This window comes from Rhodamnia argentea, chromosome 11 (genome assembly GCF_020921035.1).
Source record: "Rhodamnia argentea isolate NSW1041297 chromosome 11, ASM2092103v1, whole genome shotgun sequence".
In the NCBI taxonomy this organism is placed as follows: domain Eukaryota; kingdom Viridiplantae; phylum Streptophyta; class Magnoliopsida; order Myrtales; family Myrtaceae; genus Rhodamnia; species Rhodamnia argentea.
Window position 1 is genome coordinate 4,416,162 of NC_063160.1, and position 72,089 is coordinate 4,488,250.

The 72,089-nt window shown below is 39.3% G+C and overlaps 4 protein-coding genes across 5 annotated transcripts; 1 reads left to right on the top strand and 3 right to left on the bottom strand.

Moving 5' to 3' along the window:
- Positions 1 to 6,132: 6,132 nt before the first annotated feature.
- LOC115739406 (receptor-like cytosolic serine/threonine-protein kinase RBK1) lies at positions 6,133 to 29,399 on the bottom strand. 2 transcript variants are annotated; one of them, XM_030672479.2, is made up of 9 exons: positions 29,215 to 29,399; positions 28,437 to 28,874; positions 27,127 to 27,384; positions 26,849 to 27,003; positions 26,704 to 26,783; positions 26,493 to 26,628; positions 26,068 to 26,217; positions 25,502 to 25,849; positions 6,133 to 6,181 (listed from the first exon to the last, which is right to left on the bottom strand). In XM_030672479.2, the coding sequence occupies exons 1-8, from the start codon at positions 29,309 to 29,311 to the stop codon at positions 25,691 to 25,693; spliced, it is 1,473 nt and encodes a 490-aa protein (XP_030528339.1). In that variant the 5' UTR covers positions 29,312 to 29,399; the 3' UTR covers positions 6,133 to 6,181; positions 25,502 to 25,690. The 2 variants fall into 2 exon arrangements, with proteins under 2 accessions (XP_030528339.1, XP_030528338.1); XM_030672478.2 differs by having other exon boundaries at positions 28,437 to 28,880.
- Positions 6,177 to 11,285, top strand: LOC115739448 (AP2-like ethylene-responsive transcription factor AIL6). The gene is made up of 9 exons (XM_030672548.2): positions 6,177 to 6,848; positions 6,964 to 7,552; positions 7,819 to 7,901; positions 9,474 to 9,482; positions 9,584 to 9,672; positions 9,829 to 9,902; positions 10,015 to 10,065; positions 10,184 to 10,260; positions 10,717 to 11,285. The coding sequence occupies exons 1-9, from the start codon at positions 6,683 to 6,685 to the stop codon at positions 11,154 to 11,156; spliced, it is 1,578 nt and encodes a 525-aa protein (XP_030528408.1). The 5' UTR covers positions 6,177 to 6,682; the 3' UTR covers positions 11,157 to 11,285.
- LOC115739407 lies at positions 23,153 to 24,151 on the bottom strand. Its single transcript, XM_030672482.2, has one exon. It carries the CDS (start codon positions 23,922 to 23,924, stop codon positions 23,262 to 23,264), a length of 663 nt encoding a protein of 220 aa, XP_030528342.1. The 5' UTR covers positions 23,925 to 24,151; the 3' UTR covers positions 23,153 to 23,261.
- A 10,761-nt stretch (positions 29,400 to 40,160) lies between the features above and the next one.
- Positions 40,161 to 43,703, bottom strand: LOC115739405 (probable 1-deoxy-D-xylulose-5-phosphate synthase 2, chloroplastic). The gene is made up of 10 exons (XM_030672477.2): positions 43,467 to 43,703; positions 43,176 to 43,358; positions 42,813 to 42,977; positions 42,502 to 42,652; positions 42,155 to 42,426; positions 41,786 to 42,059; positions 41,388 to 41,695; positions 41,008 to 41,289; positions 40,640 to 40,924; positions 40,161 to 40,433 (listed from the first exon to the last, which is right to left on the bottom strand). The coding sequence occupies exons 1-10, from the start codon at positions 43,590 to 43,592 to the stop codon at positions 40,287 to 40,289; spliced, it is 2,193 nt and encodes a 730-aa protein (XP_030528337.1). The 5' UTR covers positions 43,593 to 43,703; the 3' UTR covers positions 40,161 to 40,286.
- Positions 43,704 to 72,089: the final 28,386 nt, after the last annotated feature.

The window sequence follows — 72,089 nt, forward strand, 5'->3', positions numbered from 1 at the left end:
TTTTAGAAAATAGATTTGGCATAAAAATTTGTTTGGTAACGTAATTTCATTTTTTTATTTTTGGGACAAACTTTGAGCTCATAAATAAATTTGTAACAAAAAGAAGAAGTAATTTTTTTTTATTTTTCTATTTATAGAGCAAAAACAGAAATAAAAACTGTTCTCATCATCGGTCCCTAAACTCCGTCCATTGTCCGCCGGTGGCCGGTTATCATATAAATTTTATGTTGTTATCAAACGATTTTCTATTCTGGGAACAGAAATTCTGTGTCATTATCAAATGCGTAACTCTATTCAGAAATTCGTTCGGGGAATATAAATTTAAAAATGTATTTCTAACCAGAAATTATTCCTAGGAACCAAATGGTTATCATTCGCGCCCTAAAGGCTCGTTATAAAATAAGACATGTTTACAAAGTTATGTGCTGAAATCACATTACCTAAATGAAAAAACACAAAGTATATGGATGCACTTGTCTCAGCACCTGCTCTAAGGAAAGTTTCAAAGCATTGCTTCATATTAGGGTGGGAAACCTTTCAAAGGCTCGGATGAATGCACTGAAAAAAAAGAATTGCCAAGGCATTATGCGAAGAAAGAGCAGAGAATTCTTGAACTTTTTCCCAATCGCTCTTCGGTTAAAGTTGATTTGAAAATACTTTTCTGTTCGTACGTGCAAGAAAGAGGTGAGTCCGACGACTTTTTGCTTAATTCTCGCACTGAGTGAAATCCTCATGGGCATGCGCCAAAGAAACGGCCCCCACTCCATTATTGTGTGAAATCTAAAGGAATCCTTTTCATCGGACATTCCAATTCAGGCTAAAAAACACGAGTCATGTCGACTCAACGGGGATCGGGTTATATTTCAGGAAAAGCTTGGATTTATTTCAAAATTTGTCTTTATCTTCAAAGATTTGCTTCTGCTTCTTATTAGACTTAGCGTCAATGCATCTTCGTTATATTCTCACTTATGTTAGATCCACTTGTTACTTAAATGAATAATTTACATAGCTCTTAAAATGAGTTTCGAAAGTTCCGAAAGAGAATTGAATGTTGCACGCCTCGAGATAATGGACTGCATATCTCCATTCATTTTTTGAGCAGCAGAAATATTCTTGAAGGGCCTCAAGAGTTTTGTCAATGTCGAAGTGACCGGCCAACCTCCACCATGTGCTTCTCGTATCAGCAACTCTCTAAATGAGCTTGTCGTCATGCACAATCGATTTTCTTTGGAAAGAAAACCATCTTGAATAGAATAAATGCCCTGAACTTCTTGCTTACAACTGTCGATGATTGATGAGAAATCGGGATCGTCACACATAGAGTTCCTTCATAGATTGGAAACCAAGGATTCTGGAATCCAAAATAGCTAGCATAAAATATCTCCTTGATAACACATCTACCACCACATTAGTATGGCCGAGTTTATACTTCGAAACAAAAGTAAAGGATTTGAGAAATTCTACCCATTTTGCATGGCCGAGTTAATAAGCTTCGGAGCTTCATGATAAGAATGAAGCACAAACCGTTTTGGCCTCAAATAACGGCTCCAATGATCTAGAGCTCTCACAATGGCATAGAACACTTTATCATAAGTTGAATAGTCCTTCTTGGAGTCAGTCAGCTTCTCACTGAAGTACACCAACGGCTTTTGCTATTGTATAAGAGCAGCTCCAAAGCCACTTCACTAGCATCACATTCAACTTCAAATACTTTATCAAAGTATGGAAGGGCAAGAATAGGGGACTCACAAAGTTTCTGTTTGATAGCTTTGAAAGTATTGTGAGCAGCCTTTGTCCATTCGAAAGATCCCTTGTTCATACATCCAGTAATAGGAGCCATAATGGTACTGAAGTTCTTCACAAATCGTCTATAGAAAGAAGCAACACCATGAAAACTAGTCACATCGGTGATTGATTTCGGTATTGGCCAAGTCTTTATCGTTCCAACTTGGACTGATCGACAAAGATGCCATCCTTCGAAACCACATAACCAAGGAATACGATGCTTGAAGAGAAGAATTGACACTTGTCCATTTCAACATAGAGCATTTGTTGCCTCGGAACTTCAAAAGCCTCTTTCAAGTGAGAAACATGCTCTTTTTCGCTCCTGCTATACACAAGTATGTCATCAAAATGTACGACAACAAAGTGCCCAATGTAAGGATGAAGGACTTCATTCATTAGCCTCATGAAAGTATTCTGAGCATTAGAAAGTCCGAATGGCATAACCAGCCATTCATAGAGACCTCCTTTTATTTCAAACACCGTCTTCCATTCATTACCTTCTCACATTCAAATCTAGTGATATCCACTTCGAAAATCTATCTTGGAAAACACAGTAGAACCATGCAATTTGTCAAGCATATCATCAAGTCTAGGTCTAAAGTACCTATACTTTATGGTGATGTTGTTGATAACTTGGCTATCCACGCACATTCTGAATGAACTATCTTTTTTTGGCACGAGTAGAGCTAGAACAGAACATGAACTCATACGCTCTCAAACATACCCTCTGTCAGTAAGCTCAACGACTTGTCTTTGCAGCTGCTTTGTTTCTTCTAGTTGCATCGAAACGTTGCCTTGTTCGAAAGAGAAGTACTAAGAAGCAAATCAATTTGGTGCTCAATACCCCTTATCGGAGGTAATCCAGGCGGCAATTATCTGCAAATTCTTTCAACAAGGAATGCATTTTCGGGTGTAAGGGTCTCTCATTCTCACTCTTTTTCTCAATCATGAGCAAAGCATATACATTCTTTTGTTTACTATTAGTTCTCTCAACCCATGTTTCAATCAAAAACAGATTTTCTTTTGTAGTGTTTCCCTCCCAAGGTTGATTCGTGTATACCATCATGACTGGATTCAAGGGAACCAGAGTAATGCATTTTTGTCCCTTGTGAAAGGAATAAGTGTTCTTATGCCCATCGTAAACAACCTTCCTATCATACAACCAAGGTCTTTCCAACAATATATGACATGCAGCCATGCGAATAACATTACATAGAGCTGAAATCAAGGTTCATTTAGTTACCTTTAGATCACTCCCTTTGCTGAGCCATTGAAGTTTATACAGTTGAGGGTGTGTGGTCGTTGGTAACTTCAGTTTGTCAACCAAAGTTTTCAAGGCGACATTGGTGCAGTTTCCTCCATCAACAATCAGCGTACACACCTTCCTGTTAATGGTACAACGAGCGTGGAAAATGTTCTCCCTTTGCTCATCAACGTAGGGAAAGACTTCGATGTGCAAGGCTCTTTGGATGACTAGCAATTCTCTCCATCATCAGCTTTCTCCAGCACTTCTTCTTACTTTTCAGATTCTGAACCATTGTGGTCAGATTCATTCGCTTCTTTGGAATAACTCCAAATGCGCAAGGAAATGACTCATATTAGTCCCTCATTAATACCTTGTTGGTTCACGCCAAAATCAGCAATTATCTTGGCGAAACAGAACATAATCACCAAGGAATAAATAACTCTATGGCCACCACATGTTGACACCTTCAATCCACCGTAGCACGTTATAGTCATAATCTATCTTAGTTCGATTGAACAAAGACGTTGCAGCAAGTGTCGATAGGGACAAATTAATACGTGTCAATGGTGCCATATAGAAACCTAGAAAATGTCATGACGAGCCGATGTTGAGTCAGATGCACCCGCGTCAAGAAGAGTAAATTCTTTTACTATGTAAACTAATATCTTATTAATAAAATCCATCTTTAATTTGATGAGTTTATATGCTCACTCTTGCTGAATTTATGTGCTACGTGAGATTTGTTTTTCCCCAGCTATTCAAACCATGATATGATAACTCTCATGAGAGGTTCTTTTTAACTTTAAACTTCGTACTTTTGACATCACGAAATTGAATGATGACGCGGAAAACAACAGATTGACCGGAAAAACCGTATCTGAAAGCATTAAAAGCCATCTCTATTGGTCATCAGCGCCTAATTTTCCTACCGTCGGTCGTCGCCTCTGTGCGGACCACTAAAGATAAATTCTATTCATAGAAGGCTCGTCATAGAATAAGATCTGTTTACAAAGTTAGGTGCTAAAATCACATTACCAAAATGAAAAACACGATGTACCAAAAAAGTTTCAAAAATATATTGTAATTGTGTTAATTCAGTCCAAATATTTTTCCGATTAATTGAGTCTCAAACCTTATGTATTTGTTTAAATTCAGTCGATTAGGCTAATTTTAGCTAAAAATCATTATGTAGACGCCGGCGGTTTTACGTGGCGTGGCCGGCGAGACCATTTTTAACAATAAATTTATCATTTTTTCAAATTTTTATTTGTTTGATTTGTTATTTTTTGTTTTCTTTTTTCCTATTTTTATTTTTTTCTTCCCTTCTTCCTCTGCAATCGCCGACCTTGTCGAGGGTCGGCGTTCGACGTCACACGAGACCTAGCGAGGCTAGTGACCTCGTCGGAATCTAGTGAGGGCCAACCTTGCTAGCCGAGCGAGTCTCATCTCGTAAGGGAGAGGTCGCCTGAAGTTGGCGAGGCCATCTCGTCGCTGTTTGGTGAGGGTCGACCTCGCCGGCCTCGAGTGAGGGTCGCCCTTAACTGATTCGTAGCCTTCGCTTTCTGTAATTTTGATCTCGCAAGTTTTTGCTCTACCATCCTCGATGCACCTCAACTGTTTGAAAACATGCCGCCTTTACTTGCAACCCCACATCCTCCCATCTTCAACTCTAGTAGAGACATCGTGTCGCCGTAGGTTGAAGGCGGCAAGGCCGACTCTTGCCGGCCTCGGGCGACCTCGCTCAGGTGGCTAGGTTGGCCTTCACCGGATTACGGCGAGTGCAAGCTTCGCCATCTTTCGCATGTGCCCGGTCGCCTTCCATCGACGAGGCCAACGACTGCAGAGGTAGAAGGGTAAGAAAAAAGAAAGAAAGAAAAAAATAAAAAATAAAAATATACATTATTAAAAATTATTCATGTCTACATCGATCGCTCTACGTGATACGATCGGCATTTTCGTGAGCAATTTTCGACCAAAATTGGTGGGATGGACTAAATTGACATCAATGCAAAAGGTTCAAAACTCTATTAGCAAAAGAAAAAAAAAGATTTAAAATTGAATTGGCACAATTGCAATAGATTTAAGACTTTTTTGGTATTTTCTTCGACGTATACGGGTGCACTTGTGTCAACATCTGCTCTAAGAAAAGTTTCGAGGCAATTCTTTTGGATTAGGATAGAAAACATTTCGGCTCAAATGGACGTTCTGAATTTTTTTTTTTTTAATCGAATTACGTTATGCTGAAGGAAGAACAGAAAAATTCTTGAATGTTTCCTCGCCGCCGGGAAAGAATCTCTTCTCCAGTCAACTTTCATTTTCAAAATACTTCAGTTCATACACGCCAAGAAAGAGGTCAATTCGACGGCTTTCCGCCTGATTTTCGCGCGGGATCAAATTCTTATCGGCATGCGCCGAGGAAACTGCCCTTGGTCCATTACCATATGACAACCTCAAAGGAACCCCGAGCAAGAAAGAAGTCAATTCGGCGACGTTTTAATAGATTCTTGCACGCATCAAGAAAACGATCCCGGTCCATTATTGTATGAAATCTAAAGGAACCCTCTTTACCGAACATTCCAATTCGAGCTAAAAAAATACGATCGGATCAAGTCGAGTCGAGTCGAGTCGAGTCCAGTCGGCTTGATCGGGGTTATATTTTGCAATATGATTGGATTTTCCTTCTAGCTTTCTTATCCGTCCATGCTGTCAAAAATAACTTTGGCCGAGTTTAAGTAAAACTTTTTTTTTTTTGCCAAAAAAGGGGGGCAAAATTTCGGCGAAAAAGAAAAAAGGAAAAAGAAAAGGGAAAGGAAAAGGAGGAGGAGGGAAATGGGAGGAGGCGCGAACCCTAACAAATTCTGCAATTTCCGCCAGCCCGGAACTCTCGCGACTTTGTTTCAGACAAGTTTTCTTCTCTGCAGGGCCAAAAGTCACACCCCCCCTCTTTCTCTCTCTTCCCCTCTGTAATTTTATACTTGCGAAACTCCATTTTTGTTTGTATCTCTCTCTCTCCTCTACTCTCTCTCTCTTCTTCTTCTCCTCTCTCGCTCTCGCCACGCAGGTTGGCAGCTGAAACCGCTCGTCTCTCCCCACCATTATAAACCCAACAGGGCCATCCCCTTCACCTTCTCTCTCTCTCTCTCTCTCTCTCTGAGTCTGCATCTGCATGTAGCTCTCTCTCTCTCTCTCTGAGTGTCGAGGTTCTTCTTACACCTAAAGAGCCTCTGCATGCGGGTTCCGCTTTACCAAGCTCGGTTGCCCACTGGCTGCGCCCTTTCTCGACTCCCACACGAAAAGCACCGCCACCACCACTAGCGAGCTCTCTTTCCCTCTCTCTTCTCAGGACCCGAGGGATATCTCGTCGATTGGCACCGACCCCTTTCGCGGAAAACCAGCTCTGTGTGGCGGGGTGGGTGGTGGGTTTACGTCTCTTCTCCCTCGTGATTATCGAGAGTGCGTGCGCCATCGCGTCGATGGAGTGTAACGGCTGAGCTCGAGGTGGGCGGGGCCATTTTCCGTTGGCGGATGTTGGACTTTTCTGGGTCAGAACCTCCTTGTTTGTTTCTTGAGGAAAAACGGGGCCGAAGCGTGCTCTCGTATTGATTGTGCTTCGAGGGTTTGTTTCAATTTATTAAGAGAGAGAAATATAGTATGATGGCTCCTGCAACAAACTGGTTATCGTTCTCTCTGTCTCCGGCGGAGATGAATCCTCAGCTCATCGTCCCTCCTTTCGATTTGGCCGCCACTTCCTCCTCATCTTCTTCTTCTTCTTCTTCTTCCTCTCACTACCTCATCGACAGCTTTTATGCCCCTCATGGTAATCATCTTTGTTCGCATCCTCTGGCTAGTTGTTGTGCATGTTCTCACTGTTTTCTCCGATGATTTTAGAATGATTTCCTTTTTTGGCTTTTTGATTTTTTTTTTGTGGGCAGGTTGGGATAATCCGAAGCCCCAACTCCTGTTCGCCGACGTCGGAGAGGACGCCGAGCCCAAGGAGCGCCGGCAACAGCCACCGACGATGGCGGACTCCTCCATCGTCACGACCTTTCTCGTCGACCCATATGCCCCGACCCACCACCAAATCACCTCGGAGCCTCCGAAGCTCGAGGACTTCCTCAGAGACTCCTCCACCACCGAGGACTCGTCTCTCACCACCCACATGTACGACCGGAGCTCCACCCACTACTTCGACGAGGGCCACCACCACGATCTCAACGCGATCGCGGGGTTCCAGACGATATCCGCCAACTCGGGCTCCGAAGTCGACGACGCGGGTTCCATGGGTCGGGCGACCCAGGCCCACCTCGCGGAGTTCAATCACCACTCGACCGAGCCGGCCAGGACCGAGCTGGGGTTCGCTGCTGCGGGCGGTGGCGCCCTGTCGCTCGGCGTTGTCGCCGCCGCCTCGCAGCCTCAGCCCACAGAGAATCCCGTCGCCGTGACGGTGGCCGACTCGGAAGGCTCAAAGAAGATCAACGACTCGTTCGGCCAGCGAACGTCGATATACAGAGGGGTCACCAGGTGAACTGCTGATACTCTCTTGTGGGTGTTTGATAAAATGCCCGACACACGCTTTTCTCAGCGAGATTAGCATAAATTAAGTGATGGGTATCGTTCCGAGTGCGATGAATTCTTCGGAAAATGCGTAAATTAGTGAAAGAACAAACGAAGCCGCACACTGTGACTGAGTTCTGAGTTCTGACTAGGTCTTTGTGAATCAAAGTTAATTTTTTTTTTCTGGGGTTCTGGAATCTGAATTGAATCTAATGTTGGGGATGATTGTGCAGGCACCGATGGACGGGCAGATATGAAGCGCATCTCTGGGACAACAGCTGTAGGAGGGAGGGCCAGGCAAGAAAAGGCCGTCAAGGTTCTCTCTCCCCTCTTTACTGATATGTCTTTGACTTCATTTATGAGTTTATGTCATGCTCGCAACTGGTTTTAGGTTCCCCTCCTAAAAGAAATAAAAAGAAGAGAAAATTCAATCAGATTTTGATAACGGATACCGGATCTGAACTGCACTATGTCATTTATAAGTCGAATTCTCATACATTATATGTGCCTTATTAAATGCCCGGATACTCGTTTATCGATTGACAGCATCATAGTTATATCGGGTACCGGTGGGGTACGTAATTAAGTTATATGTATTTTGATAGGAGAGATAGGAGCTTGCATGCGCTCAAAGCTTCAAAGGGGTTCTTCAGTAAATTGGGGAATTTGTTAGAGATTTTCATGGGTCAGGAGGGACTGTGATTTGATTGACTCGTGTGGTATAATACATGAAGATGCAGGTGAAATCGCACAGATACGTTATTAGTACAAGAAACCCTTTATTTGATTTGAGTTGTCACTGCTTCCCCCTCTTCCTTCCTCTTCCTTTTTTTTCGCTGTTTTCAATCAGACGTGCCGCCGTTTTGTGCACGCCTGACAAGAATTTATTTCTGGGTTTTTTCTCTAATGGGAGGTTTTCTCTTTCGGATGAATTTGTTTTGGCTTTTGGTTTTCTGCTTGGTGTTCTTTAACTTTTCTTCACCTGGGCCCCTGGAATTCAAGCGCGAGGTTTAATTTGACGCGACTCCGGATTGAACCAGACGTTACGGGAAGCCCCAGTTTGTCTGGATATGGGCTCCTGATGTCTTCTGAGTCGTGTGTTAAAGCTTTTCTACTTTTGCTTTTCCCATCTTTCACATCCATCAGAGCTTTTGGGGGGTCTAGGTTTGACCATAGCACTTCCTATTCCTGCTGCATTATTCGATCTTCTTTTGGGGGCCCTTGAATTTCTTACACAGTGCAAGGATTTTTGGGGTTCTTGATCTTCTTTTGCTGAACCAGAAGGCGACTTTAGCAAGAGGGGAACAAAACTCTGAACATATATCAAGATCTAAAAAGACTTTGACATGCTTTCACTTGAAACATGAACATAAAGACTGATATGTTTTTGCCGATTTTCACATAAACTTTGATTGCGAAATGGAGTAATTTACCACAATACAACACCTACTTGACGGCCTTAATTGAGGCAAAATTCGGCCTTAATTAACGCGCTATCCACGCTAGTCTTATGCACCCTTAAACATAAAGATTCAAAGCTTCGACTTTCCAGTTTGCTAGTCTTTAATCAGCGAGATTTTCGTCGAATGCATTCAGATTATGGGTGCACACTTGTTACCTTTAAAATCTCGTGTGTGAACATGTATTTAGATGGCTGTGTTGCCCCTTTTAGCTTTTTAGATTATATGACAGTTCCAAAAACAGATGATTTGTTAAAAATTCGTTTGTTTTATTTGTCTTTCCTTTGCAAGTAGGTAAGGATTCTTGCAGAAAATTTTGACTTTTGAGTGAGCTGATGTTTGAAATGCGCTCCTTTTGTGCATGAAACGCGCGGGCTGTTGATCATGTGCTGTCTGGCTGTCTCTCATCTATTACTTATCCTCCATAGTTTATCTGGGTAAGAAACTATTTCTTTTCAAAAAAAAAAATGTTTTGAACTTTGAATTTCAACATAAAGGAACGAACTTTAATGGAATTGAGTCCTCTATTCTGTATCAGGTGGGTATGACAAAGAAGACAAAGCAGCTAGGGCCTATGATTTGGCAGCTATGAAGTACTGGGGACCCACGGCCACCACCAACTTCCCTGTAATTTATATGTGTTTCTTGTTTGATTGTTGTTTTCTTTTTCAACCTTTTCTTTTGCATGGAAAGTGATGTTTCCACGTGAAGCAGAACATTAGCTTATCGAGCTTCTTCTTCATGGCTTCGAACTTTTTTTTTTTCCCTTTCTCTCTTCCTCAGGTTTCGAACTACACGAAGGAATTGGAGGAGATGAAGCATGTGACCAAGCAGGAATTTATTGCCTCACTGAGGAGGTACTGTGTTTTGCCTTTTGCTTCTGTCTGTTCGCTTGTTGGTTTTTATGTTGAATGATTGCGGTCGAATTGATGTGGAGGCTCTCTTCTGGAACACAAATAATTTTTGCAGGAAAAGCAGTGGGTTCTCAAGGGGTGCTTCTATCTACCGAGGCGTGACAAGGTTTGGACCATTGTCTTGATTCAATCTCGAGTTCTTTTATTAGTTCACTTTAGGCGAGAGATATTTTCTCATATCTGCTTCTAAAGTCAGCTTGGGGTCATTTTTCTTCTTGTTATAGGCACCATCAGCAGGGTCGTTGGCAAGCAAGGATCGGTCGTGTCGCTGGCAACAAAGACTTGTACCTGGGCACATTTGGTGAGTATGCCATTTACTTCTTAACTACCATTTCAATTGTTAGCGCTGTGGTTAGATGTGTTGCTCCAGCATGAGCAACTTAATTCACCCTTTCCAAAAAGAACTGAATTTATTTGGCAGTCTGGTTCACTATGTTTTCTTATAGACTGGAGCCGACGATTCTTCTTTGATCACGTTAAAGTTAAAATACGAAGAACTCGAAGTTACGAAAGTTTTGGATTGAATTTGGTGAAAATTTTTATGTCCGTGTTTCGCATGCGGGCTAAGATCTGAATTAACCATCTTGTTTAGGGGATGTGAGGACATTTTATTAGAACATGACTGGTTGGTGTCAATGCTCCATATCCTGGAACCGTGTCGCTATAGTTCGCATTTCACTTTATATTTCATCTTTTTTGCCTCGAGGACTACCTAAGGATCTAACCAAACACTGACAATGTACATGATTTTGTTCAGCTACGGAAGAGGAAGCTGCTGAGGCATATGACATAGCTGCCATAAAGTTCAGAGGCCTCAATGCGGTCACCAACTTCGAGATGAGCCGCTACGATGTGGAGGCTATCGCTAACAGCACCCTTCCGATCGGCGGAGCGGCCAAGCGCCTGAAGCTCAACCTGGAAGCAGATCAGAAACCGTGTCTCGACATGATTCAGCAACCGCCGCCCCGAAACGGCGGAGGCAACATCAGTTTCTCTGCCTTTCAGCCGTTCCCCACAATTCCATGCGGCATTCCATTCGACAACTCAACCGCTCTTTACAACCCGAACTTCTTCCACCACCTACAGCCCAACATGGGCAGCAGCAGCGCCGCCGCCGCCTCCACCATCCCGACTCCAGCAGCGACCGAAATACCCCAAACAGCTGACTTCTTCATTTGGCCCCACCAATCTTACTAGGTATGACCAGCTTTTTAGGTATGTAATAATCTGCTAACTATAGCAAAAAAAACCTTTTCTTATTTTATTTTATTTTTTATTTTGTCTCTCTCTTTGCGGCATCCTTAAAGAAGCTGACCTAAAATGTGACGACTTTCTCACCCTAACCTCTCTCTCTTGGCCTTGGTGGTGTTTTGAGGCAGGAGATAATTTTGTTAAATCGAAAGGGTATATGGTATAGCAGCTTTCCGATGGATAGTTTTAGACTGTTTTTATTTGTAGACGAGATGTATTGAGGGACAAGGATATCATATATGCGGTAACGTTTTTCGCTGAAAATCGTTCTCGGTTTTGCAATTGCTCGCTTGTGGATTGTAATTGTATGATATGATCTCCTCTACCAAAACCTGCTTCGTCCCCTAAGGATCAGTCATGTTTTCCCGTGACCGTTAGTTCCCGTGAGGTAAAATGGACTAGAGTTCCAATGAGGGATCATTCGGTGGGGAGCCCTTAAGACATGGGTTACCCGACATAACCCACTCCTAAAAACCAGTTGGTTGAAAATGTGGAATTCTTTTTTTCCTTTCCTTCACGGGCTCAACACTTGCAAGTCCAGTTCTGATGTATGCGTGCCGGAGGGAGCCGCCGGCTGCATAGTCCGCGGTAGTGACTCTGCCTACCCTGGTGAGACTGCCTGCGGTGGCCACAAGGGCCACCTGGGCGACATTCGCCGGTGGTGACTGGTGAAGAGAGCTGCCTTCTTGTTGTTGTTGTCGTAGTATGTTTTTCCCTTCTTTCTCCTTCTGATTTGTTTTCCTCTTTTTTCTTTCTTTGTTTAATTGCAAAATGTACGCCAAAGTTTGAAAAGAGTATACACTTTTTAGATTACATAGGGATTTTAACGTATGAAAAACAACCTATTCGCATTGTCGATAGAAATGATTTAGTGGCATTAAGCTATTCTTAAGTTCATATTTTGAGGACAAAATTTAATCTTTTAAAAAAGGGAGAATGTAATAAAAAGGCATTGGGAAAAAGAATAAAATAAATAGGCCCAAGAGATCTCAACCCATCTTCTTATTTCCTTTTGCAGCTGGCTGCAAAAGGATAGAAAAGAAAAGAAGAAAAGAGAGAGAAATAGATATGTCAAAGGTAAAAATAGTGGAGAGAGTAAAGATGTAAGAGAATGGAGAGAGAAGAGATGAGGAATTTGAGGGTGGGCCGTTGAAAACATTGGTTGACTTCGAAGAAGTACGACGTTTACATGTGAATGGTAAAAATTTCTTAATTGTGTCAATGACGACATCGCCGACGATGTTCCGGTTGAGTCCGAGTTGTCCAATAGTGATAATTTAGGTCGCTCACGTTCCTATGAACTGGTAGGATTTAACGGATTGTGATATGAACTTCCCATTTAAGAGATATTAGTTTTTTTCCAAAGTTCTTGGTAGTTATTGTACGCTGACTGCGGCCGGTAGTGTTCAGTGTGTACGAGTTTTGTCAACTTTCAGCACGAATTTTTTGGGTCGAAGGAGCGTTGGGTCTTTTATTACAGAGAAAGAGGCTTTGTTTTTAACTGTCAGCTCACCTAAATCAGTTTTGCAACTGACTGGAGGATTGTGTTAATAGTTTATGCTCTCGTCACAATTATTTGAACCCATTGAAGGGTTGTATGCATATTTACTGTTCTCAAGATGTTGTGTTTGATATAGGTGGAGAGTTATGTAAGCGATTGAACATAAACTTCATGCGGAAATTCAATCATAGACGGATCTTCGATCTTCATGATTTTCATGATAAGAAATAAGAATGAAGTCGTACCTTTATCCATAGCGATTCCTCAAGAACGATTGATGCAGAAGACAAAGACGATGAAGAATCTGATTTCTCTCCCTTAACCCTATGTATTTTACGTTAACTATGTGATGGATGATAGAAAATACAAACCGACGTTCCTTTTATGTTATGCCTGTTTTTCGATAAGTTGGAGAGAGGACCGAATTCAATTTAAACTTAAAACGTTATTCAAAAGGTGCCTCTTCAAGGTGTCTTCCATCAAAGCACTTAATTGCATCCTTTCATAACCAACGGATTTTAGCATTAATTAATTATTAAATCATCAATAATAATATCACATGAGTCACATTATTCTTACATTCTCCCACTTGACCCATATGATATTTCTTTCATGATTTAATAATGACCATAATGTGCATAATAATATTATGCTAAAACCTTTCTTTAATTGGCTATCACATAATAACCACAATAAAGTAAAGAAGACTAATGCGAGTCATAGCGATTGTGTGTCATTAATCGACACAGTCCCTTCTATGTACTACGACTATAGTTCTACTCATCATGATTCATAAATAAGAAATATATCGATGGTCCAACTATAATGTCTCTATTAGAGACTATTCTATCAAACATTCATCTACTTTCATCATGTATACTAAGTAGAAAACATGATAAATCAGAAACATACATAAATGAGCTCAGAGTGTCAAATACATAAAATAAATAGTCATAATACAACATCATTAGTGATGTCCAATAATACCCTTCCTTTCAACATGTTCATTAAATAATTTGGGCGGCAGTCCTTTTGTTAATGCATCCGCAATCATAAGATTGATGCTAATATGCTCAATTGACACTCTTTGTTTTTGAACTTCTTCTTTGACAGACAAGTATTTGATTTACATATGTTTAGCACCCTTAGAATACTTGTAATTCTTAGAGAAGAAAACCGATGTAGAATTATCACAGTAAATTTTCAGCGGCCTAGCAATATTGTTGACAATCACAAGCCCCGAAATAAAGTTTCGCAGCCATAATCCATGAATTATAGCCTCAAAGCATGCCATGAATTCAGCCTCCATAGTGGATGCAGCAATAACTAATCGCTTCGTACTTTTCCATGAAATTGCACCTCCAGCCAAAAGGAACAAATAGCCAAACGTTGATTCCTTATATCGGCGCATCTGGCTAAATCTGAATTTGAATATCCAATCACCTCAAGATGATTGGATCTTTTATAAGTGAGCATGTAATTCTTCGTTCCTTACAAGTATCTGAGAACTTTCTTTGCAGCTTTCCAGTGATCCAAACCTGGATTACTTTGATACCTACCTAGCATTCCGACGGTAAAACCGATGTCCGGTCCGGTGCAAGTTTGAACATACATTAAACTCCCAACAACAGATGCATAATGAATACTTTTCATTTGCTCTCGTTCCAATTCACTTCTCGGACATTGCATAAGGCTAAATTTGTCCCCTTTCGAATTGGAACTATTCCTCGCTGAGCATTTGTCCATATTAAATCTCTCTAGAATTTTATTAATATAGGTCTTTTGAGACAACCCTAACAATCCTTGTGATCTATCACAAAATATTTCTATTCCTATCACATACGTTGCCTTACCCATATTTTTCATCTCAAAATTCTTAGAGAGAAATTTTTTGGTTTCATTTAATAAACTAAGATCATTAGCGACAAGCAAAATGTTATCAACATACGGAACTAGAAAGATAAACTTACTCCCACTAACCTTCATATATATACACCGATCAACGGTGTTTTCCTTCAATCCAAATGAGGTTATGGTATCATTGAACTCGAGATACCATTGTCGGGAAGCTTGTTTAAGTCCATATATTGATTTCTTTAATTTACACGTCATGTGTTCCTTTCCTTTAACCGAAAAGCCTTCAGGTTGGTCCATATAAACCTCTTCTTCTAAATTTCCATTAAAAAAGACAGTTTTCACATCCATTTGTTGTAACTATAAATCGTAATGAGCTACCAAAGCCAAAATAATTCTAAGTGAGCCTTTCTTAGAGACAAGTGAAAACGTCTCCTTGTAATAAATGCCTTCTTTTCGAGTAAAACCTTTAGCAACAAGTCTGGCCTTATATCGTTCAACATTACCTTTTGAGTCGCGCTTGGTCTTAAAAACCTATTTACTGTCGACCTTTTTACATCATTTAGGCAATTCAATAATATCCCCGGACTTGATTCGATTCATAGATTTTAACTTTTCTTTCATAACATCAAACCATTTTGTAGAATCACTATATTCCATGATTTGTGAAAATGAACCTGGATCATTACTAATTCCTAAGTCAATTTATGACTCTTATAGATAAACCACATAGTCATCAGAAATAGCTGACTTCTTATCCCTTTGAGATCTTCTTAATGCTATTTCTTGTGGCTCAACTACTGTGGGTTCATTGTTGACATGTTCATTATGGAGTGATTGACTATTTATTTGTTGTCCTTGATTATTGTTTGGTTGAACAATAAAATCGGGAACAACTTTAGAAGTTTTGGATAAAGGAACCTCCACCCTAACTTCTTGAATGCAAGCATCACGCATTCTTTCACTCCCATTGATGTCGCCATTCTCAATGAACCTAGCGTTTCCAGATTCAACAATTCTCGTACTATGATTCAACAATTCTCAATGAACCTAGCATTTCTGCATAACCAACGAAATAATCATTAGTCGTTCTAAAATCCAATTTCTTTTCATGTGGATTGTAAATACGTACTTCATTTGGACAATCCCAAACATGTAGGTGTTGTAAACTAGGTTTCCTACCCATCCACAGTTCAAAAGGAGTCTTTGAAAGCGCCTTACTAGGAACCCTGTTTAATAAGTACACAAAAGTCTTTAATGTATACATCCACATAGATAAGGGTAAAGATGAATAACTCATCATACTCCTAACCATTTCCATTAGAGTACGATTACGCCTTTTCGCTACACTATTTTGTTGTGGTGTACCTGACATTGTGTATTGAGCACAAATGCCATGTCTTTCAAGGAATTTAGCAAATAGACCCGAACATTGTCCCGATTCATCATACTTTCTATAATATTCACCATCTCTATCCGACCTTACTATTTTCACCTTTTTATATAATTGTCTCTCAACCTCTTTAATATACACCTCAAGTGCATTCACAGATTGAGATTTATCATGTAGTAGATAAACGTAACTATAACGTGAAAAATCATCAATAAAAGTGATAAAATAACTTTCTCCACCAAAAGATGGAACATCAAAAGGACCACATATATCAATGTGTATAATTTCAAGAGGCTCTGTGCTTCTTGTGGCGCCTTTCTTAGTGTGTTTTGTTTGTTTACCTTTAATACAATCAATACACACTTCAAGATCGATAAAATCCAAATTTGGAAGAATTTCATTATTCACTAATCTTTGCATCCTTTCTTTGGATATGTGACCTTAACGTTTATGTCACAAGTAAGCAGAATTCTCATCTACTAAACTACGTTTAGTGCCGACATTATGATGCAAGGTTATTATGGTCTCAACGAACATATTATCAAGTTTAAACTTGTAAAAACCATCACATAAGATTCCAGTTTCAATAATATTCTCATTCTTAAATAAACTGAAAGATCCACAACCAAACTTGAAAGAAAAACCCGCTACATCAAGTTTTGACAAAGAGACTAAATTGCGGGATAACGTAGGTACATAAAGGATTCGAAACAAATCCAAATAATGTCAAGTATCTAAGACTAACGATAAATGTTAATGCCTTCAACTAGAGCTTTATTTTTGTTTCCCGTGTACACACGGTTCTCATTTGGCTTTAGGGTTTGGATCGTAAGGAATCCCTTCATCGTATTGGAAACATGGGTGATAGCACCCGAATCAATCCACCAAGTATTATGAGGAACTTCAGTAAAGTTTGATTCAAAACATACTAAAGCACAATGTTTACCTTTCTTTTTGAACCAAGTTTTATGTTTCGGACAATTTTTCTTCAAGTGTCCAATTTTATTATAAAAGTGACACTTAATAAGATTGTGTTCTTTCTTGTGGATTTGAGAAGCCTTAGAAGAGTCATTCGGGATGCGTAATCTTTTCTTCTTGCTTTTTCTACCTTTCTCACCTTTCTCATTTGGAATTCTTTTCAAGCTCTTGATGACTTAAGAAATGAACTGAATGAGCATTTTGATTCTTTATCCTTATTTCCTCTTGAACAAGCATACTAGCCAATTCATTTACATTCCATTTATCTTTTATAGTGTTGTAATTCATCCGAAATGACCCATATTGCTCATGAGGCAAGGAATTAAGAATGAACTGTACTAAAAAATACTGATCCACGTTTATTCCCAAAGTCCTTAACTTCTTTGCTAAGTTCGTCATCTCAAGTACATGCTCATGCATGGTACGTGAACTATCATATTTCATGGTGGTCAAAGTGCTCATCGGTGTACCAACAAATGACTTGTTAGCGGTTTGAGAACGCTCTTTCACAAATTTCATAAATTCCTTAGCGTTGTCAATTTTGGAAAGAGAAGTCTTTAAGTTGTTTGCCACTGTCATTCGCACGAACATCAAGCTTAGTTTGTTCGATCTTTTCCAAGTTCGATGGAAAGATATTTCATCATCGCTACTTTCATCGGTAATAGCAATTGGTTTCTCAACTTGAAGTGCTAAATCAAGATCCAAAACACCTAAGTGAAATTGGACTTGTTCACTCCGATCAGAGAAATTCATTCCATTGAATAATGGAACAGACGAAGCGTGCGAATGTAGAGAAACAGGTACAGATATTGCAAATATGCAAGAAATACTCATACATTAATGCTTTGAGAATATCATATTATTAGATTCAAATTAAAACAATACATGTATATTGTAATTCTCCTTTGTGAGATCCTACGATACACAAACATACTAACCATAATGATGCTAATAACTTTTATTTGGCAATGACGAATATATCTCGTTAAAATTTATTTGCTATCTTTGGATATACAAATAAATATAATAAGACATTTGAATTACCAACCATTACGTTCATGAATTATAAGAAATTAATTAAACTTTGGGTTAATCTTGAAGTTCTTATAATAAATGAACTTCAATATATCCATGATAATCATAAAGATATTTAACATATCAATTTTTTTTTTTATCATAACATCAAATAATCATGGATAATTAAATAAAATAAATATGAATTTAAAAACTCAAGAAACTTAAGGTTCAGGGACTTTGGTGACTAACAAACTACTTAATTTTCAAGTTTTATTAAATTCATGTGCCCAAGGGTAAAATCGTAAATTCAGCATTTAAGGGTAAAATAGTAAATTTACGTGTCAAGGTCAATATAGTGATTTTCGTCGCAAAAAGACAAAATAGGGACAAAATAGTAACTTTTCGGAAAAAGACAAAATTGGGAAAAAGACAAAACAACAGAAAATGACAAAATGGCAAAACTGTAATTTTGTCTGGGCGTGTGCCAAGCACGCGCAAGCTCGTGTCCAGCACGCGCCAGAGGCCGTGGGGCGCGTGTAACCCACCCACGTGCGTGTGGAACACGCGCCCCACTTTTCTTCACGCAAATAGTGACCATTTTTGGTCTTCTTGCGATTTTTCGCGCTCGACCGGATCTTTCGTCGCCTAGGTCTCCTCCGACAGCCCACATTCAACCAAAATAATTTGAGGGTTTTGGAGACTACTTCGACACGAACACACAGGTCCTTGAATTGGCGAAAATGGTCAATAAATTTGTCACAATCGGACAAAATTCCTTGAACGCAAAACCCCAACCACCACATCTTCATCCACTTAATTCGCCTCCGGCAATCACCATAACGCCAAACAAAGTTAGGGTTTTTGTTGCGCATGGCGATGTGACCCTACTATATAAATTTCGGGTGGTGGGTGATCGGAATTTGGCCGGAATTGGCATTTTCTTTCAAGATCCGAAAATTGCCCAATATTGCAAAACGTCCAAAAACCCCAAAAATCAATCCATAAGTAAAAATGCCAACGCAAATCCATCATGCCCCTCAATTTTATCAAAACCACGAAAATTCATCGAGCCTTTATCCATACGCATATATACATATCTCATATAATCGGAAAATCATGAAATCCTAAATCATCGCTCCGATACCAACTATAAGCGATTGAACATAAACTTCATGCGGAAATTCAATCATAGACGGATCTTCGATCTTCATGATTCTCACAATAAGAAATAAGAATGAAGTCGTACCTTTGTTCATAGCGATTCCTCAAGAACGATTGATATAGAAGACAAAGACGATGGAGAATCTGATTTCTCTCCCTTAACTCTCTGTACTTTACGTTAACTATGTGATGAAGGATAGAAAGCACAAATTGACGTTCCTTTTATGTTATATCTGTTTTTTGATAGGTTGGAGAGAGGACCAGATTCAATTTAAACTTGAAACGTTATCCAAAAGGTGCCTCTTCAAGAGGTGCCTTCCATCAAAACACTTAATTGCACCCTTTCATAGCCAACGGTCTTTAGCATTAATTAATTATTAAATCATCAATAATAATATCATGTGGGTCACATTACTCTTACAAGTTACACCAGGTAAAAAAACTTGGTAAGTTTTGTCACGTGGCGTTAAGCGTAGGGGTGTCAAAGTACCCAAATCGAACCGAACCGATTCAAAAATTTCGAGTCTTTTTGGATTTGGGTAGTAAATAAAGAAATTTGGATAGTTTGACAGTTCGGTTCGGTTCGATTCGAGCCGAATTTCGGATCGCTGTTAGTTTTTTTTTTGCTTTTTTTCCTATGCGATAAACATTGTGGAAGAATGCTACTTATTACCCGAAATTTGAGAGTTTCCGTAGGCCGGCGTGCTGCGACGAGCCCTGTTTCCCCTACAATGCTGACCATCCGAGCAGGAAATCTCTTGGCCAATAGAAGTATCCCGTTCGGAAAGTTTGATAATTATTGAAGAATTTTCGCAGAATGAACATGGACCATCACTGCACCAGTAATGATAAGTGAAACTCTTCGACGTGTTCTCTTCCGCAAGAAAAATTATTTAGAAAGTTTTAAACCTATTGTACTTTTGCTAATTCAGTCCTTGACCTTTTAATTTTATCAATTCATTACAAAAAAACTTCACGTTTTGCCAATTGAGTCTATCCGACTAATTTTGACCAAAAATACCTGACGTGGACGTCCGCTGACGTGAACAAAAATGTAATAATATTTCAATATTTTATGAAATTTTTATCAATATTTTTCCTTTTTATTTTTATTTTATCTTCCTTTTTTACTTTTTACTTTTTTTTTCCTTTTCTTTTTCCCTCTGTTGGCCATTATCGGGCCAAGGGCAGCCCTTTACCGGATCAAACGAGGGCAACCATGAGAGCTTAGGGCCCGACGTCCCTCGCCTAGGGCTAGTGACCTTCGCCAGCCATTAACAAGGCTCGATGATGGTCGGTGGAGGGAAAAAAAAGGAAAAAAAAAGTTACAAGGAAAATAAATAAATAAATAATTAAAAAAATAATAAAAATATTATCAGAAATAGTCCAAGTCGGCGTTGGCCATTCCACTTAAAACGATTGGCGTGGCATTAGTAATTTCCGGCCAAAATTGCCCGGATGGACTTAATTGATTAAACGTGAAATTGTTCATGACTGATTAGCAAAATTAAAAAAATTTAAGTCTGAATTTGTAAAAGTGAAATAAATTTAGATTATTTTGGATAATATTACCCTTTTTGCAAGAAAGTCCGCTTTGAGTGCAATGTATACTCTCCTAGAATTAGCTCCAAAGGTCATCGGCTATTAATAGATGCTAAACAAGGAAAGCATTTCCTCAAAATCCGAATCGAACCGAACCGAACCGTTGACACGAGTGTCTCCGTAGTTTCATAAAGGGCACTAGATTGATCAATACTTGAAGTGATAAAACTCATTTTTTACTGTTGTTTGTCTATTATAGACTGGTTTTGTGTTTCTAGTACCGTTTTTCAAATGTGGATGTTCAATCTGTTTATTTGAAATATGTATTACTCACCAAGTTGTGATTTCCTCGTACAATTTATCTTATTTATTTTCAATTTTTCAGCTAGCGGCGATTAAGGTAAGAGCAACATGCGGAGGATTTTTTGCGTAAATAAATATGTTCTTTTTTGTGGGCTTTAGAACTCTAAAACTATAATCAGCTTCTTGTTTTACATAATTATGGAGAGTAATATATTTTGCTAAAAAGGTAAATGTTGATCTTGTGTTGGACATGAGAACCTTAATAAGTACGGACACGTCGAGGAGGTTGCCGTGTCGATGTTAGATGCATGTCGGACACCAACACGCGTATCACACGCGGTCAGCGTGTGTTGAGAATCCAACACATGGTCAGCGTGTGTTGAGAATCCAACACACGGTCAACGTGCCGGACACGCCGTCGACAAGACTGTTGGACATGCGGCGTCCTTTAAAAAAAAAAAAACAAAATTAAGTTGCATTTGCAACCATAGAAACAACCCATGTTTCTAAACGGACCAGATCCGAGGTGAGGTAGGCGTTAGGCACTGCGAGGACGGTAACGGCGGAGCGCTAGACCAGATCCGAGGCAATGGTGGTGGGGAGGAGCGATGAAGGCAGAGAGCTCCGGAAAGGCGGAGTCGAGGGCGATGGTATTGAGGGAGAAACAAATAAAGGAGGCATGAGGAGTGTTGAAGTGGATAAGATGATTTATAAAGCAAGAGAAGCCAGTGTAACCCTAGCATTTCCTGATGGACGGTGTGGATTCGATTTCCATCTTATTTGGTTTTTCTCTTCTTCTTCTTCTTCTTTTTTTATTTTTTATTTTTTATTTTTGGATTTAGTTTAGGTCCCCATAATTATGACGAACTAATTAAATTTTGATCCCTTCAACCCAAGTAATTTCCATGTGAAGTATACAATATATTATATTTGAAAATAATTTAAAACAAACCATGTATGAATTTGATTCAAATTAATTTGATTGAAATAATCATAAAAATATCAATTTATCATGTATATATAAAAATATATATTTAATATACAACGTATCTCAACATGTCAGAATTTTCTATTTTTTAGAGATGACGTGTCGGCGTGTTGTGTCGTGTCTCGTGTCGGTGTCGGTGCTACTTAAATATAAGATATCCCACTCCAAATCTAGGGTTTTTCTATATTTAACGAACAATTTGTGGATTTAATTTTAGTAGGAGCGTCCAAAATTTCATCGGGATTATCAATTTGTCATGGCGTGGTAATAGGTTGGAACACTAATGGTGAAAAAGGAGCGGAAAAACATGATTAATGGCTATAATGGCCCGGATCCATGGGAACCTTGATCTAAGCAATGAGTCTGGGTTAGGGGTGAGCAATCGGAACCACTCGGACTGGGAACCTTCCGGACCGGACCTATTCCGGGAGTACCAGTCCATTTTTTTTTTTTTTGGGAATCGGTGATTTTCGATTTGGTTCCTGGTTCTAGAGGTGATATCGCCGACCTGAACCGCACGGACCAGACTATTTATTATTAATTATTATTTTTTTAATTTCTCAAAATTCTTAAAGAAAGAAACGCTGATGCTCTTCACACTCTTTCCAGTTTCCTTTCCTTTCCCTTTCACGAGTCATGCCTTTCCCTCTCTCCAGTCTTCCCTCTCCGATCTCCGCCGCCCCGTCGCCCCCCACCCCCCGCGGCGGTCCCAGCGTCCCCCATCTCTAAAATCCCTCAGAACTCTTGAGGTGGAAGCCGATCTCCCCGCAAAGGAGCCTGCCCTTCTGCAGAGGCCCAAACTTACTTTTGCACGTTGACCCCTCTAGTATTTTATGACCTACACTGTCACTTAACCCCCAAAACTAAAAGGAGGGTTGACCTTGTGTTTGGCAAATAATAATAATAATTAAAAAACAGAGCATGCGACCGGTTTCACTGTCCCATCCGCGAATTGGACCAGACCGATCCGATTTCAAGACTAGGTGATATCCGGTTCTTGATTTCTGAGTGGGATCGAATCAGACCGGAAACCTTGAGACAGTAGTTTGTGAGTGAGGAGCAGGAGGTTGGTATGATGGGCAGTTCTTGCTCTAGCTTGATAATTTGGGTTGGAAGATTGCGTCACACTAATCATTTTTTGGTGTAATAATGGTATATAGTATATGAAAACACAAACAAATTTTGTCATTAATATTTACTCATTTTGCAAATTTTTTTCTTTGGCTCTCAAATTGGCTGATTACAAATGCTTTTGGTTACTTAAACCCTGAACTTTACAATCCGGTTACAAGACTAAACAAAAAAAAAAAAAATTCATGAAGAGCCTAACCGGTCCAACCCGTGACGAGCCGGATCGCACCCGGGCTCGATCCTCAGCGCCTCCTCGAACGCCCTCCTCGCCTCCTCCCTCAGCCCCTTCCTCTCGCAGCACTCCCCCAGCACCCGCCACGCCGCCGACTCCCCCGGCCCCACCCTCACCGCCTCCCTCGCGTCCTCCACCGCCGACTCCGCCCTCCTCCTCCTCCCCCCCATCCCCAGCTTCAGCTCCGCCCTCTTCGCCAGCGCCTCCGCCCTCTCCCTCCCCGACAGCGACCTCGCCCGCGGCGCCGACAGCGCCAGATCCAGCGACCTCATCGCGGAGCTCCGGCGGCCGAGCGAGTCCAGGGCCATGGCCTTGACGACGTGCGGGGCCGCGTCCTTCGGGGACTGCGAGATCGCGGCCTCGGCCTCCGCGAGGGCAGCCCTGGCGAGGGTCGGGGCCTGGGCGCGGCGGCTGTGGTGGGTAGGGGAGGATCGGGCCCGGACGAGGAGGTTCGACGCGCGGAGGAAGTGGCGGTTGGACTGGGCGGCGGCGGGGGATCGGGTCTTGGTCCGGAGCTTGGTGGACGGTCGGGCGGAGAGTAGCCGGACGGCGAACAACAGCATGGCGAGGGATAAGACAAGGATGGCGAATTGGACGAGAACTTCAGTGGGCATTGCAGCTTCGTTTCTTCCGAAAACTTTGGAGAGAACTTCCTCAATTTCCCCGAATCCGAATCGGAATTCGGACCCTTCAATTTGAAGCAGTGGCGATGGAATCTAATCTCGAAGATGTGATGTGTCCACGCGCGCTCTGCTGTGAAGATTCAGCGGGCTTAGGGCCCCTATGCATCGACGCAGCAGAGAATGGGCTTACGAATAGCCCCGGCCCATTCCAATCTGGTCATGAATTCGGATTCGGATTTGGATCCGAATTAGAAATTCTCAGCTGGTCTCAGGCGTTGGGAATCCATTTGAAAACGGACCGGAGAAGATCGGAACGGTTTACCTTATTTGGGTAGACAACAGAGGATAACAGGCTGCTGCTGAAGCAGAAATGAGAATTTGAGGAATTGTCTTTACAGAGCTCCGCGATTGCAGATGGTAGAATGAATGACTGCTCGTTAGATTTGAATATCAAACAGTTATTTGCGGCCTGGTTCTCAATTTCCAGAACTGGTGATTGGACTGGAGGTCCCTTAAACCGGATCGAACCACCGGTCCGCGATGAAATCGGTAAAATGAAAAGTTCTTGTGAGGCGTGAGAGCGTCGAGCGATAGGAGGAGAGGCTGAGATTGAGAGCGAGAAGGTCAGACCTTGGCCTCCAATTGTGACAACTCCCGTCCGGATTCCTGATTCCTGCCTCCATTCGAGCCGATGGATGAGGTCTCCTCCTTCCTGCTAGACTTTGCAATTCGGAGGCTCGACCACACCGTCGGGAATGTCCTCGAGCTCGGCCCGGCGACATACATGACGGTGAGAGGCGTCAAGGGCGTGCGATTTAGGGCGATTGTGAACCTTCATAATCGGACCAAACCCGTTAGCCTGGGTGGGCGGTTCCCTATCGGTCTATCATTTCTCACCCCTAGATGGAACCATTTTTAGATGTTGTGACATCTCAAGGATCGCGACCTTCGTTTGTGCTGTTAGAGTTGGAAGATCGGAGCAGGCCAACCGAGTAGGTTGAACCACTATTCATATGCTTCGCAACTCTTCTATTCTCTACAGGCAAAATGACTCGAATGGAACTTTGACCCAATGTGCATGGCTCCTGAACTTTTAATTTGACCAATATGGTCCCTAAAGTTTAATCCAATGTGCAATGTGATCTCTGAATTTTTAATTTGACCAATATAGTACGTGAACTTTTGGAAGATGTTTAACTTAGTTCCTGAACTTGAATTAATGAAAAGACTATATTGAATATCTTCCTATAGTTTAGGGATTAAGTTGAACATGTTTCAAAAGTTCAGAAACCATATTGATCAAATTAAAAATTCATGGACCACATTGCACATTGAGTTAAACTTTATGGACTATATTGGTCAAATTAAAAGTTAAGCGACTATATTGTACATTGAGTCAAAGTTTAGAGACTATTTGTGTCACTATCCTTTTTCTAAACGATAACTGTTTCTGCATGTATGCGATCATTTCCACAGCACTGATGCAGCTTATGCAGGCTGTCCAGCAATTTATACTAAATTGCACCCCAATCTCTCTCTCTCCATTGGTAAATCATGTTTCAAGCTACCTTAATACCAATAGAGTAATAGTCCTATTACTACAAAGCCTGAAGTAAAAAAGGAGCAGCAGGTGGAATCTCCTTTGTTCTGACCATAAATTGCCAGATCATTGCATAGTGTTCCTCTGAGAAATTTGTCCCCCCCTTTGGACAAGAGGCCATCGCGACCAGGAGCGACGGCAGCGGTACGGGCGGCGTTCACTCCAGTACTAGCTGCATGTGGCGATTGAGGTCGTCGAGGTAGGTCGAGCAACTGTAGTCCTCTGCATCACAAGCACTGAGAAGGAGCATCCTGCCTGAAACCGACTTGCGTCTCCACTCTGCGACTCCATCTTCGCCAGTCAGAATCTTCACGACCTGCAAAGATAAAGATCATGGGAGTTGCATCAGCACGCAGAGCCCACCTCAAAATTCACATTGTATAGCTAAGCGAAAGGCGGTCACGGCTGAAGATATCCTGCAAGATTGTCTACTAAGAAAACGAACTCTGTCATGAAGATCTCCACCAAAAAAAGTGCCACGAAATGAGACTTCTTAATTGGGAACTAAGTTCGTCGGATTTCACAGGACAATACCTGATTCATGTTCGGTCGCATCGTGGAGAGATGGTGGATGCACATCGAAGCTATCGACATCGCCCTCTTCATTTCAATGTCATCATATGCTTCTCCTAGTCGAGGATCAACCAAGTCCTCCACGTTATTTGCGTCCAACAGTGGCTTTGCCTGCAGAATCAATCAGAAGATCAAGATTATCAACGCAGACCTCGCCGAGCACTTCCATTTGCCTCCTAATCCCTTAAGATGCAAGAATCGCAGAGCTTTATTTTGCTAAGTTACGTAACATGTCAGCCGCCATATGACAGGACATATTGATTATTGCTACTGAAGACAATTCGAACAAATCGAACTCGATCAGATTGGAAGGTCAAAAATCAAGATCTATTTGCATATTTAGTTTGCAACATCACAATCTTGGGAGGGAGAGGACCAATCCGTACCCACATCACGAGGCTTTGCCGGCACGAATCAACAGCACGGCGACCTGTCGTGAGCTCGAGCAACAAAACCCCAAAGGCGAAGACGTCGGTCTTCTCATCAACAATTCCATGCATGAAGTACTCGGGAGCGAGGTACCTGAAGGACCAATGATCGTATCAGTATCAGAACAAGTAGTTCCCAACAAGGGCTATGTGAGTACTAACTACTAACCCAATTGTGCCTTCAACAGGAAAGACGACGTGATTGACCCAGTTCTCCGGAAGCCACTTCGCCAACCCGAAATCAGAAATCTGCAGATCAAAGAATCAACATTTGCACATCCAGCTCATTCGAATAATGATCGCATAGTAGTTACCTGAGCCTCGTAATCTTCGTCCAGCAATATGTTAGAGGCTTTGATGTCTCGGTGAATGATGCGCCTCGGGCAATGATGGTGGAGATACTGCAGCCCTTCTGCAACGCCGACCGCCACCTTGAACCTGGTCGTCCAATCCATGATCCCCGTCGAACCTGCAACCATGATCATCCAAAAATGAGTCACAATTCAATGAAAAGGTATGATCCTTTGCCAAAAAAGAACCCAGTAAACCGCCTACTATGAAGGTGGATTAGAGTAGAGGATTTCAACATCACCATGCAGAAGCGAAGCGAGGCTGCCATTTGGAGAGAACCGGAGGACAAAGTACAACCCGCCCTCGATGCAGAACCCGATCAGCCGTGCCGTGTTCGGATGATCAATGTGCGCTACAATCCCGAGCTCCGATAGGAAGTCGCCGATCCTATCCACTTCCTCCTTCTCCTTTTTCCCCAGCTTCTTCACGGCCACCACTTGGCCGTCGGAGAGCCGACCTCTGTACACCTCCGCGTGACCGCCTTTCCCAATCAAGTTCTCTACAAACCGGCCACAAAAAGCCGCATATTATTCGGTCAGGCAGGGCGAACAAAACAGACAAGAACTCATTGACAACAGCGCATGAGAAAACAGGTTTCCCATCTTAAAATCGTGATCTGTTAGTCGATCATCATCGAGTTCCGACGTCAATCCGGATAACAAAACCGTGAAATGTGAAGTAACAAGAGCAAACCACTAAGGCATGGTGCGGTCGACAAACAGTCCTGAACTAAGCAAAAGGCGAAAACATCTTTCTTTTGCCTACTGGTCGGCATGTCGTTAGCAGACTTTTCTTCTCCTAAATCGCGCTCTTTTACTTGGTTTGCGCTTAATCCTTTTCAAATGTCAAAGTCAAAGTTAAAGGGATGATGCACTCTAGTCCGCTAAGTAGTTAATAGTCACACTCGCAAGCAATATTTTTTTGGTACCCATTTAATTAATTATTGACCTAGATTCATCAAGCAATCGAATAAATAATATTTACGATTTTCGATACGTAATTTCTTAAGATAACTGACGATTTAAACATCGAAAGATTCATCAGCAATCTTCACTTATTAAATGATTGCCTCCATCTTTAATTACAGACATTATTTGGATTTCTCGCCTCCACAAAATATAACGCGATTGACCGAATTTAAATGGGGTCAACCTAGGTTCCGCGAATTAAACCTGTCGGAGCAAATTAAATTAGACTGAATCCTCCACGTGGCACCTTTTTAGTGTCATATCCGTAACTTTACTCTGAGCACGCTCACGAGGAAAAGAATATTCATAATTTGAAGCATGCTCTTTGTCACAAGGAAAAGCAAAGAACAATCATAAAGGCGGGGACTGCTCCGCAATTTGCGGTGGCCAACGGATTTTCCTTTTATTTTAGAAAAGGAAATTAATTGAGTAAATTGATTAATTTTACGTCTGAATATTTGATGATTTCTTACTATATATATAAAAAACATATTTATATTATTTGATTTATATGTATTAATTTAAAACCCACAAAAATAATAATAAAATAAAAAATTTGGGGTTGGTTCAGACAAGCATTTACCAGGGCTAAAATCGTTTGTGGCGGCTGCGAGTTCCGAATAGTCGAAGTTCCTCCACGCCGGCTTTCGGGTCCGCGGGCCCCCGCCGCCGCCTGCCGCTCCACGCTCGTCGTCGGCGCTCCGAATCCTCGCCAGCCTCTTCGCCTCCCGCTTCGAGACGCGGCCGCTCCCCGCTACTAGAGGCGGCGGCGGCGGCGACGACCTCGTAGATTTCATCTGCCTCAACGCGTCCATGACCTTCTTCCAATTGGACGCCGACCCACGATTCCGGTTCTCCCTCGGGGACGAGCTGCAGGTGCTGCTGACACTGTGGTCGGACTCTGAACCGGCGATGGGGATCTCCAACACCCCTCTCGGCGAGGACGACGCTTGGCCTTCTTCTTCTTCTTCCGCGTTGTCCTCTTCCTTCACATCGTTCTCCGATCTTCCCTGGGTTCCTCCTGTTCCTACGATGACGAGATGAGAAAATCGGAGCGTCAATCTAGTTCAGCACTCTGTTTCGCCGCCATGAGGAAAAAAAAAACAGAGCAACCGGAAATGGGTGGGCGCCTCGTGTTTTCAACGTATTTAACCAGCGAGGGCATGAACAGTCCAGCTTGAGAAAGGAGAGAGACGGACGCGCACAGTCCCCCAAAAAGGGAAAAGGAAATGGAAATCGGAACCGATCAATTGCGGAAACCAAAGAAAAGGAGGACCACTCCCCCCAAAGGGAAAACATCGAACCTTTGCCTACTGCTGTCCTAAAAATCGAAACTTTTTAATCATACGTCGAAGATTTACCTTCCTCGAGCGTCACGTCGCTTTTCTGGACGACTGCCATTGGCGGAAAAAGCTTGTCAAATTGGACACAAGTATGCAGGCGCGACTGAGAAGCCATAAAAGACAGACCTTTCTTCAACTTTTCCTCAATGGAAGTTGTGCAGAGAGAGAGAGAGAGAGAGAGAGAGAGGGGCTTCTCTCGCTCTGCTGGTATTTATTTTGGTTCCGCCGGAAGGGCGGGATAGATTGTAGACAGGGATTCTTTGCTTGTTTTGGCTAAGGTTATTGCAAGATTAATACCATCTAAACTATTAATTATGTTAGCATCTTTGCGGGCCAGAATAATCAACGGTCCGGATGAATTTAATCTGTATGATAAGGAAAGAAAATGGGCAAAGAATGCATTTTCCCATGTTTGGGAATGGAAAAAAAAAAGGGAAAAAGAAAAGACACACCGAGTCGACAGAAAAGCGAAATAAAAGACAAAAATCGTATGTATGGAAATTTATTATTGACATGTCGCATCGCTAATTAATTAATGGAAAAGATGACAAATTTTGATCAAACGATGCATCGGAGGGTTGACCTTTTTCTAAGTAACATTGGAACTGTACTTGTAGAATTTGAACGTCTTTACAAGAGGCTAGAGCTTTTCAAATGGTGTTTAGCTCTTCAAAATGCGAGAACTTCGACATGGTCATGATTATGTTCCGCACCATGAGGTCATGACGCAAACGGTGTTTATTCGACATTTTCAAATGCTCTCTCTCTCTCTCTCTCTCTCTCTCTCTCTCTCTCTCTTCTATTGCAACTATGATTCGCTTAATTTTTTGCCATACCCAGTGATGACAATGCAAAAATTATGATTCATTTATACCCTCCCATCAGATCCAACAGCAAACGGCAACAAGCTCTAGATCTAACGAGCTCCAAATTTTGCGGATATGGTCGTAAGCATGGAGTTCAAGTTGTTAAAATACAATGTGTGAGTTGTGATAAAAAGAAGGTTCCCACATCGGAGAATTATTGTAGTTTGGAGTAGTTAATATATTCTAATTGGCTGACAACTTATTAATTTAAGCTTTTGGTTGAAGATATGTACAACCGGATATGTTAACGGGGTCGGACTTTGACTTCAACTCTCTCTGCTAAGCTTGAGATCTACACGCGCCACATCTCACGGCCATGATGACCACAAGCTCGAGATCCTTGCTTCTCGAGATCTCTCTCTCTCTCTCAATTCTTTTTTTCTTTAGCTTTTAAGTTGCTTGACATTTTATTTTTCCCTTCTTGTTAGGGTTATTTCATGTCTCTCATCTTCACATAGCCGTCTTCTTCAATTTCCATAGAGGGGAGGGCTTGAGCTAGATCTCTCCCTCCCCTACCTATTTTCTCAATTTTTCTTTTTTGCTTTCCTCTCGTTTCGATGAGCTCTTCTCTTCCGATGTAGTCTAAATATGGAATCTTCTCTCTCTTATTTCGAGAAGGTTTCTACTCTGATGTAGTTTAGATTTGAGGATTTTTGTGTGTATGATTTCGGCATTTCACTTTTATTGAGGTGTACACTAAACCTGTCAAACGGATGGGTCGGGTCGGGTTGGGTTTGGATCATGTCATAAATGATTCGATTCAAATTAACTCATTAACTCGTTTATGATTCATTTATATATAGTAAAAAAATTTCGACCCATACTTGACCCGACCTATATTGCTAAAACATTTCCATAAGAAATTTTATTTCTTACAAGTACTTTCAAATAATATATTACTAACATTGGACAATTTTTATAATTTTTTAAAAATTTATTTTTTAATTTTTTGTTTTTTTCTTTGAAGACCGATGAGGTTCACTGGCCGACCCTCCTCGGTCACGGGCGAGGGCCGCGAAGCCCTTGCTAGGTCTAGACGAGGGCTGCGAAGCCCTTACCAGCAATGGGTCGGGTCACCCGGGCGGTGCCCGGATGAGGGCCATGACCCTCGCTAGGTCTAAGCGAGGGCTTCGTGACCTTTGCCAAGCCTAGGTAAGGGACCAGCCAGCGACCTTTCGGGAAAAAGAAAAGATAAAAAGAAAAATAAAAAATTATAAAAGGTATTCAAAAGGATGACATACTATGAATGGCTTGACTCAACTAATAACATTGATAAGCTAAAAGAGTTGAAAATGGATTGAAAGGCAAACCCATTTATAGCCCCCATACAATTATGCTTACAACTCAAACTTAATAACAATCCATTTATTAGCACTTGACTAACACGTTTATCACCCATTACATAGAATATGGGTTAAAAGCGGGTTTTCAACCCATTTTGATACTTTCGGTGTACAAGTTTAGTTTTGAAGGAGATCGGAAGAGTTTCGTGAAAGTTTTGTCTCATAAGTGTCAAATTTGCATTCGTTCAGCCTTTTTATTACGAACTGCAATGGTGTTGGGAACGCTGAAATTACGCGTGCATCGCTGAATGGCAAAGCGTACCTACAGTCGAAGAACTTAATGCATGCTCATTTCTGAGAATAGATTCAGTCATATTATATCTATAACTTGCTTTATTTTGAAATTATTTGGGATTTGTCTTGATTTACAGTTGGATTGTTGTTTCTCTCTTGTATTTCTGAGGATATGAATGAAATGTTACTTTGCCAAAAAAAAAAAGAGCTTGATATGAACCCTATTTGGCGCCACGTCATAATATTGAACGAATCATAGCACGACACATGTAATTTGACGTCCAGCTCAATAATCCCACAGTCAATATCAGCTAAAATTGATCAGTAAGAGGAAAAGTATAACCAAATGACCGACGCAAAACAATTCAAAAGCTAGAGGGACGGTTTTGAAAAATAAATAAACCAAAGGACATTTTTAATTTTTGGAGAATAAGTATGGAGACCACTAGCAATCCCTTTTTCTTTAGAAAAAATCACGCCAAACTGAAGTTGAATGGAGAAGATAAGAGTTGAGAACAATGCGGAAAAGACAAATGGAGAATGTTCTATATATTTTGAAGGCTTTGTGAGATCACTAGGCAATATATATGAATCAAGATACGCACAATTAAAGGGGGATATGTGCACAATCTCGAGATATATATAAAATCAACAGAAATATAAAATATCTGTAACTTAAGAAATTATCCTAGATAAATCCTACTTATTTCTAACATCCCTCCTAAGTTACTTAATTTTGAATTCAAGCGTAACGGTGATGGCGGGTTTGGTGGATCCGTGGCGAGGAGGCACATGGCTGTGTGTGAAACGGCGTTCGGACGGCTTTTCATGGTAAAACTTCCAAATCTAGCTGTTCGAGAGTGGCAAACCAGGTGGTGCTATTGTTTTTTCAATACAACGCACAAATGGTCAAGAATTGGAGAAGAAACAGCAATAGGCCGATGTGGCTGGCTTGCGAAATAGTAATGACCGACATGGCTTATATGGGTGGCGTTGTAGCATCAAGCGGTCTATACCTCTAGCTTGGGAAATAGTTATTTAGCGATGTGGCCTATGCAATTGGCATCGAAAGAAAACCGCCTCCATGAAAGAGGCTCGACTTGGTAACACGTTGCTCACATTGTAACACAACCATCATGGTGTTTACTTAAATGGGGAATAAGGCACTTAGTGACCATTGTCAAGTGGTGGGATGAATTTATTTTGCTATGAGCTGCATTGGGTGCACTTGGTGCACTAGGGTTGCCTTAGGAAATACCAAGCTGAGAATAATGCGGAAAATAGAAATTGAGGATTTTTTGTACATTTCGATATACCAAAATGAAGATCACACTAGCCTATTTATAGGTTTTATAAGATCACTAGGCAATATATAGGGAGAAGAACAATATAAGTGCCAAAAGTTGTATACGATGCTAACTTTAGTACCAATTCGGATAAAAAACTATCGGTGCCTTATGCGAGATATTCTTGCCAAAATTAATTGGTGGCATAACAATTAAAATTTTAATATAAATATCATTTAAAAAAATAAGTCCATGTCGACTTCTACACTTTTAAAAAAATTAAAATTAAAATTAAAATTATAAATAAGCTTAAAAATAATAAAAAAAAATTTAAAAATAAGTTTAAAAATTTACAAGAAAAGCTTAAAATTAATTATTAAAAAAAACAACGAGGGTTGAGAACAAGGCGGCTAGGGCGATCCTATCGGTAGTGAAGGGTGTACTATTTGTCACCCCCCGATTTCCAATGTAACCTTTTTTTTTTTAATTTGAGCATATTTTATAATTTATTTTATATAAAATTAGTATTGAAATTCGGATATGAACAAAAACGATGTCGTCTTAATCACTTCATTACCACAATATAAAAAATGTTAGTACTTCGTTAGTCCAAATTGATGGAGTTAAATGAATGACTTGGTTGCACAAATTTGATAAATTTTAGGATTTGAATGTATTTTTTGTAAGTTTTGGGACTCAATTGTACTTTCATAACAAGTTTCGGACTTCTAATATTTTTTTTTGGAATTTTTATCTTTTTTATTATTATTTAAATATAATTAATTTTGTATTTTTTATTATGTTTTTTCAACTTTTAGTTTTTTTTATTGCTTGTTGGACCTCCAGTGAGCCACGTCAGATTCAAAATAACGAAAAAAGCCACGTCGGACTTACGGTAATGCATATTGAAATTGGCACCCAAATGATTGTTTTTTTTTTAAATTAGCAGTTAAGTGATCCGGATAAAACTTTTGGTAGCAAGATATACTTAAATGATGGAGTAAACTACATTCACAGATGCTAAACTTTGGCATTACTCAGAGAAAAATTGTATAACAAAATTTTAAATTCATTCTTAATCAGGTCATTCAATTTAAAATAAGACACTAGAAACTCTAACATGAGTAATAACCCGGTTTACAGGAGGGATAATGCCACCGGTGACTTGTTACTTTTGCTCCAAATTGAGCAAAATTGGAAAACTGTCCCTCTATTTTTTGGTTTAAAAGCGCTTCCATGCTTTTTAAAAAGTCTTCCACATAACTCCTTCCGTTAATTTTTGCTTTTGCTAGTCAATAGTTGTTGACATGGATTGTCGAATTACTAACATGAACATTTAAGTACACATGTAATGTTGTGGTCTGCTCAAAATTATTATGTCGGACAAAATAAACATTGATAAATAATTATTTGAGAGAGAGCGAGGGAGCAAGCGATCAAGCGCCAGCTCATGAAGAAGCAATATCATTGCAATGGCTGCTCGAGTTCGAGGTCACTGCCATGGCAGCTCAAGCTTGAAGCCCTGCCGCGATGCCGCTTGAGCACGAAGTTTGTGGCCGTCATGCCATATCTGCCACTGCTGCTTGTGGTCGCCCTGGCCACTTATGCTCCAGCTTGTAGCTCGCGATCATCGATTCAGGGTCGTTTGAACTCGAAACTTACGGCCACCAAGGCCAGATTTGGCTTTGAAGCTTGTGGCCACCATAGCCGCTCGAGCTCGAAGCTCGCGACTATGGCGGTTTGAGGTTGAAGCTTGCAGTCGCAATGGCCAGATTTCACATCGAAGTTCGCTGTCGCCAGAATAAAATCGGGCTTCGAAGCTTGCGGCCATTGCCGTTGGCTGCTTGAGCTTGAAGGTTGCAGCCAAATGGAGACAACTTGTAACATTATGCCTTTGATATATATTGACTTCCCTAGAAGTTTAGCTACAATACTAATTGTTCGACCTTATAATGAGCTCCGCTTGCAGTACAAACAGTTTGCGATGTTGCTGTAGACAATAAAATGAGTGGAGTAGCATGATTGCAAGTGAAGTGCGAAGTTCGAGTTTAGTACTTTATATGAAACAAAAAATGACAGAGCTCATGGACGCAAATTTGAAAAAAAAACAAGGACGAAAATAGACGATGCAATTTTCTTCATTTTTCGAAGTGAAAAAGAAAAGAAAAAAATTGAGGATAAAGGAATTAGAATTGCGTGAGCTAGCTTTAAAAACCATTAATTTTATTTTCACTTATTTTCTTGCCCTTCGATGTATAATGGATACAAGAGGGGGTAGCGGTCCAAAAAAATCATAAACCTAACGTATGACAATCAATTCAGTTCATATTTTTTCTTTTCAATTTGTTCAATTTAGTTTTAAACCTTTTTTTTTTGTCAAAAGTTTTAAACCTTTAGACGATTTGTCAATCGGGTTCTTCTGGCCAGGTTTGATCGGATATCGGCGATGTGGATGCCGATTGGCGTTGACGTGAATGATTTTTACTATTTTTTTCAAAAAAATTCTAAATTTTTCCTTTTCTCTTTTCCTTTTTCCTTTTTTTTTCATTTCCCTCCGTCGAGTCAAGACCTCAACAATGGCTGGCAAGGGCATTACGGCCTTCATCGGCCCTCACCTATGGTCGACAAACCTCCACCGGCCTTTGCTGAGGCTAGGCTACCAGCGAAGGGAAATAGGGAAAAAGACAAAAAATGAAAGGGGAAAATGGAAAAAAAAGTAAAAATTCAATAAAATTAAATAAAATTGCACAAATTGTTCACGTCAACGATTGTCATGCCATGTGGGACGACCGACACTTATTGAACTCCCACGTCGGTCATTTACGTTCAAAATAGCCCGGAAGAACTACATTGGCAAATCGTCAAAATGTTTTGAACTAAGCCGGTCCAAATTTCGATAAAAAAATTATTCAAATTAAAAAATTTTAAAATATGCTATAAATTTAGCATCTTTGAGATAATTTTCTCCGTACAAAGAGGTTACCGGTGGTTGCAGCCAGAGCCATTTAACAATGGAGAGTTAGTTATCTGCCCGAAAGTTTAGTTTGGCCCCAATTTTTCAAAATGAGGAGACATATTATATACATTTTCTTGGGCCAGCAAGGTGAGTAACACGATTCGAAATTGTTAAGTGGGTGAACTAAAACCTGCCTCTCATCTTATCCCGCCAACCTTCACCAATGTCACTTCAGTTCAGTTAATTCCGTTCTTTCACTTCCCTCTCTACAGGACCCAACCACCTAAGTCAACTTGGGCGACTCTAATGAAATCGATATTAGCTAGGCTTCTTCTTTCTTTCTTTTTTTCCGCAAAAAATGAAGGATTTAAAATTATTGTCTAAAAAAACATAATCGCACATATCGAGAAAAATTATTAATTAATTAAAAATATTTTTAATATTGACGACAATTTACATATACATTATTTCATGGATAATAAAGATATTTTTCGTTTATTGTCTTTTGTAAAGTATACAAACGATCATTTTCAAGAAACTATTTTTCAGGTTATTGATTTTTCGTGAAATAAACGGAGCCTTATATTTCGCGCAAGGCTTGTCCATGTGTAAAAGTTGGTGTTGTCCATGTGTAAAAGTTGGTGTTTATCAGTGTGTGCGTACTAAATCTACTTAGATCGAGAGAGAAAGACAAATAAAAGGAGGATATGCATTACGAGAAAGAGAGATAATGGAATTTATTGGTTGACTTTGGAGTGTTGAAATAGTTTGTTATCATAAAGAGATGACTCTTGAGTGAGAGAGGATGTGACTCTTGAATGAAAAGAGATGACTCTTCATTATGAAAGAGAGGTTACTGGCAATTGTGAAAGGAAGTTATTTTAAGTGTGAAGAGTGGTGATAATTGGGGACAAACCAAGAAGCAAAACAATAGGCTGAACCCAAGACGGAGGAACACGGTCAAACAAGTGAATGGCTGCGAGACAGGAGCATCGAGGACATTGCTCGATTGGGTGGGGGAGAATATGACGGTCCAACAAAATCCTTGTACAAGGATGGGCTGTGACATAAATGACGAGCCAGCCCGCAATACCTGCCGCGGATCAGGCCATGAATCAAAGATGATAACATTCATGGATCAAGTACAATGGCTGACCAGGAATGATCCAACATGGATAGCATAGACCAAGGCGGCTGAGTGGGTGAATTAACCAGGCGCATAATTCGCACAATTCATTGCATGACCCAACGTATGACCAGCCCGACCAGGCACATGACCAAGAGCATGCCCGGGCACGATCCCCTGATGATTCCGGTCAGTCCAAGAGTCATCCAAGGTGGCTGTCCAAGTAATGATAATACCCTACCTAGAGAAACCAACAAAATGGGTGAAATGAAGAGTCTCATAAAGGAAGAATAATGCAAGACAAATCAAGAGGACTCAAACAAGTACGACAAGGGGAATAGGATGAGAAGGAGAACACGAAACAGGGAAGCCAACGGGTCACCCAAAATTCTGCCCCATTCTTGTATAAATAGGAGCGTTCCCCCTCATTGTAATCACCTTTCTACACACAACATTGAGCAATAGTCTCATTCTCTCCCACAACTCTCTCTCTCTCTCTCTAGATCTTTGTCGACGATCTGAGAGTGTCTAGTGAGTGTGTGTGAGCAATCCTCGGGCAATACTTGGCTTAGGTGATCCCATGAGCCTAAGTTGCCGCACGGTTTAGTCCTGAGCAACCGACCCGTGACACTAGTCTAAATTATGTGCATACCCTAAAGGTGTTTTTTTTTTTTGAATAAGGGTGCATTTGTTTCGCGAAAAATGAATGATTCGGAAAGTATTTTCATATAAACAATCGCTTGTATCGCTTTAGATAATTAGTTAATGAAAAATATTTATTAACAAAAATAATTTATATCTAAATATTTTAGTGGACAGTGAACATTTTATTTGTTTGTTCATTCTTGTATGCAATACAAGCGGTTGTTTTTAGGAAAATATATTTCAAATTATGTATTTTTCGCGAAACAAATGGAGCTTAAGAGGCATATCGTTTTCTAGCATTCTTAGAGTTGTTTTCTTTTGTTTAATAGAATCATTCTATGAATAAGGCGTGACCTCATTTGTACAACAGACAAAACTTGTATTTGCATAAAGGTGAGATTTTCCTCAAGCGAGGAGTTTCTTATTTCAATTCTTAATCCAAGTTCCTCGGTGGTAAACCAAGAAGTCTTTTATCTTTGGCTAGTGATTTTTGTTTAGGGTTCGGTGGTGAACTTCTTCTATCTCGAATTCCTTTATCCTGGGCTGGTGTGCTTCTTTGAGGTCTTGATGGTGACCTTCACCTATCCCGATCTTTAGCCTTAACTGGTGGCATGTTGTTTATACTTTGGTGGCAATATTTATATCAAGAATCCTATCATCACTAAAAATACATTCTCATCACCCACACCTATGGGTATATACATATATATTGCCTCTCGCACTATTTTTCATTTAATAGTTAAATTCAATGAAGTGTGATCAAATGGACACTTTCCATAATTTCGTGTGTCTTGACCAGCTACTTATTTTTTTTTTTATGAACGTAAGTGTAGATTTCGTTTTATTTGTGGTTGCAATTTGAGACTATAGTGTAAGTTAATGCGAGTTCACGTTGACATATTAAGCTTTTGCACATCAAATCTACAAAAATCAAGAAATCCATAGAGCATAAGGCCCGAATTAAATGGGCCTGTGAAGTGGAGCTGGACCAAAGTTGGGCTTGCTCTAATTTGTTGGGTGAAAACTAAAAGGCCATGTTTGTTCTAACCGGTCGGTCCAAATCAAGAACTGAAATCCCCTATTTTAGGCTAGGTGGGTTTTCATTTTTTTTTTTTGTTGGTAAAAGTAAGAATTTTCAAAATTTTTTATTCTCAGAAAATGAATAGTTTAGAATTTTTATAAAAAATAATTTTTTTTGTATCGCTTGAAATAATTAGTTAATATAAAATATTTTCATTATCGATAACAATTCATTTTTAAATATTTTCGTAGACGAGGAGAATATCCAACGTTTATTTATTTTTGTAAGCGACATATGCAATCACTTTTAGAAAAATGTCTCTACATCATTCATTTTTCGCTAAACAAATGATGTCTTATTGATTTTTTGATTTGCCTTAGCCTCGACATTTTGATAAACCAAATCGAACCACTAAGATTTTTATTTTGTTTTATACATTTGTATAAACCATTTGCATTTAAAATTTTAAATTAAAAAGAACAATTCACATCAAACAAATAGAAATGCTGGGGCAAGGCTATACTTTATAGTGCAAAATATTATGTTCCCTTTATATGTGAATTTCAGCAACAAAAAAAAAAAAAAGAAGAAAATCATCTCTTTAACTACATGAATGTGCATGAAAATCGACAAATTAAAGGTATGTTTAGTAACAATTCCGTTCTCTTTTTGAGTAGAAATGATTTTTTTTTTGTTCTGTTCCCGAGATCGGTTTCTAAGCAAAAGATGTGTTTGGTAATTGCACAAAATTTCTATTGCTGGATTAAAAAAAAATACGCTTGGTACAACCCTAAAAATTTATATTCCCAATTTTTTATTTAATTATAAAAATGTGTGTGGAGACAGCGGGGACCGACGATGGTGTAGACCGGCGATGACAACCAGCATGCATTGGCGGCGGCAACGATTGGAGATTGGTGGAGGCAACTAGCGATGGCAAAGACCGGTGACAATTGACGATGGCGGAGACTGGCAACAATTGACGGTGGCGGAGACTGGTGGTAGCGATTGGTGATCGACAGCGATGGAGGCTGCGGCAATCGCCGACCGACGGCTGTAGTAGGGACCGGTGGTAAACTCTTGATTGTAAAGACGACCATTAAGTTACAATGAGCTTATTTTTCAAAAAAGACATTGTTTCTCTTTGAATGAGCTTGGTTCTTGAAATTGTTCCCGAGAACAAGGAAGCAACTATTTTTTGCTTTTTATTTATGTTCCAAATCTATTCTTGAGGGCAAGAACAGAAAAATTATCAAACGGATTTCTGTTCTTCGCGGTGGCAGCGAAAAACAATGAGGAATTGATTGTTCTTCTCTCTAGAAACTGAGAACCAATCCCTCATTCTATGACTAGACAGCTACATAATCGTTTGTATTACAGATGAGAGTGGGGATACCAGGAACCGTGAGTATGCCATAACCAAGCAGTTACCGGCCGGTCCGTCCCCAATATCTAGCGTCGCTGTACATTCCCTACGGTATAAAGACATAAAATTCGAGATCTTCCTTCATTCGACTCGTAGGAATTACCAACTTTCGAGTTTGTACGACATCCCTCCCACGTAATATTGCCGCAAAACGGAAGAGAAAACGTTTTGGCTTCAGCTTTTCTGTTCACTTGAACTGGAAAGCCTCTTTCTGCCTGCCCAACAACGATAGGACGGTCGCACATATATGCCTCGAGGACAACCCGGCTTCTTCAAGCTGGTCCTGCGGCGCTCCATGTTCGATGTATCTATCAGGCAAGACCATTGCTCGCAACTGCAACACAAGCACGTTAGGAAAAACCTGTTAGTCGCAGACATTGAATTGGAATTTAAGGTTCGAACCGTATGTTCATTGATTCGAATCGCGACATCTACAGCCAGGTACATAAACCTTAGCTTGTAACGACATACTCCGAGAGTTGTACTACAATCAATAGCTTTAAGTTAATGGTCACCAGATAAATTTCCAAAGAGACTTGCCTTGAGGGGTCCGTCCAGAATGCCGGACAGACTTAGGAAGTGCGACACATGCGATCCGAAGCCTCCAACTGAACCTTCCTCGATAGTAATCAGTATCTCGTGATGATTGGCCAATTGGGCGATGAGATCTGTGTCCAGAGGCTTGCAGAATCTCGCATCAGCGAGGGTGATATCTATGTCTATGGACTTGAGCATATTTGCTGCTGCTACACACTGTTGAACTATCGATCCGTACCCAAGAATCGCGATTCTGCTACCTTCCTGCAATATCCTTCCCTTCCCTATCTGTAATATTCGTTAAAACATGCTGGATTAGCCTCGAGTACTACTCAGATCGAGAAATCATTACGTCATATGGTTAGACCAACCTCGAGCGGAATTCCTTTGTTGCTAGGAGGAAGAGTCGCGCCGACACCATTACCCCTTGGGAACCTGAAGCAACTGGGCCTATCGTCAATGGAAGCCGCAGTAGCAACCATGTGCATAAGCTCGGCTTCGTCCGACGGAGCCATAACCACCATGTTAGGCAGGCAAGCCATGTATGTTATGTCAAATGCCCCGCAATGTGTAGGCCCGTCTGCACCAACCAAACCTGCCCGATCCATTGCGAACCGAACGGGTAGTTTCTGGAGATCTACATCGTGGACAACCTGCACGAAATTACCCTCAATTTGCTAATATCAATGACGGGGCGGAAACATTTACATTTGGAACAGGAATTGTTTTAGGAATCTCTATGTTAGTTCACCTGATCGTATCCTCGTTGCAAGAATGATGAATAGATGGCGCAAAAAGGTTTGAGACCCTCCGTGGCTAATCCAGCAGCAAACGTGACGGCATGTTGCTCTGCAATCCCCACATCGAAGCACCGATCGGGGAACCTCTTCTGAAAATAATTGAGACCCGTCCCGCCGCCCATAGCCGCATGGATCGCCACGATCTTGTTATCGACCTCAGCTTCTTTTATCAGGGACTCTGCGAAATACTGTGTATAGGACAGAGTCGGGGATTTGGTCTTGAATTGCTTTCCGGTGCTCGGATCGAACTTGACAACCCCTGAAGTTTGTAAGAATCAGATTAAGGGGAGTCCTATAAGGATTCACGAAAAGGCATATACAGCAGCAGGATTTGAAAAATCAGTCTCACCGTGCATCTTGTCCGATGCGACCTCTGCCGGAGGATAACCTTTCCCTTTCTCTGTCACGATGTGGATCAAAACAGGACCCGGAGCCGGCATGGCTTTCACTTTCTGGAAGATCATCACGAGATCTTCGACATTGTGCCCGTCCACTGGTCCAATGTAATACAGCCCAAGCTCCTCAAAGAGCGTAGAACCGGAGGCGCTGATGAACCCCCTCGCGTATTCGTCTACTTTAGCCGCAACTTGGTGTGTCTGTCCCCCAATCTGCCTTGTAATGCTCTTTGCAAACAAACAGGAGTGCCAACCAATCTTTAGTTCAGGTAAGGATTGATAGAAATGCGCATATCACTACACGAAATCGGTGAGATGCTCACTTTGGCAGCCTCCCGGAGCTTGCGGAAATTCCTGCTTGCTTGGAGTTTGGTGAGCGCACTGCTGAGGGCGCCGACCGGGGTCGCAGGGCCATCGAGAGTAGCGGTAGGCAAAGAAACTTGCTTGTTGTCATTCAACACGATAATTAGATTAGAATCTAAGAAACCGGCGTTGTTCATAGCTTCGTACGCTTGACCGGCCGTCATGGCTCCATCTCCTATCACGGAAATGACATTGTTGTTCTTCCCCTGGAGATCTCTCCCAACCGCCATACCTTTTCATCATTCACAAGAAAGAGTTAGCATCATGTTTTTGGTGGAAAATGGACTTTCGAAGTTAGAATTCATACCAAGACCGGCCGAGATGCTCGTTGAACTGTGACCCACGCCAAATGTATCATAAACACTCTCATCCCTTTTGGGAAACCCCGAAAGCCCTGAAGTTTTCCGAATTGTGTCCATCCGAGACCGCCGGCCGGTCAGAATCTTGTGGGGGTATGACTGCAAAAATTATCAATTCAGTGTTCATAAATAGATTCTTGCCATCAGGAGGATCGACATCAATTGACTCGACAGATTTTTGATGCTGTCTTTCTCCGTGATTTCGCCCCGGACTCGACATTTCTCATCTTCAACTGATGAATTTTGTTAAGACTTATACCTGATGTCCCACGTCCCATAAGATTTTGTCTTCTGGGGCATTGAAAACATGGTGAAGAGCGACCGTGAGTTCCACCACGCCGAGGCTCGAGCTCAGATGACCGCCCGTCTTTGACACCGAGTGCACTATCTCTGCCCTTAGCTCTGCTGCCAATTGTTCAAGATCCTAACACACATTATTCGTTCAAATTAAACTAGTCACCCCGAAATTCGCAAAGAAACCAGGGAAGGAGAATCATTCTACATATAATATTCGAAGCCGGACATTGGTAAAGTCATTTCATCCAAGTATGAAACCAAGCCTTGATCTGACAGATTGAATGATCACTGTTAGATCGGAGAGGTCAGGGACTATGAATATTACCGGCGTTGACAAGTTCTTCATATGAACCGGATAATTCACCGTGTCGAGCAAAGGCGTGGCGGGTTTGTCCCCAGAGAAGTCGATAAACCACTCATCACTCTCCTTCCGCAGCATCACCTTGCCCTTCCCTTCCTCGCCATCAGAGCTCGAGCTCGAGCTAGAAGACGAAGCTCTCACGCACAGCTGAAACACGAAAAAAAGAAAAACACGAGATACACCATTCAAACGTCCGCAACTCCAAGCACCCCGCAACATAAACCATGGGGGGAGGAAGAATTTTGAGAGGCTTACCGTGAAACCATTGCTGGGTGCTCTGCCCCCACTGCCGAGCGATCCCGCGGAAGGCTTCTTCAGTTGTGGTTGGGGATGAGGAAAGAGAGAGTGGTTCAGGGTGAAGGAGGCTCCGGAAACAGCCATGGATGGATGAAGATCGAATGATGCTTAGTTCCAGAGAGTTGAAGATGCCTGGATGCAAACCGCAGAGATGGAGACGAGAACGAGGTTTGAACCGTTTATATAGCGGACGGGAGGCATTGGGGGAGGGAGAGATGCCGTACGTGGTTTAATTTTTGCCTGGCGCAACATTGTCGTCATCTTATTTTTGTCTCCATATCACTCCCAAACCTTGTACCAATGACCGAAATACCTTCCGTTCACATGACAAATAAAAACCCAATGCGCGACCGTAAAAAATCTGATGTGACTCTCTCTTGGTCGACCTGGCTAGCAACGTGCATCCATCGCCACATCAAATTCGTATCCCTAGCGTTGTCCCAATGCTGCCATGTCGAAAATGTTAACGGCCATTATAGAAGGAAGCCTAATGGAAGGTGAAAAAAAATTCCAACTCACCGGCGTGGATGGCCCGTGAAAAACCTGATGTGATTGCCTCTTGGTCGACCTTGCAACGTGCATCCACCTAAAGAACGGAAACCGTGGACGGAAGCCTGGTGGAAGGTGATTTTGAGTCACTAGTACAAATTTGGGGTATTGATGGGATAAAAATTTTGGGTATTGCCTTTACCAAAAAAAAAAAAAAAAGGGTATTGATTTAGTTTGAATTTTTCCCTCATTACCACTTTGCATCGGCTACTTTTAAATTAAATATTTTCCCCCTCCCTTTTGAGCCACATCCCATCTCACAAAAAGCATTTATTTTACCATATTATCATGTCCTTGCCCAATATATTCTACTCACTTTCCTTTGCCGGTCCTCCACCTGAAGAACCCTATGCTCACTCCCAAAGCACCTGGATTTGACTAATTGGGGATGTGTTTATTACATGGAAAACTTTATATTTGAATAATACTTTTTGAAAAATAATTGGTTATATTGCTTAGAAAAATTGTTCAATGAAAAATACTTTTTTTATTATCCGCAATAATTTATAACTAATTATTTTCGTGGGTGATGAAATTTTTTTTATTCATTCATTTTTGTGAGTGATACAAGCGATTATTTTTCGAAAAATATTTTCCAAACATTGAATTTTCCATGAAATAGACGTACCTTGAGTTTGTAAATATCTCACGACGTTTACTTTCAATTGATTTATTCATTCTTGACTTTATTATGAACTTTTGAAGTCCGAAACCTTTCACAACGTACAAATGTGTAATTTTCACATTTTTTCAATTTAATAATCGTAAATTTTGACAACAAAATGTGAAAAAAATATAGTTTTAGAGAATAATCAGAGAGAAAGGCTATTAAAATGCTATAGAATGAATGACAATTCGATCGTTGAACTGCAAACAGCCTTTTTGATTGGTTCGTCAACACGTCTAGTTTGAGAGTGTGCCATATCCTACGTTTAGGTCATAGAACCAAAGATGATAATCTTCCCATTAATTAAACTCGAGGCATCACCAACCGAATCTCGCGTTAAACCTAAGTCGATTGGACACCTAAAGATCCTGATTAGCACGGCAAAGTCATTTTTCACCATAGGGATACGTCGAAAGCTCCGTAAAAATATCAAAAGAGTCGTAGGGTGCGCATGGTAATACTTATGAAAGAGAAATTTCTGCTCCATAAGTGTTTCTGGAACAGAATTCTATTTGATAATTTAACTTCTGAAGCAGAAATATATTTGGTAAAATTTTTACTTCTAAAAAAAAATTTCTATTTCTGAAGTGAATTTTCACTTCTGAAGTTGTTTTTTCCACAATTTGAGAAGTTAAAAAAAAAAATTACTTCTCAACTCAAGAAGTACTTCTCGCATCACCCTCTTTTCATTACGCCCTCATCCTCTTTTCGACCATGCCCATTGCTAACCTTTGCCGCCGCCTGTGACCATGGCTACCCACCGCCCCCTATTGCCAACCATTGACCACTGCTGCCATAGACCGCCGTCCACCACGGACCTTCACCGATTGCTGCCCATCACTGTCTATCGCCGCCCACAACCTTCGCGAACAGCCGACCATCGTCCACCGCCGCCCACCGCAAACCTCCCTTGGCCGCCGCCCAACTACCGCCAATCGCTACTCGCGACCCCCGCTGCCAACCACTACCCATCGCCGACCTCCGCCGGCCGTGCTATTGCCACCCGCGACCACCGAAGTTGAATTTTGAAGCAGAAGTGTCGCTATGCGCGCCTTTAGAAGCTGGTGGTTAACTCTAAATTAGGAAAGATGTACCTAAAATCAACGTGTTTGCCAATACCGTCTTTGTCAAAAAGCCATGAGCTTGATTATGAGAATATGTTTGATTAATCAGTCTGATTTCATGTGATGTGTGTAGCGTGCTAAAGGCATTTTCCAAAAATCATCAGATGTATTTGGACTTTATTATGCAGTAACTTCGTCGTGCGCAGACAAAAAAAATTCTCCCGTTAATTTTACACATTAGAAAGTACGTTTTAGTCTATAACTATTTTTCATACCCCCTTGTAAATAATTTGATTAAACGTGTGCATATACTAGAGAAGAAAAATTCGGATCCACTTAGCCAAAACTACGTTTGTTATTGGCCAATGATAGCTCCACATGCAAAGAATGAAAACAAACACATCAAAAAGACTAAATGACTATATCAAATACTTTTTAGTTGCAAAATTCGATTTTGATATATTTTATATACATTGGCTATTCTTTTGGTTCATTTAGTTCTGTACGAGTTTCGAAGCGGATAAACACATTTGATAACGACACAAAAATTTTATTCCCGTAACAAAAATTCGTTTGATAATAGCATAAAATTTCTAGGAATGTTGGCGATCGATGAATCGGCGAACGGCGGACCAACAAACCGATGGTCGGGGGCCGACGAACCTTCAATTGGCGGACTAGCAATCGGGAGCCGGTGGACCGATGGACGGTGGACTAGAGAATCGGCGGATGGCAGATTGGCATACCGAGGGATTGTAGACCAGCGACCGGCGGATTGGGCGACGACGATCGGGGACCGACGGACAATGGACCGGCAATTAACGATTGGCGAACTAGTGGACCGGAGAACCGAGGGATGGTCGACTAGCGACCGGAGGATGGCTAGCCGGAGACCGAGGGTCGGAAGACCGGCGGGCTGGCAAACGGCCGACCGACGCATCTTAGACCGGTGATCGATGACAGGGGCTAGCGACCTGCGGACCGGCAATTGGCGACCGCAAACCAGCAAATAGAGAATCGAGGCATGGTGGATCGGCGATCGGGGGACGGCGGGCTGACAGGCCGGTGGACCAATGACTAGGAGAAGACAGATTAGCGGGCCGGTGGACCGGTGATTGAGATACTATAGAGAGGAAGTGAGCAATGAGAAGAATTTTTATTCCTTATTTCTGTTCTAGACACGGAAAAGTTGAAAATTTTAACTTCTCATTTCTGTTCTAAATCTATCTCATTTCACGATGAGAAGAATTCTTATTCCTAATTTCGTGCCCTTAGTCTGATTTAATATGATTGACAAAAGACCTCATAAATGGATAATGACTTTTGAACATGTTAATGTAGGAATCCGCTTTCGCGATTACATGTAATTTCGCACTTTAAAAATGCAATTAATTTACTTTTTCATTACTATTTTAAGCAACGACTTGGGGAGGACTATATGAACCAACTATTCGACCAGACGGCATGGTGCATTCAAAGCTATGATTAATCTCATAAATATAGTACAACAACATATTTTTAGAATATCTCTATTGAACTGTTTTTAGTGGAAAAACAAAATAATTATCTCACTGATGGTCATTGTATCAAATGCACTTATGTACCAAAGTTTTCTTTATGAGGTTACTAATTTTTTTTATCTGTCCTATTTCTAACTCTCCTCTTTCTGACTTTTGCTCCGCCCTCTTTGCAGAGGGCGAGAGTTGAACCCCGCTCATATGATACTATAGTCCCCATCCCTAACCCACAATCCCTTTATTAGTAAGGTCGCATGCTTATTAGCATTACAACACTAGCTTACTTGCAAGTTCTTTGAAGGGTTTGCTTTTAGAATTTGATTAAAAATTTTCTCGTACTAATTATGTCTATTGATATCTAATTTCACTAAGCCATGATGACAAAAATTATTTTTTTTTCCCGACAACTCTTTAGAACAAAAAATTCTATCCCCCAGTTATGCTAATTTTGAGTGATAGAGAACGTGGGAAAAAAGATCATATTGAATCCTAATCACGCAGCACTGATTTTGTTGAGAATTCATACATTTCCCGAAAAGTCGACGTACAAAAAGGCATTACCAGGAAGAAAATCAAACAGACTTCACTCCTCAATGCGATACTTACTTTCTTTAACAGTTGCTTCACCTTTTTAATCATAATACCTGAATAAAGATTAATTAAACACATATTTTTTTAACTTCAAATTTGAAGATCCTAGACCCCATGATTTTATTTTTGGGTTGACAAGATATAAAACATGGATTGGCAAAAATTTTATGACTAGATATGCTGAAATTGTCGATTTTTTTAAGGATAACTTGGTTAAAGAAAAGCGAAAACGAAATTAATGTATTTTAATCAAGTTTTTATCAATACAGTGATAAAATGCATAATTATAGTGTCGATTTTGTACACTTACTTTCTCGAAAAGCCGTCGATCAAATAGATTTTGGACTTTTAGCACCTTAGTGGGACGGAACTCGGCTAATTCGAACCAATTGCCAGTGGTGCTAAGTGACGACCTTTCCTCGATGCGAAAGTCCATCATTATGCTAGTAGCTATGTTGCTTGCCCTTGCCCATTTCGGTTTCAAAAGAAGAAAAAAACACACGCATGAGTGAGAGTAAGCATGTACACAAGTTTTTGTATATGTATATGTGTGTATTATGCTCTCGAAACAGTAAAACAAAATGGAGTATATTATTGTAATTGTTTTTCAGGACTTTCAAGTTTGCCGATTATTAACGCTAAGTTCAGAATCAATTGATCGTTAATTTTCTAGAATAGTGAATAAAGTACCAAGCGCTTTAGCTTAATTTTAATAGAGCTGGGGATGTGTAAAACCGTTTTCTTGAATATGACCCTCTTATTTACAGGGCTACGCGCAGGAGTGAGATTTCTATTTTACTAGTATTACGCACATGTAAAAAAGGTAAGACATTGAAAACTTCAATGAAATATCCATGTGCATGAAAGGAAAAAAAAGAAAAATCCAAATTCGAAAGAATTGACCGTTTAAATGAGGAAAAATTACATAATCAATCTCAAGTTTGTTGTACGCATACTAAATTAGTCCTAAACTTTCTAATTTTTTCAATGTAGTCGTAAACCTTTGTGTGAAATTTCAATGTATTCATTCCGATCAATTTTCACTCGCTGACGTGGCAGTCCAGTCATTATTGGCCATCCTACGTGTCATTGTCATGTCAGCTATTTTCAGTTAAAATTGACCGAAATGACTAAGTTGAAATTTCACATAAATGTTTAAGACTAAATTGATAAAATTAAAAAATTTAAAATTGAATTGGCATTCGAATAATAGGTTGAGGATTGATTAGACAATTTTTCTTTTAGATGTTGGCAAAACCTTAAAAGTGGGGAAGCGGTTAATCGAATTACTTTGTAGTTCAAAATTTAAGTTACAACAACGAACCTAGAAACATCAGTGTTTTAGCATAAGTATGGTTCAGAAGAATTGACCGGAAAGTCTCAATTGGAAGATAGTCAAAATGTTTAGAACTAAATTAATCAAATTAAAAAGTTTAGGAATGAATTTGCACAAGTGCAAAAGGAGTGCAACTTTTTTGGTGATTTTCCCACTTCTGTGGAGTAATGACCAAACTTCATGGACTTTAATTACTTATCAATTGTTCTAATACTTAACAAATATGAACGGTGGGTGAATTTACATAGTCTATTCAACTAATTGATTAACTCACTTTGGCAATTAAGGATAAGCACGAGTTTCTTCCTAGGGACAGTAAGTGAAGCAAAGTCACTTTATTTGCAACTTAATTTACTATGGCTAAGTCCTTTACACGTTTGGTATGTCTAGATTGGTGGGACAAAGACCTTGGCCTGGCTTGATTTTTATTTTATTTTGCCTCTTGGACTTATGTGGTTAAATTGTTGATTTTTATTTTTTTATGAGTATCAAAATTTCTATTTAAGTTCAGAAGCTTACATATGTTCATTGTGTTGATATATGACTTTACAAATTCTTGCAATGACTACATGCAAAAATATCACATAGGTTCTTGAACTCGCAATTCACATTAAGGGTTCACAAAGTTTGTTAATTATCTAAGTTATACTTCTAGGGCCATCAAGCAATACAAAATTAGCACGATATGTTTTCTTTAGAAAGATTATTTTTATTATTAGTCATAAATAGATTGCCTTAGAATTATACAATATCGATCCACGTACCACTCAATGCTATATTTTACATTTGTTCTAATTAAGGAAGCATTAATTGGAGTTATCTGTTTAATTTGATTGAATAGTCCGGATGGAGAAATTTACTCTGCTTAACCTGCCTAGCCAAGGGCGCGCACAACTACACCTAACAATTCTTAATACATGCCATGTCCTATATTGTTAGAATTTAGGCAATAATGAGTGCCAAAGATTACTTTCTCATGCTAACGTTTTACCAAATCAAGTAAAATAACAAGAAATTTCTTAGATACTTATGGTCGATACATATACAAAACCATCTAAACCATGCCTCGAAAAAAGCACTTAGCCAGTATTAATTGACATCTACAAAGGATGCTGTAGATAGCCAATATTAATTGATACCCGTAGGGGGCGCAATAGATGTGCAGACCTTTGAAAGTGATTGCACCATTAATTGACTGCATCAGAAATATTATATCCATCCATAGAATCGATACATACATATATATGCATGTAGAGAGAGAGAGCCGGGAGGATGCTATAGATGCCCCTAATTTGTGACGACCTTTAGCAAAGGAATGACGGAGGGAAAAATAAAATACAAACAATTTTGTCAATAAAATAATGACATTTGCTCAAACTAATAATAATAATTACAATAATAAATAAAGATAACATCAATATGTGAGTAACACAGAAGTTTTGATTAGGAAGGACGAGACAATCTATCGATATCTAAATAAATAGGTCAAAAGCCAATAAAAACTCTAAACTATGCCCAATGTGATATGTTTACCCTGAACTTTTTTTTATGACAAAAAAAAAAAAAACCTCAAATGTGTACCTATGTGACACGTTTACTCTCCATCAAAGTTCCATTAATGAGAACATTTAATATCTGTTTACATGGACCCCAGAAAGAAAACGATATTGAAATGATGCCCTTGTGGCTTAACTAAAATAAAAAAAAGACGTTGTTTTAACTGAAAATCATCCGACGTAACCTTGACGGAAAGTAAATGTATCACATATGTACAAGTTTGGAGTTTTTTATGTTATAGGAAAATATTTAGAATAAACGTGTCACCATGGAAATAATTTGCTATTTTGATGTCACTAACAATGTTCATGGTAAATAGGATTTTTTGCGGTTTTTTCCCAAATAAATATGTTATTTCAAACTCTTCCTTAAAAGCTACCTAGAAACTTGACACCTTAGATTAGGGTTGAGTATTGTTCCAGGGTAGAATCTGAAACTGAACCAGGGGGAAACATGTGCGGTTCCAGGTTCCAAGGTGTGTATAGTAGGTTTTAGGTTCCAAAAATTATGGAACCTATTCCAACGGGTAGGTTTAAGGTTCTAGATAGGTGGAACTGGAACCTGAAATTATAATGTAGCATCTAACTAATTTTTGTGTTTTTCTTATTATATGTTTTCGCGCGATCGTCCGGTATTCCATGACCCCCGATAATGAGTATGTAATCTGAAACCACTAGCCCGAGCTTCTATTTTTGTTAATATTTAAGACTGAGATTTTTACTTTGTTAATATTTCATATTTATTCATGTGTCTACATATGAGTTGTGATCAGTGAATTGTAGTAGCAAATGATGGTAATCAAAGGTGATGATTCACTGCAATCGTTCAATTAAGAATATATGTGGAGCCTGTATAGACCTTGAAACCGGCTTTGGAGCATGTGATAAGATAGTTTCCAGGTTCCAAGATATACAAGGTAAGCTTTATGTTTCAAAAAATGAGCATTCTATTCCGACGGGTAGGTTTCGGGTTCCAAGTGGAACCATGCTAAAGCCGCTCATCCCTACCTTAGACTAGATAGTTAGAAGAGCAATACTTACATGATCCCGACGCAGATGAGCAGAGTTGATCTCAGCCGTTAGATCATATGAGAACTACGTGGGCTCACATGATGGAGTGGATAAGATAAACTGGGCCCATGAGTACTGGGATCAACAAATAATTATTCTAGCAAGAGATATATTCTCCCCATTGTAAGAATCGCATGCCACGAAGGACCTGCCACTTATGCACAGTTAAGTTAACTTCCTAGGAAAGTTATGACATTTTCTCGTCTAAACAATTGAAAAAGTTTCCTATCACGTATTTTCAATCAAAAGAGAATCAATCACATAATTCCTACTATTTATTGATTATTCCACTTGTGTGTGGTTGAGTAGAATAAATATAGTCAATACGCTACGGCTATTAAGTGTGATTTTTTTAGCCGAAAATCTCTAACGTAGACGATGATCGTCATATGTAGCATAGTTGGTGCTGACGTTGATAATTTTTAATAATATTTTAATACTTTGCAAAAAAAAAAATTTTGTTTTACTAAAAGAAATTCGCTATTCTATTTTTTTTCCTTTTCGCTCCGCCGACAGTCGCTGGGCCTCACTGATGGCTTGCGGAGGTTGCCGGTCTCAAGCGAGGGATGCTTGGCCTTAGGCGGGCGAGGGTCCCTCACTTGCGCTGGCGACCTCCATTAGCCACCAATGAGGCTCGACAATGGCCGCTAGAGGGAAAAAAGAAAAAAAGGAAAAAAAGAAGAAAAAAAGTAAAAAGGAAAAAATTGAAAGAAAATTACAATATTGTTAAAAGTTGTCCATATTAGCGCCTACCATGCCATGTATGGTGATGGGTGTCTACTCTAGCGATTTCCGACCAAAATTGGCCGGATTAACTCAATTGGCAAAACATGAAAAGATTTAAACTAAATTGACAAAATTAAAAATTTTAGGACTGAATTGAAAAAAGTACAATATGTTTAGAACTTTTTGGACAATTTTCCCTAGATTGGTGAAGGCAATTCCGATCAACATTCAATTTATCCAAACGAGTTCGTCAATAAGTTCAAAGTACTTTCAATCATCTATTGGCGTTTTGGAATTTTTTTTGTTTTACTATCTTTCAATCTTTTTACTAATATAACTAGTCTAATTATATTTTATAATAGCAACAAGTGCAAAGTATAGTCTGCATCACACTTTAAGATGTATCTTATTGAGATTTCATGAAAACTTCTAAATATTATCTCGCGCTCATTTTGATTTTATTTCAATTTTTTCCCTTAGTGGTTTTGAAGTAGGGCCCTCCAATGTTTCACCATTGTCGTATGAATGTGTATATAACATATATTATATGTAGTAACGTAAGTAAATATACTAGCCAAATTAAATTTACAAAATTGGGAAAAATAACTAATTTGAAGCATCGATTAATGATAGTGATATTGCAGCCGTTTTAAAATATGGATAGAAGAATATTTAAATATTCATATTTTTAAAGTAAATCAAGGGACTTTTGATGTACATTTTCTGGAAAGAAATAATGTCAATTTCTTTGATAATACAAATTGCATATTACATATCTACGAAAAAATATTAAAAAATTCTCTTTGTGTTTCTTATTGATTTATATTAGTTTATGTGCTCCAAATATGCCACATATTTAAGATATGATTCAATAAATATTGCAATTTTAGGTCTCACGTTTTTTATTAATCAGAAGATAAACCTGCATCAAAGGGTGCTCTATTGTAAATGAAACTCCATGTAAACTCTAGCGGAGAATTCAATTGATGTAAATGTTTGTTCTATTGTAATTTTCTACTTATTATTTCTCTTAGGAAAATTCACGTTAATTCAAAATTTAGAATGATACAACAAATATAATGTTAGACTCATGTCATGCATGGATCTCATGATGTTCAAAAGCACTATACACGTACACCTTAAGAAAACCAATACACGTATGACATTTCCTCATATGAACCGGGCGCTTAGAGATTCCTTGGCCGCAGAACAGCTCGTGGAGCTCTTGGTGAGTCGTTCAGATTAGTCCAACCCTATCTTTTTAGTTGTCCCATGGAACACTTAGGCAAATATATTTCTCATACGGATCATATCAAGCTCAGCTTAACTCGACATTTTTTATATTGAGCTAGAGTAGACTACTTTAGGCACCACAATTGCTTTCGGCTTGCCAGGGCCTCATCAAGATAGCGACATCAGCTCCTAACCGGTTTGTACACGGGATGCCGGACCCACCTTCAGTGCTCCTAGGAGATGTTTCCTATCTAATTCGGGGACCCGGTTGCTTCTTCCCCTCTGCATCGCTCATTTACTATGTTTGACACCAACAAGTATCACGTTAAGGTTTACGAGTGCAGAAGGACCCAAGGGCACAAGTTGTTCGGTCCCCCACATCGTAAGAGGGACATGAAACAAGTAACCCAAGTCATTCTCCCCCACTCAATTCCGTAATGCCCTCGTTGCGGGCTGTGCGGTCGCTTCATTGTGCCTTCTCCTACCATTAGTGATGCGTATCTAGGTCTTACATAAATGGAGGCGGGCGCCTCGTTGTGCAGAATCGAGCATTCAATCAATAAATGACAGAACAAGAAAATAAATCGGACACTAGATGTATGTGGTTCGGTCGTAGAGACCTACGTCCATTGAGAGAGTAGCAACGAATTCCACTACACATCAAATGATATAGGAGATTACAAACCACACTCGAGTTACTCAAACACTTTCGGTGTTTTTCAGCCCCAATTACATTTAATAAGCACACAATGTTTAGCTCTTATAATTCCTCGCAAAATAATCTCTTAATCTCACAAAGGAATTATACACAAATTCTTACCACAAGAATTTCTTGGCTTGAACACTAATTACTGATGGAAGTAATTCACGAATAAAGACCAACGAAACCCCCCGCCAAGCACTCTACGAACGCGGCGTTTCAAGACATCTATCAACAATGGAGACCAATAAGTAACAAAAGGACGACCAGGCCAACATCATAATATTAGTGTGAGTCGGTCAATCAAAAGTCTAACATGGACTTCCTTTCTTGCGCGTAACTTCAGCATGAAACAGGAGAGTGAATCTTTTATTTTCTTATCCTTTTTTTCTTTCTTTGACCCAAATTCCTTATCTTTTATTACCACACAAATTGATTTCCTTATATTCGGCTTCGCTTCATTTGTATGTCTGCAGAAATTCCAACTTTCGAACTTTATTTATTTATTTCCAAAATTCAAATTTTGCTTTGGGCTCAAATTCGAGACCAATTCTCACAATCTCCACCTTGGCTCGATGTTCAAGTCAAGTCACAATCGCTTTGCTGAAAATTCAAACTTCGCTACTACTCTCCCAAGAGCTCCAAGGAGCTCAACCGCCACAGACGTCTTTCAAGTCCAAGTCGCGCTTGAACTTCGCCATAATCGTGGACCTCATCCAAACACCAATTGTACATTCACCTTTAGCTACTCCTCAAGAAATTTTCAACACAAGCTTCTCTACCATAGATAAAGCAAAACCATCATTGCATCCATATTTGTCAAGAGACGGAATACATACCTTGTCGATATCGGTAGTTACAATAGCTATATAGACTCTACCTCACTACAAGCACTATCCGTGTCGATTACTATACTAGTACTGTGAAGACTTGATTTTTCGTTAAATGGAATTATAAGCGGAATAGACACTATCGGGCTTGGATTAGTGATGATGGTGAATTGTGGGCCATAGTTTAGCGATGGACGAGATGAAACTAGAAATTGTCAATAGTCGTTTTAGTCTTGAATAGAGCGGTTCATGTGGAAGTTTAGACTAGATTCGAGTGCGAAGCTTGCCTCCAAGAACCCCTACCGACCTAGCCACCTGTAAAAGCCCCTTACTCTCTCTCTCTCTCTTTGTGGACGGCCTCTCTCCATCGAGCGACATTCTCTCTCTCTCTCTTTCTTCTTCGGCCGAGCTTCCCTTTTGCTTTCTCCTCTTGGCCGGCGAATACATAGCGTGATGATGGTGGTCCACAAGTGTCCTTAAGCCGTACTTAGCCCCGCCATCGACTAGCTGCCCCCACCGTTCCTCAGCTCGCGCGATGCCCGAAGGGAGAGGAATCAACCCGAGCTCATTCTTGCTTCTATTTGAGCTCTGTTTTCTCCGAACTTTAATCCTAGGCAAGTACTTCTTCTATCATAAACACTAGATTGCCCGTTAATAATTCATTTCATTAATACTAGTTGTCATCAAAATAGGTTTGCTGCAAGTGAGATTTGCGTGCATGGAAGTGAAAACGCTTTTGTATGAATGATCCATCGCTTAAGTTAGCGCCTTTGGATCATGGGTAATTTAGATATGAGAGCTGATTGTCATGTTTGTCGTTGATTCGAAATGAATTGAACTTAGAACCCATGAGTGGGTATTTGGCCATGAGCTTGAGATGGGGTTAGTTGCCCAATTTGTTTATATCCCTAAGACTTTGGATAACTAGAAATTAGGGTCGAATTAGTCGACCCATGGTGGTTTGGATGTAAATTGAGGATTAAGCCTAGAAGGAAGGTTCGGCCATGGGTATTGAGAGACTGTTTGTGAAGTTTTTGATTAAACGTGAATGAAGAAAGATTTGGCCGTGAGCTTGGAGGTACGGTTCGTGGCGTTCCATAGTTCATTTGACAATTCCAATGGAAATTTGGCTAACTATGGTCTTTATATGTGGATTTTGTTGTGATTATCGTTGTGTGCCTTGTGTTTGCTGATTGTGTGGTTTTCGCTTAAATGAGCGGTAAATCGAATAGTTTAGTTATTTGGCTAGATGTTTTACTTTTTGATCTTCGGCTCACCGTTGTTGTTTCTAGCCTTTTTTAGATTAGCTAGCCGGCAAGTTGGCGGTGAAGAGTAGAGATGATGGATCAGCATGGTAATGGTGGTGTCGAATAGTGAATTCGTGTTTATAAACATGGTGTAGTTATAATTTTATTATTTTCCGGTTGTCGTTGAAATGGATAATGTAATTAATTAGTTATCTGACTATATATATATGAATGAAATAAGTTCATGCATATCCTTGCTACAGGTTAGTGAAACCTAATAAGGCCATACTGTTTAGACCTTGTGCCTGCCATTATTCGCCTACACATGTGTTCCGTATGGCCGGTAGGTTGTTTTTAGTTTATTGAGTTTAAGCATGCGTCCTCTATTATATACCTAATATCAAATTAAAATAGAGCTCGCTAGCAGCATGACGTCCAATTACCCGCTATCTCAGAAGTTTCTGGTTGCAACTCTACTTCAAGCCGAATACCGTCCGGATCTGTATGGTCACTACTATAAATACTTCCGGTCAGAAGTATTGGAGACTCATCAAATGCAACTTCTCCGCTTATAACAGGCGAATTTAATTCAGGATACCACAAGCGATAAACCTGTTCACCTTGTCCATAGCCTAGGAACATGCACTTTCTTGCCTTTTTATCGAGCTTACCATCACTAACTCGAACATAACATGGGCAACCAAAAATTCTAAGAATAGAATAATTAGCAACCTTTCTTGACCACACTTTTTTGGAAGTCCGATATCCAATTGCAGTCGATGGAGAGTTATTCATCGGGTAGCTCATCGTAGTAAGCGCATCAACTAGAAATCTCCTAGCTATACCAGCACTAGAGAGCATTTTATGGGTTGTCTATAGTAATATTCTACTAATCAACTCTGTAATTTGTTGTGGCTCATTGGCACTAGTCCGATGTCTCCCTACACCTTTCTTCATGCAGAATTCATTTAAAAATTCTAAGCGGAATTCCATGCTTTTGTAAGTCCACACATGCTTGATCGTTTTACCAGTTTCTTTTTCAATCAAATCTCTCAACCGCCCGATCCCGATAATAGCATCAACTTGTGCCTAAGCACAAACATCCAGGTCTTCCTTAATGAGTCATCTATAAGAATTAGCATTAATCTGGCACTCTTCCTTGAAGGAAATCACAACAACCTACGAACATCCAAGTGAAGTAATTCTACATTTTCTATGGTTTCTCTGACAATCGCACTAAACCGTACTTTCACAGTTGATCTAAATCACAACACTTGCATACATTCGGTTTGTCAGCAATATAATTACATAGTAAATTTCTTTCACTTAGAACCTTCAGACTTTTCTTGCTAATGTGCCCCAAATGCATATGTCATAGTTTAGACCCTCAAACAAATACATTCGATGTCTCCGCGGTGGATTCCGTCATTGTCTCACCTTGAAGCTCATACAAGCTATTGTGCTTTATTTCTTATCACCAAAGCACCTCGAACAATTTTTAAAATTTCACATTCTGACGAATATCGGCACCCAGCTAAATCCAAGGCACTTAAGGAAATCAGGTTTTTCTTCAACTCTAGAATATGCATCACTCTAGTCAATGTTCTCATAATGCCATCATGCATTCTGATTTTAACATCGCCGACACTTATAATATTGCATTCAGCATTGTTCCTCAATTGCACTTTACTACTATCCGTGTATTGATAAGTAGTAAACCAGTTCCTATTTGATGTAGCATGAAAAAAATAATAATTAGAATCCATAATCCATCTGTTAAACGACGAATCCTTAGTGATAGATAAGACAAAATCAACATAATTTGATTTACTATCAGCTACAATCGCAACATTATCCACAAACTCAAATTTAATTCCCTTATTCTTCTCATTTTTCAGCATAAGGCAATCTCTTCTAAGATGTCCTTTCTTGCCATAGTTCTAACAGACAACACCACTAATCCTAAACCGACTACGTCTGTTCATGATTAGGCTACTTCTGCAAATACGAGTACTAGTTCTTCATCTATCTTCACCTACCAAAGTAGTAGATACTGATTCACTAGATTCTCTTCTCCGGATGTCCTCACTCATAATTAAATCTCAAATCTCATCAAATGTCACACTTGTGACCTAGAGAAATTACTAACAATAGTAACAGTAGTATTCCAACTATCAAGCAATGAGGATAATAGAATCAAAGTACATACCTCATTTTCAAAGTCAATATCAACTAAACTCAATTGACTAATGGTCACATTGAATTCATTGATATGATTAGCAACCAAGGTACCTTCACTCATCTTTTAGTTAAATAGTTATCGCATCAAATAGACTTTGTTGATCGCAGAGGGCTTCTTGTACATATCCGATAGAGCTTTCATCAAACCCGCAGTGACCTTCTCTTTAACAATATGAAACCCGATGTTACGAGCCAACGTCAACCGAAAAACACACATCGCTCGTCTATCCAGCAATTCATAGTCAGCTTGCTTCATTGTATATGGTTTCTCGCCATACAAGGATAACTATAATTTCATCCTATATAGATAGTTCTCAATTTGCATCTTCTAGAAACCAAAATCCTACTCATAAAATATGTTGATTTTCACTTTTCCTTCATCTGTTGCCATTGATTCGCTTTAACTCAAGCAAGCCTAGTAATTGTTGCACGGAACCATGAGATCAATCAATAAATAGACATAACAAGAAAATAAATTGGACACAAGACGTACGTAGTTCGGTCGAACAGACTTACATCCGTAGGGAGAGCAAGAACGAATTCCACAATACATCAAGTGATACAAGAAGATTAGAAACTATACTTAAGTTACTCAAACACTTTCAGTATTTTCCAGCTCCAATTACATCCAATAACGTATACAATGTTTAGCCCTCATAATTCCTGGCGAAATAACCTCTCAATCTCACAAAAGAATTATATACAAATTCTAACCGCAAGATTTTCTTGGCTTGAACACTAATTATTGATGGACGTAATTCATGAAGGAAGACCAACGAAATCCCTTGCCAAGCACTCTATGAACGGGGCTTTAAGATATCTCTCGACAGTGAAGACCTATATATTGCACAAAAGGACGAGCAAGCTAACATCAAAATTTTAGTGTAGACAGGTCAATCAAGAGTCCAGCATGAACTTCCTTTCTTGCAAGTAACTTCAGCATGAAATAGGAAAGTGAATATTTTATTTTCTTATCCTTTTTTTTTCTTTCTTTGACTCGAATTTTGTATCTTTTATTCTCGGCCAATTCTACTACACAAATTGATTTCCTTATATTCGGCTTCGCTTCATTCACATGTTCATAGAAATTCCAACTTTCGAACTTTATTTATTTATTTCAAAAATTTAGATTTTCGCTTCGGGCTCAAACTCGAGACATATTCTAACACACTCGCCCAATAGAACAATTTTCCCTCAACATCGATAGCTTCTTTTTATTTCAAAGGCGTTCGGATTTTCTTTGGTCACTCGTGCATTTCAGGGGTGGCACTTTGGCCAACTACGCTTACCTGGTAGCTTCGTTTTTTACTCATCATCGCTTTCAAATTATGGTACTTTGGCCAACCGCACTCACTTGATGGCACCTTTCTTTTTTCCTAATAAGCACTTCTTTGTACTTTGGCTAACCGCACTCACTTGAGATTTGCCGAATTGATTCAGGAACGTTTCCCATTTCAACAAGAAACCGATTTCTTCCCGTGCCCCCATTGACATCCCAGAAGCAAGTCGAGAGCCGTACTTTGTCCGAGCCTTTTTTTTTCTTTTGTTTTAGCTCCGACAATTCACTCTCCACACTTGTAGGACCGGATAGACTATAGGTTTCTTCCGATTCACCTACCTACTGGAAGGATTCCAACTTTGATATCATTTGTCATGGGCTTAGAGATTTTTTTGCCGCAAAACAGCTCGTGGGGCTCTTGGTGAGTTGTTCAAACCAGGCCAACCCTATTTCTTTAGCTGTCCCATAGAACACTTAGGTGAATACCTTTCTTGTATTGGATCATACCATGCCTAGCTTACCTAGGCATCCTTTATATCAAGCGAGAGCAGACTACTTTAGGCACCATGACCGGTTTCGACCTGCCATGGCCTCATCAGGGGAGCGGCATCGGCTCCCGACCGGTTTGTACACGGAATGCTAGCCCCTTCTTCAGAGTTCCTAAGAGATATTTTCTATTTAATTCTAGAACTTCTAGCACAAACCATCTTGACACCACTCCTAGAGACCCAGTTGCTTCTTCCCCTCTGCATCGTTCATTTACTATGTTTGACACCAACAAGCACCACTTCAAAGTTTATGAGTGTGAGAGGATCCGAGGACATAGATTGTTTGGTCCTCCGCATCGTATGAGGGACACGGAACTATCGGCCCGTGTGACTAGCATGACTCGACCTCATTGGGAAAGTTCGAGACTGCGATCTTATTATGGAAAAAAGCAAATTCCTATATAATTTCATGACCCGACCTCATTGGGAAAATTTGAGACAGCGATCTTATTATGAAAATAACAAATCCGTATATGCCAATTGTATAAAGCAATAGTGATTATGAATATATTATCAATTGGTTACTTTACTAACGTGGGTCTGAATCTTAAGTTAGGTGCAACAAACCCGGTCATATATAGTTGTGTGAGCTATTCTAATTGTTGTATCAAGTTGAACCTCAAGAGTAGCTAATTAAAAGCTTAACCAAAGACTTTTGGATCGGTGCAAAAGGACAGGAGATGAAAATTGCTTTTGGTCTAAAATGTTTTGAGGAAGAATCTCGGCTATCAAATCCATACAAAATTGCAAAGTGAGAGAACCTTTAAAAGGGGAATTGGAAGTAGGAGAGGTATAATCCTCATTATCAACCTCTTAGGAGGTGCTCTTGTCTCATATGGAGGTTTAGTTCAATTCTAGAAAAAGGAAAAAGCAAAGGATAGATGCCTTTTGCTATAATATTTTTGCAACACTTTCGGCAAAGAAAATTGACATGGTAGCTTTTACAAGGTGTTCGACGAATATCGTACAATTGTAACATTTTCATAGCTACGGCTGCTTACAATAGATTTTAGTAAGTTGCATTACCCGACTTAGGTTTAAGATGCTGCAGTACACATGTATTGCCAAACATGTAATTACATAATTTCAAGTTCACAACACCATTATAACATAACACAACTTGCGTACAACTATATTAATCAAACATTAAAATAAACTAAGAGATCGATTTTAGGATAGGTAGATTCGGACTAAGAACATGGAACCTACTTTGTTTGAATCGATTCCTAGTTTATGGAATCAAGAACTAAACAAGTCAATCATTAAACCGGCCTACCTGTTTTTTATGTTTTATCTTTTATTTTTCTTAAATTTAGATGTATCGTAACCTTTACTTACGGTTGTATGGGTTAGAGTACTTTTGCTTCATCTCCACAAACAACTTCTCTAAACTATTAGAATTCGGTGTACAACCACAACGAAATATAGAGTAAAAGCGAGAAAGAAAAATCGCGACACAAGATTTATTCCGGTTCACCCATAAACTAGAGTTACATCTAGTAGATGATTCCACTATAATTAGTACATCGCACCACTCTATTACATCCCTTAATTACAAGCAAAAAATAGTATGTATGATAGTAGCTGTTAATGAACCCAAGTGCAAACTAGTAAATATATACAAGTCACCCATGCCCTCTTGTCGATAGGAAGTATAAATCATACCCCAACATGAACAAGCACCGTGAGCCTTGCTCCTTCACCTCTAGCCAAGACATGCATGTTCCGCTTAGAGTTCCTTTAGAGTAAATTTTCTCTTCATTTACGCATATATTCTATGGCCCAAGCTGGTTCTACCTTGGTTGATGTTGTATCTAGCATATATCACCTAGATGGGGGTGAATAAGTGATTCTAACCAATTTTGAAACTTAATGCAGAATTCAAACAGTTTCAAAACACAAACTGAACAATATTGATAACGTAATGTTTAGAAGAATTAAACACAATAAGAAGAGTTTAGAGAAGGAGAGATTGCACATGATGTTTATAGTGATTCGGCTTTAGCAAGCCTACATCTACTCTCCAACGAAGACAGCTGATTGGCTGGGTTCTACTATATGAATCGATGGAGGTTATAAGAGATTTTACTCTTAATCACTCTTATAAAACCTCTCAAAGATAGAACGTTTAGCTCTCTGGAACAAGAATGTGAATCTGAATAACTCGACTCTTGGAAATTTGTATGTTCGAATCTCTCTCTTCGTGTCACCATGGATCTTCTTTTTATACTCCTTCACTTTCAAACTAGCTGTTAGAAAGGTCATCAACGGATCGCTCTTCAATCATTGATTGGACGTCATCAATCGTGATTGATCAAGACTGTATCTAAGAAGATATGATAATTGTTGGGTTCGAACTCTTCAGCTTCAGTTGCCCATACAACTAAATCTTCATTTTCCAAAAGTGGAGTTAATTCAAATAATCAGAAAACTTTATTCTTGGAAGGTAATATCCAATTGTATATATTCTCCTTATCTGATTGGAAAATAATCTTGTCAATCAAAGATTACAAACTTTCATAAAAAAAAAAAAATACCTCCAATATCAGAAACCCGCCAAACGTGAGTCTTTAGAATCTTTTCGAAAGATGTTGAAGAATCTGAATATTATTCAGAAGCGATCTTTTGAAATAAAACTCTCTGAATTTAAACAGACTTTGAACAAGAACTCTGAGCTTTAATAAAATCTTCGCCGACGCGTCACATAAATATTCGGAAGAACAATTCTTAAGAGGCTATAACTTACTCCATCCGAACGACTTTTGAAGCGAATATATGGCGGCTACAAATTGAGTATGATCGTCAGATTTGGATCAATATAAGCTTTTGTTGACATGTTCACCTTGCAATAAAACATTCATAAACATTAAACAGATTGGGGACAAGTACATTAGAAGCGTCATAACTTTTGTACGGTGTTCACTTGAGTGCCATAACTTTCAAAACGTTCACTTGAGTGCCTTATTGGAGTAAAAGTGTGCAGTGGAGTGCTAATTCCGGCCAGTTATCCTACGTGTAAATTTGAATTAGTTTTTAATTCCTACGTATAATTTTTGGAAAAGGCCTGATTTGTCGACATGGAAAATGTTATCCACGTTGATAGGAAGAGATAATGTCGTTTCTTTGTCTAATAGAGTTTTACTCCTTCTACAGCGATAGATTTAGGGCAAAATCGAAAGATTGGGGAGAGAATTAGGGCAAATCTATATTCATCATTCTCTGAACACATCCGTTGGTCTCTCACGCGAATTGGGGCTTCCATTCTCACACCGAAAGCAAAAGTCCGTCAATCGCTCCGGATCGTGTGTTTGAATCGACCTCGGTGTTTAAAGCTCTCAAGCAAATGACGCTTCTCATGCAAACGAATCTCGGTTAATTGAAGGTAAAGGTTAGTCATTTGTTGTTTTTCAACCATTGACAAAAAAATAATTAAAATATTATTCAATGTCGTGTTATTGACAGAGTGTAAAAGCGGGAAAAACGACATCGTTTCTCCATCCGTTGAGAGCCAAAGTTAGGGGGGTAAAGGTTAGTAAATTTTTTTCTTTTTAATGGAGAAATGAGCGAAATTTTATTCAATATCGTATTGATGACAGAGTGCAAAAGCAGTGAAAACGACATTGACCAAAATAGGGGTTGCTGCTAGTGTGTAAAGGTAAGTGTTCAAGTTGTCCTGTATCGCATAATGTATTGAATGTGTAAAGGTGAGTGTTCAAGTTCCGTCGAAGAAAGTGAATATAAGATTCCGGAAGTGGGTCATATATCTCGTAAGTTAGGGCTTAATGCATAAAAAAGTACTCCAAAATCCATATGATATTTGTCTCATAGATACGACATTCAGTATCATTAGCATAATCTGAAGAGCTTAAATTTGATTTTATGATAATTTAGTGTCATACTCTATAGGTACGCATGTCGCATGAGCATTTTCGTTGAATTTTGAATGTGTTATTGTGCAGATATGTAGAGAAAATCAGATTAATCCTTTTTCCCTCAATCGGTGGTAGAACCAAACTAATTCCCCTATTATTGTAGGCTGCTCTTGAAAAGGCTAAAAATGTTGAAGCAAATGTAGGTGGGAGCATTCATGAACAGGAAACACAGTGCTAATATGAAATCTCCGTTAATGAATAAGAATTTGTTAAAGCACTAACAACTCGGATGAATGAGCTCACTACATCCGCAAATGCTACTGGAACCATCTATTCCTCGGATGCATAGGAGGGAACTAATCTCAGCTGCCCAAGTCAAGATATTGATAAAAGAATTCGAGCACTTAAAAAGGTAAACTTTGTGAACAAGATACTTCTCAACCATCAAGAAGACAAATCCGACTAAACTTCATTGATATGCACTAAATCTCGTTTCTTGTTTGATCTCACATGCATTTTAGGCTTGTAATTTTCTACGGTGGTATCTTAGACTGTTTAATCATGTGGCTGTAGGTCTTTATTCTAGCCTAACAACAATTAGCTATGGCTTAACTTTTTACTTAGTGAGATGCTATGCTTAGGCTAATTCATCCGAGATGACCATCCCGAGTTCTTGTGTGCTATTTGAAAATTTATTTGCTAGTCTCTATTGTTAAGGTTTTGATTTCCTGTTTTGGTTTAGAAACTTTGACCCTTCTAGGTGTGTGTCATATTCTTACGTAGGTTCATCCATTTGTTTCATCCGTCTAATAGTATCATGGGGTATCATTATGTCGTCCTTGTCCAAGGGACCTCACATGGTGAAGCCCTTTCGTATGTACTTGTATTGCATTTATAGAGAGTATATATTTAGGTTTGAACAAGTCATCGGTGTCTACATGTCCTTTGCTGTGAACATTAGCTTAAGATCTTCACATATCAATTACCTTTATATTAGTGACCTTTATCATTTGATCTTGGAAGGAGGGTTTTTTTTTTCCAGGGGAGGAGGGGGGGGAAGACAATTCTTTGCTTGGTTTGGAAATTTTTCGTCGACCCACCCGAAATATCCGCAATTGAAGCCTTCTCTATAACTACCGCGTCTAATAAACCTTCGCCCGGGATTGTCTTGCATCCACACTGTTCTTGTTGGACTCCGCAGCCCACAATAGCAGCCATTTGGACATTCATCTTCGCTTTGCTTGTAAAATCTTGACCCGCTTCTCTTACTTCAGCTTGCCATTGCGAATATAATGAGGTGAAAAGCTCTCAATTGGGAATTTCAAACTGGATGTATAATTAGGGTTAGGGTTCTTTACTGATTTCTTTTCGATTTGGCCCCAATTATTAAATAAGTTAACTTCTTCTTCAATACAATATCGTTTTCCATCTCTAGTGCTGACTTCATTTTTTTGGCAAGCCATGTGCATAGGTTTAATGTTAAAATAAGTCCACGTCGGATTTCCAGCATGCCAAATCAGCGAGTGGCACTTAAGTGAACACTTTTTCAAAGTTATGGCACTCAAATGAACGCCGTACAAAAGTTATGGCACCGTTAGTGTGCTTATCCCTAAAATATTCATAAACATTAAACAGATTCTTTATAAGAAAGGATAGTTTTGTCATAATCAAAATACTTATAAGAAAGGTTTTCTCAACAGTTGATTCCCATATATAACCGACTGTTTCAAGAGTAAACCAAATTGGTCAAGGCCAGTTCCCTAATTTTTTACCATGAAACCAAACCAGTCCTCGTGTGAACCGGACGAGTAAGGCTAGTTCGGTTTGATTCCCAAATTGAAAACCAACAAAGTTCCACACATCTTGGATAAAAACCTTTCGCTTTAGCTTTGTGTGTATTAACCGCATTCTCTTCTCGACGCAAATCCCTCAATTTAAGGATCAATGACATCCTTTGAAGCAAGATCCTTCACCAATAAGAATATCCAGAAACTTCACTAGAATCACATAACCAACACCCAACAAAAAATCCTCCATTCAACATAGTTTTCTCTTTTCTCCGATTAAGAAATTATCATATGACTGTACTATGTACACAATATTAATTCTAGACCATGTGAAATGCCAACCGGATCCCGCCATACATAACAATCCAAAGTAATAAGCATATGCATTATTTTGTATTTATTATGATTAGTTATATCACCAGAAAAATTAGATAATAGTATTTTTTTATTATCAACAATAATTCATTCTTAACCATTTTCAAAGGTAATAAAAATATTCTTCATTCTTTAATTTTTATGAGCGACATAATTGAACATTTCTAAGAAAATGTTTTCTAAATTCTTGAATTTTTTGTGAAATATTCATAAAAAAATTTCTTTGATTCCCAAAGTAGTTGTGGACCCTTAAAGTCCTTAAACTACTTCGTCCGAACTTTGGAACGTAAAATTTGGGGTTATTCCCAACGATGAAGGGAAAAAAAATCTTTTCTCTCAATTTAGGGGGTGATGGTGGGAAGGTAGACTCCACATTAAACATGGCCACGGGCCGGTTTGAGCCTGGAATCGGCCAATTGACCGGGACTAGCGGTTTCGAATTGGAACCGGCCCGGCCGCTCATGGGCTGATTCCGATTTTAAAAAATTAGAAACCAGCCAAAAAGGAAGGGGGGGAAGAGCCATGGCCGTTGCAATTATCAACCCCCTCACTTTTCTTTTCCTTCTAAATTTCCAACAAATACCATTCCTCCCCTTTTATTTTTTTCTCACAATTTCTCACAATTCTCTCAAATTCTCTTAATCCACTCAATCCCGGCTCAATTCTATCAATTTTCTAAATCGGCTTTTCGCTCAATTTTTCAACAAAAATGACAAGTGGAAGAGGAGCTGGTGACAGGGGAAAGAGACCGATGTCGATGGGGATGGGGAAATTTGATTATCCCTAACCTCATGATCAGTATGATCATCGTGAGTTTACATACTAGGTAAATGATGATGATAATATCAATTATGTTCCCAACGTCAAGCACGTCCCAACACAAAAAAGTCTTCATCCTACTAGCGTTGAAGAAATGTCGACGGTAAAGGAGCCGAAACGGCAGGTCCGGGAGAGTGCATCCAACTTATGATAACACTGCGACAAGGTACATGTAAGCGGAGACAAGTACAACATAAACTGTAGCTATTGTACGAAATCATACAATTTTAATGAAGGAGATGATTATGGAACATACCGTTGGCATCTAACGTAAAAACATGACCTACCTTTCAAAATACACTAGAAATGCCATAAGTTGTGTACGGCGTTCACTTGAGTGTCCTAACTTTCAAAACGTTCACTTAAGTGCCATAACTTTCAAAAATCGTTCACTTGAGTGCTACGTCGGAGCAAAATCGTTCATTTGAGCGCTATAGTAACTTTTCCGGCGTGCCACGTCGGCTTTCCGGCCGCCACGTCAACTTTTCCGGAGTCCACGTTAACATGGCACTCAAGTGAACGATTTTTTAAAGTTATGGCACTTTAGTGAACGTTTTGAAAGTTATGGCACTCAAGTGAATACCGTACAAAAGTTATGGCACTTCTAGTGTACTTTTCCCCAATGCAACAACAGATTTTCGGGTACGCCAATCTTAACACTTCTCTTTTATTTTGTTATAGTGATGAACTTTATAAAAAAACATTAGTTGAATATGTTGCCATTGAACATTTACCGTTTATTATTGGTGAAAATTTTGGTTTGAATTTTTTAATCAACAATGCATGTACTCCGCAAGTAAAACCTATTTCGAGAACTACTCTTAAACGTGAACTTTTTAGGGTTTATAAAAAATATAAAAAAATAATTTGTAAAACTTTTTTATTGATTTCAATGGACGTGTGCATATAGGTAGCAATATTTGGAGTGATCTTGGCAAATTCATTCTTATATGGGTATCACATGTCATTGGATAGGTGACGATTGAAACATTCAAAAAAGAGTACTTGCATTTCAAGTGTTTGATGAAAGGCATACCACCAATAATATTTATTGAATAATTAGGCAAGTTTTAGAACAATATAATTTGATTAATAAAGTTTTTTCAATTGGTTTTGATAATGCTGCATCAAATACCGTTTCTATTCCCGATTTAGAAAATATTTGTAAACCCTCTTTTGGCAGACAATTTTTTCACATTAGATGTACTTGCTATGTTTTAAATTTATGTGTACAAGATGGTTTACAAACTCTTGAGGCTTTTCTCATCCCAATAAAGAGAACAATTAAATTTTTATGGAGTTGTGTCGCGACCTAAAAATTAATTTAGGTTAATGGATTATTAGGTTAATTAGGTGAATTAACTAACCTAATACGGACTCTCCCAAGCCCTACCAATTCTCAACTTAGGTTTGATTTTTTTAGGAGCCACCACTAATATTTTTTTGCTAGGTAGATTAGATACCTAAATAAAGTATGTGAGAATACTTTATTTTCTGCTAACTAGAGATTTAAGACTCGGGGATTTGATTATGTTAATTAATTTTTTTAATTAACACCCTTTCGGTACCCAATTCCATGAAACATGTCTTTTTGATTGATTTTCGTGATTTAATTTTTTTTAATTTTATTTAAACGTAAATTTGAACAAAATTAAATAAAAATACCCATAATATACCTTTATTTTCCGAATTTTCCGATGAATCTTCTCATTCCCGAAGATCCGGGCCGGAGCAAGATTCTATCTGCTACATTCTCGGGGATTTGAGCTAGTATGCGGATAATGGTATAAGATGTCATCATCCCTTCTCGCCAAAGGGCAGAATACGAAATCTTATACTAAATTGTCATCCCATCCCATAAGATCATGGTTGAGGCTTGCAATTTAATAATCCGAAGGGTCGGGCTCAATGGAGCATATATTATGGGCAGTTTTATTTAAAAATATTCAAACATTTATTGAATTTTCGAAAATCCCTAAAAGATTTCTAAATTTTCAAGGAGATAAGCTCATATCCACGAAAGATTGATATCTTTTAAAAAGGAAAAGCTTATCTTCTGAAATTTTCAAAATATATTAGATAACTTCCCAAATTTTAAAGATGCATTCAATATCTCTAGAAAAATCCAAGTGAATCTTGAGTTATCTGAATATTCTGAAAATCAATATTCTGCAAGATATGATTGCCTCAAAATCCAGTGTGATCTTATCCTTTAGTATTTTATTTTTTTGAATTTTTGAATTTTCCAAATCAGATTGGGGACAAATCCAAAAACAAGGGATTTGCTTCAATTCGGCATCTATCAATCCAAACAGACAAATATTCAAAAATTCACCTCATCCACAAGCATTCAAATCAAACGAACAATTTCCAGCCCAAGCATGGCAATTTGCACGAATTTGATGAACAATTTCAAAGCAATCCTACCGAATCTATGCAGAATAACATAACATAAACAAAACGTTTGAGCTCTGTCTAGAGGACATGGAACACGCAAAACAACTTAAAAAAAAAAACGTGCAAACAATGCATGACAACGCCACAAAGCAGCAGTTTCAATTCTATCAGAAATGTGACATATTAGTGATCATGAAAACAACGAAAGCAGGCGTGTTTTTTTTTGTCTTGAATCAAACGTGCACATGGAAACAACATCAACACAGTGATCAATCCATGCAGAAAAACGCATGCGACGAAAATCACGAATATGCTCGGGATTACTCAATTCACGGCGCGAAACTTGGACTGATCCGATGCAAATGCTCCTTTGGACAACAGCTCGATACAACAACCGAGTTATTCTCCAAATAGCATCGAATTTTGCACTGAATGGGGGGATGAATTTGCGCATGAACAGAGTTGAAAATAGCCCGGACAGCAGCTCCAAACACACCTGGTCGGTGGCTCGCGTACGAGAATTTTGAATGGCTTCTTCTCGGATCCCTTAATCTCATGTGAATCTGAATTTTCTGAATCAAAATTTGCCGACCCCTTAACCCTAGGCATAAAGATGTATTTATAGAGAAAACTAGGGCTTTGAGTTGTAGGGTTTATTTTTGATCGTCGGATTTGAGAAATAACGGTCGTTAGATTGAAATTTCTACCCCCGATGGGCTTATTCTTTAGAGTTTTGTAATTTAATGGGGGTAATAGGACTTGGCCGAGTTCCTCAATTTAATGGGCTTATATGCACGAATTTGAGGCCTAATCGAGCTTTAATTAATTAAACGGGTAATTAATTAAAACCCCTTTCATTTAAAGATCTAAAATGGGCTGATTTAGCTTTGAATTAAGCCCAAACCCCTTAAAAATTCGAAAATCCCCCTTGGTGGTCAAAAAATTGATATTGATGCCGAGCTACACTCACCTCCGACCTAATTGCAGGACAGAAAATAAATATGCAATGCATGAAGATTTAATTTTTGTGAGAATTATGGTTAATTCTCATTTTATGCTCATATAAATGATTCTCTGAAAATCAAAATTTAGGTGTCAACAAGTTGTCCCCAAGTTATGAAAGAATGGGGCAGATTTTGGTAATCATATGGAAAAAAAATCAAAAGGATTTCCAAAAGATGTTCCGACTCGTTGGAATTCTACCTACGAGTTGCTTCATCAATCTTTTACTTATAAAGATTTATTATGTACATTTATTTTAAATAATGTTTTCGAAATTACTTTACTCCTGCAAGATTGGGTTGTTTGTAAAAAAAAAATTATATTTTTTGAAAGTTTTTAATGATGCAACTTATACTTCATCCGGTGTTTATTATCCTACTACGTGTTTACTTTTAATAGAGTGTGTTAACATTGCTGATATTTTTTGTGAATATGAGCAAGATGTTCAATTAGCTCCTACTATTATAGTAATGAAAGCAAAATGGCTACATTATTATAACCGCATTCCTCTTATTTATTTGGTTGCTATTGTTTTCGATCCACGTACTAAATTAAATGATTTGTACAATTATCTAAATGATTATTTTATAATTATTTACATTTGAATAAAATAGTAGATATTAAAACTATACAAGTAGAGGTTAAAAATGCTATAGTAGCATTATATAATGAATTCTGTAATATATATGATTTAAGTGATAGTGGATCTTCTCAACCTAGTGCCCCACAAAAGGAGGAGAGTGGTAGACTTATTAGAGGGTACAATCTGCTCATTAATAGACAAAAAAGATAAAAGGAAGCAACATGTAATATTTTTGAATTAGAAAATTATTTAACCATTGCTTTTAAGTTCTGTGATTCCGAGCACAGCATAGATTTCAAAATTCTAGAGTGGTGGAAGACTCATTCAACCTAATTCCTAGTCCTCGCTCTCATCGCAAGACGATATTAGCAATCCCTTTTTCAACAGTTGCAGTTGAACAAGCGTTTAGCGCTGGAGGATTAATTTTGGACGATCGCCATTCAAGATTAAATCGAATGCTTGTGGAGGCTCAAGCTTGTGTCCATGATTGGACAAAAGCTAAATTTCGACAGCAAGAACTGGATCGAGACAACGAATTCTTCAATGATGATAGTGGCGATACCACCACCACGGATACCACAACGGGTAGAG

Excerpts from the sequence above, each read along its gene's own strand:
- LOC115739448 (XM_030672548.2), top strand. The coding sequence starts at position 6,683 with ATGATGGCTCCTGCAACAAACTGGTTATCGTTCTCTCTGTCTCCGGCG. Across the intron at positions 6,849-6,963 it reads CAGCTTTTATGCCCCTCATG|GTTGGGATAATCCGAAGCCC; the intron begins GTAATCATCTTT and ends TTTTGTGGGCAG. Across the intron at positions 10,261-10,716 it reads CTTGTACCTGGGCACATTTG|CTACGGAAGAGGAAGCTGCT; the intron begins GTGAGTATGCCA and ends GATTTTGTTCAG.
- LOC115739407 (XM_030672482.2), bottom strand. The coding sequence starts at position 23,924 with ATGCCCACTGAAGTTCTCGTCCAATTCGCCATCCTTGTCTTATCCCTC.
- LOC115739406 (XM_030672478.2), bottom strand. The coding sequence starts at position 29,311 with ATGGCTTCTCAGTCGCGCCTGCATACTTGTGTCCAATTTGACAAGCTT. Across the intron at positions 28,881-29,214 it reads CGACGTGACGCTCGAGGAAG|GAACAGGAGGAACCCAGGGA; the intron begins GTAAATCTTCGA and ends TCGTCATCGTAG. Across the intron at positions 27,385-28,436 it reads CACAAACGATTTTAGCCCTG|AGAACTTGATTGGGAAAGGC; the intron begins GTAAATGCTTGT and ends GCCGGTTTGTAG.
- LOC115739405 (XM_030672477.2), bottom strand. The coding sequence starts at position 43,592 with ATGGCTGTTTCCGGAGCCTCCTTCACCCTGAACCACTCTCTCTTTCCT. Across the intron at positions 42,653-42,812 it reads TATGGGACGTGGGACATCAG|TCATACCCCCACAAGATTCT; the intron begins GTATAAGTCTTA and ends TAATTTTTGCAG. Across the intron at positions 41,696-41,785 it reads CGCATCGGACAAGATGCACG|GGGTTGTCAAGTTCGATCCG; the intron begins GTGAGACTGATT and ends TACAAACTTCAG.